This window comes from Oncorhynchus nerka, linkage group LG14, assembly GCF_034236695.1.
Source record: "Oncorhynchus nerka isolate Pitt River linkage group LG14, Oner_Uvic_2.0, whole genome shotgun sequence".
In the NCBI taxonomy this organism is placed as follows: domain Eukaryota; kingdom Metazoa; phylum Chordata; class Actinopteri; order Salmoniformes; family Salmonidae; genus Oncorhynchus; species Oncorhynchus nerka.
In genome coordinates this window covers 28322654-28394742 of record NC_088409.1, presented here as the reverse complement: position 1 = coordinate 28394742, position 72089 = coordinate 28322654, and the positions used below count along the sequence as shown (strand labels likewise).

The window sequence follows — 72089 nt, the reverse complement described above, 5'->3', positions numbered from 1 at the left end:
TATGCCACTTTGTTTACTTTGTCTACATACTCATCTCATATGTATATACTGTACTCGATACCATCTACTGTATGCTGCTCTGTACCATCACTCATTCATATATCCTTATGTACATATTCCTTATCCCCTTACACTGTGTATAAGACAGTAGTTTTGGAATTGTTAGTTAGATTACTTGTTGGTTATCACTGCACTGTCGGAACTAGAAGCACAAGCATTTCGCTACACTCGCATTAACATCTGCTAACCATGTGTATGTGACAAATAAAATTTGATTTGATTTGATTTGATTTGATTTGAATGTTAACTCCTGCAGAATTAAGTATTTCTTGCAGTAAATGATACACTGACTTGGGAACAGAAGTGCATCTCAAGATTCAGAAATAAATACATCATATTTCTCATATGATGTATTTATTTCTGCATCTTGAGATGCTGTTAGCATCATAAAATTGATAGTGTTTCAACCACAGAAAATATGCATCCAAGCCGAACTGAAATGTTTTCAGAAACACATTGGGTCGTTTTCACAGATTTCAATGTCCTTTCACCTGGTCAAACGGATGTAATTTGGACATTTTGCACAGAAAATCATCCTTTTTTAGCCTCATTGCATTTACTCCCCAGATCCTAAACGTCTTTGCTCCGCAAAAAAAGATAACAGAGAAAAGCTTACCGATGTCAACTATACTGAACAAAAAAATAAACGCAACATTTAACTTCCGGGTTGGAGCGAGCCGGTCGCATCCGCATCCGCGCTTCGGTCTGCAGGTTGTATAACTTTTTCATTACATTTCATTACATTTCATTATAGTACAACGGTCTGATTTGTCTAATCTTAGCAATTTCTTCTTAGCTAGCTACATAGTCGTCGTTGTATCAAAGATAATTGCGTAATTATCGTATTTCGTCGTCTCCTATCTGCCCAACACGTTCACCGTCTACCGTAGCACTGTAGTAACTATCACACTCAACTGAACGACTTGATTAGTGTAGTGTTAGCTAGCTACATAGTTGTCTTTGCTGTCTTCGTATCCAAGATAATTGTGTAGTTAGAGTGTGTAGTCTTAGAGTGATTATCTTAATTTACCGAGGTTAGCTAGCCAGCTATTTTGTCGTCCTTAACGTAGGAGACACTCCTAGCTAGCCAATAGCCAGCCAACGTCTACTGAATAGAACTTTCGCATTCCGGTCGCATTCCGCTTCGCTCCACAGGTAGTATCATATTTACATTTCATTTCATTACAGTCCCAACGGTGTGATTTGTTTGATCGTAGCTAGCTACATAGCTAGCTACATAGCCGTCTTTGTTTCAAAGATAATTGTGTAGTCTAGAGCGATTTTCTAGGTTAGCTAGCCAGCTATTGTCGTTCTCCTAACGCAACGTAACGTATCCAACACTGCTAGCTAGCCAGCTTGCCCCCGAAAAGCAGCATTGTAGAAACTTCACACTCAACGGAACGACTTGATTAGGGTAGTGTCAACAACGCAGCTAGCCTACCTCAGCAGTACTGTATCATTTTAATAATTTTAGTCAATTAGATTCTTGCTACGTAAGCTTAACTTTCTGAACATTCGAGACGTGTAGTCCACTTGTCATTCCAATCTCCTCTGCATTAGCGTAGCCTCTTCTCTAGCCTGTCAACTATGTGTCTGTCTATCCCTGTTCTCTCCTCTCTGCACAGACCATACAAACGCTCCACACCGCATGGCCGCGGCCACCCTAATCTGGTGGTCCCAGCGCGCACGACCCACGTGGAGTTCCAGGTCTCCGGTAGCCTCTGGAACTGCCGATCTGCGGCCAACAAGGCAGAGTTCATCTCAGCCTATGCCGCCCTCCAGTCCCTCGACTTCTTGGCTCTGACGGAAACATGGATCACCACAGACAACACCGCTACTCCTACTGCTCTCTCTTCGTCCGCCCACGTGCTCTCGCACACCCCGAGAGCTTCTGGTCAGCGGGGTGGTGGCACCGGGATCCTCATCTCTCCCAAGTGGTCATTCTCTCTTTCTCCCCTTACCCATCTGTCTATCGCCTCCTTTGAATTCCATGCTGTCACAGTTACCAGCCCTTTCAAGCTTAACATCCTTATCATTTATCGCCCTCCAGGTTCCCTCGGAGAGTTCATCAATGAACTTGATGCCTTGATAAGCTCCTTTCCTGAGGACGGCTCACCTCTCACAGTTCTGGGCGACTTTAACCTCCCCACGTCTACCTTTGACTCATTCCTCTCTGCCTCCTTCTTTCCACTCCTCTCCTCTTTTGACCTCACCCTCTCACCTTCCCCCCCTACTCACAAGGCAGGCAATACGCTCGACCTCATCTTTACTAGATGCTGTTCCTCCACTAACCTCATTGCAACTCCCCTCCAAGTCTCCGACCACTACCTTGTATCCTTTTCCCTCTCGCTCTCATCCAACACTTCCCACACTGCGCCTACTCGGATGGTATCGCGCCGTCCCAACCTTCGCTCTCTCTCCCCCTACTCTCTCCTCTTCCATCCTATCATCTCTTCCCTCTGCTCAAACCTTCTCCAACCTATCTCCTGATTCTGCCTCCTCAACCCTCCTCTCCTCCCTTTCTGCATCCTTTGACTCTCTATGTCCCCTATCCTCCAGGCCGGCTCGGTCCTCCCTCCCGCTCCGTGGCTCGACGACTCATTGCGAGCTCACAGAACAGGGCTCCGGGCAGCCGAGCGGAAATGGAGGAAAACTCGCCTCCCCTGCGGACCTGGCATCCTTTCACTCCCTCCTCTCTACATTTTCCTCCTCTGTCTCTGCTGCTAAAGCCACTTTCTACCACTCTAAATTCCAAGCATCTGCCTCTAACCCTAGGAAGCTCTTTGCCACCTTCTCCTCCCTCTTGAATCCTCCTCCCCTCCCCCTCCTCCCTCTCTGCAGATGACTTCGTCAACCATTTTGAAAAGAAGGTCGACGACATCCGATCCTCGTTGCTAAGTCAAACGACACCGCTGGTTCTGCTCACACTGCCCTACCCTGTGCTCTGACCTCTTTCTCCCCTCTCTCTCCAGATGACATCTCGCGTCTTGTGACGGCGGCCGCCGCCCAACAACCTGCCCGCTTGACCCTATCCCCTCCTCTCTTCTCCAGACCATCTCCGGTGACCTTCTCCCTTACCTCACCTCGCTCATCAACTCATCCCTGACCGCTGGCTACGTCCCTCCCGTCTTCAAGAGAGCGAGAGTTGCACCCCTTCTGAAAAAACCTACACTCGATCCCTCCGATGTCAACAACTACAGACCAGTATCCCTTCTTTCTTTTCTCTCCAAAACTCTTGAACGTGCCGTCCTTGGCCAGCTCTCCCGCTATCTCTCTCAGAATGACCTTCTTGATCCAAATCAGTCAGGTTTCAAGACTAGTCATTCAACTGAGACTGCTCTTCTCTGTATCACGGAGGCGCTCCGCACTGCCAAAGCTAACTCTCTCTCCTCTGCTCTCATCCTTCTAGACCTATCGGCTGCCTTCGATACTGTGAACCATCAGATCCTCCTCTCCACCCTCTCCGAGTTGGGCATCTCCGGCGCGGCCCACGCTTGGATTGCGTGCTACCTGACAGGTCGCTCCTACCAGGTGGCGTGGCGAGAATCCGTCTCCTCACCACGTGCTCTCACCACTGGTGTCCCCCAGGGCTCTGTTCTAGGCCCTCTCCTATTCTCGCTATACACCAAGTCACTTGGCTCTGTCATAACCTCACATGGTCTCTCCTATCATTGCTATGCAGACGACACACAATTAATCTTCTCCTTTCCCCCTTCTGACGACCAGGTGGCGAATCGCATCTCTGCATGTCTGGCAGACATATCAGTGTGGATGACGGATCATCACCTCAAGCTGAACCTCGGCAAGACGGAGCTGCTCTTCCTCCCGGGAAGGACTGCCCGTTCCATGATCTCGCCATCACGGTTGACAACTCCATTGTGTCCTCGTCCCAGAGCGCTAAGAACCTTGGCGTGATCCTGGACAACACCCTGTCGTTCTCAAATAACATCAAGGCGGTGGCCCGTTCCTGTAGGTTCATGCTCTACAACATCCGCAGAAGTACGACCCTGCCTCACACAGGAAGCGGCGCAGGTCCTAATCCAGGCACTTGTCATCTCCCGTCTGGATTACTGCAACTCACTGTTGGCTGGGCTCCCTGCCTGTGCCATTAAACCCCTACAACTCATCCAGAACGCCGCAGCCCGTCTGGTGTTCAACCTCCCAAGTTCTCTCACGTCACCCCGCTCCTCCGCTCTCTCCACTGGCTTCCAGTTGAAGCTCGCATCCGCTACAAGACCATGGTGCTTGCCTACGGAGCTGTGAGGGGAACGGCACCTCAGTACCTCCAGGCTCTGATCAGGCCCTACACCCAAACAAGGGCACTGCGTTCATCCACCTCTGGCCTGCTCGCCTCCCTACCACTGAGGAAGTACAGTTCCCGCTCAGCCCAGTCAAAACTGTTCGCTGCTCTGGCCCCCCAATGGTGGAACAAACTCCCTCACGACGCCAGGACAGCGGAGTCAATCACCACCTTCCGGAGACACCTGAAACCCCACCTCTTTAAGGAATACCTAGGATAGGATAAAGTAATCCTCCCCCCCCTTAAAAGACCTAGATGCACTATTGTAAAGTGGCTGTTCCACTGGATGTCATAAGGTGAAAGCACCAATTTGTTAGTCGCTCTGGATAAGAGCGTCTGCTAAATGACTTAAATGTAAATGTAATGTAAATGTAAAGGATTTGTCACATGTTTTCATGAGCTGAAATAAAAGATCACAGGAATGTTTCATTACGAACAAAAACATTATCCTCCAAAAAATGTTGCCAAATGTTTTTACATCCCTGCGTTGAGCATTTCTCCATTGCCAAAATAATCCACCATCTAACAGGTGTGGCATATCAAGAAGCTGATTAAACAGCATGATCATTACACAGGTACACCTTGTGCTTTAGACAATAAAAGGCCACTCTAAAATGTGCAGTTTTGTCACACAACACAATGCCACAGATACGTCAAGTTTTGAGGGAGTGTGCAATTGGCATACTGACTGCAGGGATGTCCACCAGAGCTGTTGCCAGATAATTTAATGTTCAATTCTCTACCATAAGCTGCCTCCAACATAATTTGATAGAATTTGGCAGTACGTCCAACCAGCCTCACAACCGCAGACCACGTGTAAGCACGTCAGCCCAGGACCTCCACATCCGGCTTCATCACTGCGGGATCGTCTGAGACCAGCCACCCAGACAGTTGATGAAACTGAGGAGTATTTATGTCTGTAATAAAGCCTTTTTTGCGGGGAAAACATCATTCTGACTCACTGGGCCTGGGCCTGGGCCTGGTGCATCCTGTTTCTATTGCTCATCCTTGAGATGTTTCTACATCTTGATTGGAGTCCACCTGTGGTAAGTTCAATTGATTGGACATGATTTGGTAAGGCACACATATGTCTGTGTAAGGTCCCATGTCAGAGCAAAAACCAAGCGATGAGGTCGAAGGAATTTTCCGTAGATCTCAGAGACTGGATTGTGTCGAGAAATAGATCGGGGGAAGGGTACCAAAAAATATCTGCAGCATTGAAGATCCCCAAGAACACAGTGGCCTCCATCATTCTAAAATGGAAGAAGTTTGGAACCACCAAGACTCTTCCGAGAGCTGGCCGCCCGGCCAAACTGAGCAATCAAGGGAGAAGTGCCTTGGTCAGGGATTTGACCAAGAACCCGATGGTCACTCCAGAGTTCCTCTGTGGAGATGGGAGAACCTTCCAGAAGGACAGCCAAGATTGAACTATTTGGCCTGAATGCCAAGAATTGCTCCCCATACAACCTGACAGAGCTTGAGAGGATCTGCAGAGAGGAATGACAGAAACTCCCCAAATACAGGTGTGCCAAGCTTGTAGAGCCATCCCCAAGAAAACTTAAGGCTGTAATCGCACCAAAGGTTCTTCAACAAAGTGCTGAGTAAAGGGTCTGAATACTTATGCAAATGTAATATTTTTAATACATTTGCAAAAGTTTCTAAAAACCTGTTTTTGCTTTGTCAGTATGGGGTATTGTGTGTAGATTGATGAAATTAGTATTGTTGATTTTATGAATAAGGCTGTAACTGTCACGCCTTGGTCTTAGTATTTTGTGTTTTCTTTAATTGTTTGTTCAGGCCAGAGTGTGACATGGGTTTATTGTGTTTTTGTATTGGAGTTTAGTAGGCATTGGGATTGCGGCTGAGTAGGGGTGTCTAGAGTAGGCTTGGCTGCCTGAGGCGGTTCTCAATCAGAGTCAGGTGATTCTCGTTGTCTCTGATTGGGAACCATATTTAGGTAGCCTGGGTTTCACTGTGTGTTTGTGGGTGATTGTTCCTGTCTTTGTGTTAGTTAGCACCAGACAGGCTGTATAGGTTTTCACGTTCCGTTTGTTGTTTTGTATATATATAGTTGTTATTTCATGTATCGTTCGATTTTCATTAAAGAACATGAGTAACCACCACGCTGCATTTTGGTCCGACTCTCTTTCAACAGACGAACGCCGTTACAGTAACGTAATAAAATGTGGAAAAAGTCAAGGGGTGTGAATACTTCCCGAACACGCAGGTGCACACTCAAACTTAACCAGTATATCTACGCCATAGCAGACTGGCAGAATTGTTGTATTACACTAGGTTATCTTAATAGCAGTTACAGTATGGACCCACAGGGCCTTCAGGATATTACTTGTCTAATCTAACTAATCTAATAGTGAGCTGGGCTGATGTCTCTGGACCACATAGACCCCTGAGTCAACCACTGTGATGGAGGTCAGGGTCAGAGTCCCCGTGCTGACTTCCACCGAGGCTCTACCGTTGTGGCTTGGGAACACAACTTGCTGGCCCCCCGACCAGGTCAGTATCTGAGCGTCCCCCACAGGCCAGCTGCCGCTCAACAGCTGAGTGGCCGGAGACAGCGTCAGGGTCACCACGTGCCAGGTTCTCAGAGGAAAGCACCTCCACAGTACTGGAAGCTCAGCACACATGGAGAAGAGTGGAAAGATGGGTCTTTAGCATCCAGTGGTCAACAATCCTGGTCCTGGAACCCAACAGGGTGAACCCACTTTTGTTCCTCTTCCAGCTAATCAGTTGCTGATTAAGACATACATTATTTGAATTGACAGATTTTCTTTATTTTGAAGTGATATTATGATGGTCAAATATGAACTTGAGGTCACTAGTCTTTTTAACATGCAATATTTTGGGGACATTTGATAGAGTCTACCTGGTAAACACAACTTTGTAATATCTTTCGGTAATTATATAATACAAATAAAATAATAAGGTACTCAATCAAATAAAGTTTAGTCTAAAACTGTATCCACTTTAGTACAAGCTGTAATTAATAAATTCACATTTTACTGTAAACGTCTCTATTTTACACTTTCATTTCTCCATCTTCTGGACTTGAAATTCACAGTAAATGAAACTGAAACTTACCTCCCTGAGTTACTTGTAATATTGAAAAAGAAGACATGTTACCTTGTATCAAAGCCAGTAGAAGAACATGTGGGACCCTTCCTCTTGTCTCCCCATTGTGTTTTGGTGGTCTATGTGTGCACCTACTCTTTTATATTGCTATTTTGGGGTCCAGCCCTCTACACAAACACCTCAGGAAACAAGCTAATATCATATCTTTATATGCCAGTGTCCATCATATAGTACTTGTTCTTGTCAAACTATAAAAGAGGGCTCACCTATCCCTCCTGTCTGCCTCCTTCACACTTTGATACAGCATGTATGTCACGCCTTGACCTTAGATATCTCTATTTTGGTTAGGTCAGGGTGTGACTAGGGTTGGTACTCTAGTTTTTGTATGTCTAGGGCTTTTCTATGTCTAGGGTTTTTTGTATGTCTATGTTGGCCTGATATGGTTCCCAATCAGAGACAGCTGTTTATCGTTGTCTCTGATTGGGGATCATATTTAGGTAGCCATTTTCCTCATTTGTGTTTTGGGATCTTGTCTATGTATAGTGCACATCAGTAGCGTTTCGTTTGGTTCTTTGTTGTTTTGTTCAGTGAGTTTCGATTTATTAAAATTATGTGGAACTCTACTTGGTCTGATCCTTACAACGAACGTGACAATGTAGCTTATTGTGGCAATGGCATTGTAGTAAAGAATCATTACAAATATTTTCACTAATCAATTAGACATTAAAAAAACATAAATAGGATTACTTCTATAGTATTTAATTGTGTGTAGTTTAAGTCTTTTCTGATGACAGCTTTACTGGTTTGGAATAGGGCTAAAGTCTCACAAAAATACCATGACAACAAAATGTGTTAAATGTTTATTATGTAGTCAACGATTACAGAATAGAATGGTACATACTAATAAATCATGTATCATATACCATGTCTGTGATATTGTAACATAAAACTTTAACATACAATACCTATATCATTGACGTTCCCATTTCACAATTTTCCCAAATATTGAGAAATCTCCCTCTGTTATTCCTGGCAGTGTTTGTGTAACAAGGAAAACACATGCCTTTCACATCTCCCAGGTCAACACCTGTAGAATTGTCCAATCTGTGGGTCAGGTCCCTATCAGGGAACACCTGACTACACCTATGTGTGTCTAAGCCAGATCAGGTTTGATTGATGAACAGTGGAGGAAATGTTATGCTGCCTGTCATTATCTCACGATCCAACCAAGGAGCATGAATAGAGGAGCAAACTGGTCATGTGAAAGACATTCAGCTATTCTATGAAACCAACATAAGTAGCCACATGCTGTATTACAAAGCTCTCGGATTGAGGGTAAGAGGTCATATTAACCAACATAAAGCCCTGAGAGAGAGAGAGAGAGAGAGAGAGAGAGAGAGAGAGAGAGAGAGAGAGAGAGAGAGAGAGAACAGGCACCTTATGATAACAACATCAGAACATGAGAGCTGAGTTGAACAGTGGGACATTGTACTTATCTCAGTGCCTGAATGTTCTGCCTGCTCATGTAACAAGTATTATATATTTACACAAAATCTGAACAGTTCCCATGTCTGATATTAGTGTACATTCCTTTTGGTGGTGTAAGTGCCTTTTTTAATGTTGCACACTTCCTTCTCCTTCTGTGTTCCCCCTCATTACCATGCCCTGCCTTCTTACATCTCCCCTGTCTACCCTGTCTACTCTACACATGTAGAAGAGGTAAGTCACAGGGAAATTGTCCCATGGAAATCATAAACAATCCTACCTAATATTGAGTTGCACCCTGTTTTCCCCTCAGAACAGTCTCAATTCGTTAGGCATGGACTCTACGAGGTCTCGAAAGCATTCCCCAGGGATGCTGGCCCATGTTGACTCCAATGTGTCAAACAGTTGTGTCAAGTTGGCACGAAGTCCTTTAGGTGGTGGACTGTTCTTGATACAGACAGGAAACTGTTGCGCAGGAAAAACCCAGCAGCGTTGCAGTTCTTTACACACTCAAACCGGCAGCTACTAACATTCCCCTTTCAAAGGCATTTAAATATTTTCTTCTGCTCATTCACCCTCTGAATGGCACTCATACATAATCCATGTATTAATTGTCTCAAGGCTTAAAAACCCTTCTTTAACCTGTCTCCCCCCGAGCATCTCTACTAATTGAAGTGGATTTAACAAGTTACATCAATAAGGAACCATAGCTTTCACCTGGATTCACCTAGTCAGTCTATGTTATGGAAGGACTTTTGTACACTCAGTATGTATGAAAAAGCACCATTAATTAATTAATATGGTCCCTGACATATTATTATTATGTCATCTTACCATTATATTGGGATATTCATGCATTTCATGTATTTATATACTTTTAAAATATTGTAATCTATGAATACTATACATGTTAGCTAGCTACAGTACTTTTTACTGTACATGGTGTCATTGGACTAGCATGTGTATTCATGTCCCCTTTCCTTAATTGATACTTTCCAGAGGAATTAGTGTACTGTATATGGGCAGCACAGCATTTGTTTATGGATGTTTTTCCTTTCCTTATCAGGTATGTCATGTCCTATGCTTGTTAAAGGTCCGAAGCAGACGTTTTATCTCAATATCAAAACAATTCTGAGTAACAATTCAGTACTTTATTGTGATTGTATTCAATTAAAATGGTCAAAAATAAACAGCGATAGCTTCTTAGGATTAGGTTTGAGCTGGGGTGTGAACATGAAGCTAGGGTTAGGGTTAGGGTCAGGGTTAGGGATAGGCGCACTAACTACCAGATACTGTTTGAATAATGTTTTGACTTCCAATAAAAGGCAAATGATGTGGTCATAGATAAAGGAGTGTATCAAAACAGATGCTGGAGTATGATGCATCCAGTATAGTTTACCCTGTAAATGATAAATAACCCATGGCTTTGTGCGAGTTGTATTGATAAATGATCGCCTCCTCACTCCATGTGCCATTTCCAGGTTTGAGTTTAGCTTCAATATCTAGTTTGTGGTATTCTGGGTCAATGACAAATGGTCTCAATTGTTCAATTTCACCATGTCATGCCCTGACCAAACAGGGTAGGCAAACATGGCCTGAGGTTGACATTACCTTATCACACAGAAAGTGATTTGCCAACAAAGACATTTGAATGTGTGTGTTTGTGTTGGACATGGGGCTAGGACTGAGGTAACGACTTGTTCAACTTGTACATCAGGTTAGCCTTTGCAATAAGTAGGGTACTGTAGCTATATGAGCCTACACACTGACAGCCTATAGTATACTATCATGTTATAAAACAACTTCTGTGTATGTAGGTCAGGCTAGTCTCATAATACCACTCTCACATAAACAAGTGATGTTATGGTGTGAAGATGGTGTGATTATAACAGCAGCTTTTCATAGGACTATTTCCTTGAAACTCAACACCCTGGGGAGACAGCAGGTTTGTCTCTGCTCCCTAGTGAGGGGAGGGACAGTACAGTGTACTCTACTGGTACGTCTGGGAGTGGATCTGGAGGTATGGTGGGTCCTTCTTTTAATATAATGTGTCACTGTACAGTAGTTGGCCACTTACCCATGTCAATCAAAGACCAAAAGTGACAACTCTATACAGAGACAGGTACCAACAGTTGAAGTCAGAAGTTTACATACACTTAGGTTGGGGTCATTAAAACTCATTTTTCAACCACTCCACAAATTTCTTGTTAACAAACTATAGCTTTGGCAAGTCGGTTAGGACATCTACTTTGTGCATGACACAAGTAATTTTTCCAACAATTGTTTACAGGCAGATTATTTAACTTAATTCACTGTATCACAATTCCAGCGGGTCAGACATTTACATACACTAAGATGACTGTACCTTTAAACAGCTTGGAAAATTCCAGAAAATTATGTCATGGCTTTAGAAGCTTCTGATCATTTGAGTCAATTGGAGGTGTACTGTGGATGTATTTCAAGGCCTACCTTCAAAATTTGCTTGACATCATGGGAAAATCCAAAGAAATCAGCCAAGACCTCAGAAATAAATTGTAGGCCTCCACAAGTCTGGTTCATCCTTGGGAGCAATTTCCAAATGCCTGACGGTAACACGTTTATCCGTATAAACAACAAGTACGCAAGTATAAACACCATTGGAACACGAAGCTGTCATACCGCTCAGGAAGGAGATGCGTTCTGCCTTCTAGAGATGAACGTACTTTGGTGCAAAAAGTGCAAATAAATCCCAGAACAACAGCAAAGGACCTTGTGAAGATGCTGGAGGAAACAGGTTCAAAAGTATCTATATTCACAGAAAAACAAGTCCTATATCAACACAACCTGAAAGGCCGTTCAGCAAGGGAGAAGCCACCGCTCCAAAACTGCCATAAAAATGCCAGACTACGGTTTGCAAATGCACATGGGGACAAAGATTGTACTTTTTGGAGAAACGTCCTCTGGTCTGATGAACCAAAAATAGCACTGTTTGGCGATAATTACCATTGTTATGTTTGGAGGAAAAAGGGGGAGGCTTGCAAGCCAAAGAATACCATCCCAACCGTGAAGCATGGGGGTGGCAGCATCATGTTGTGGGGTCGCTTTGCTGCAGGAGGGACTGGTGCACTTCACAAAATAGTTGGCATCATGAGGAGGAAAATTGTGAATATTTTTTATTTCATTTTATTTAACCAGGAAGGGCTCATTGAGATTTAAAATCTCTTTTTCAAGAGCGTCCTGGCCAAGATAGGCAGCACCAAGTCATTACGAAAATTACAGACAAACATGAAAAACTACAAGTAATCTAGATAAACCATGGAATTCACAAGAGTACAACAAAATCAAAAACAGCAAATTAAAAACATTGACAGGTCAGGGAATCAGTCTCAAGATCATTCATCAGTGATTTAAAAATACCAATCGGGACAAGTTCTTCCAGTTTATAAGTATTTTGTAAGGCGTTCCAAGACGATGGCGCAGAGAACATAAAAGCCCTTTTACCAAATTCAGTTCGGACATTTGGAACAGTTAGCAGGATAAAGTCTAGCGAACAAAGAGAGTACCCACCACATTTCTGAACAATAAAAATGCCCAAATAAAAAGGTAGTAAACCCAAAATGGCTTTGTAAATAAAAGTATACCAGTGCCTGAGCCTACGAGTGACTAGAGAAGGCCAGCCAACCCTGGTATACAAAGTGCAGTGGTGTTACGACGTTCGTCTGTAGAAGGAGAGTCGGACCAAAATGCAGCGTGGTAATTTTGATACATGTTTAATAATGATGAAACACGAACAATACAAAAACAACAAACGGAATGTGAAAACCTATACAGCCTATCTGGTGACAACTAACACAGAGACAGGAACAATCACCCACGAAATACTCAAAGAATATGGCTGCCTAAATATGGTTCCCAATCAGAGACAACGATAATCACCTGACTCTGATTGAGAACCGCCTCAGGCAGCCATAGACTATGCTAGACACCCCACAAAAACCCCATGACAAAAACGCACCACAAAAACCCATGTCACACCCTGGCCTGACCAAATAAATGAAGACAAACATACATTACTTCGACCAGGGCGTGACAGAACCCCCCCCCCCCTAAGGTGCGGACAGTCTATCTTTTTTTTTTAATAAAAAATAATTTATTACCTTCAATACCATTCATTCTTTACAACTCATAATTTTCATACATACTCCAACAATGGTATTTTAATTTAACTAAACAAAACAAAAACCCCAAACAAAACCTCAGGGGAGCATCTTCCCTCCCCGTCACCCTACAAACTACCTTTCCCTATCTCCCCATCCCTAATCTATCCCCTTACAAATCTAAATGACACCCAGCCCTAAACCCCCCTTCCACCTCTCCCGAGCTGCATGCTGCCCCCACTTCCTCTCCTCCCTCTTCATCCTCCCCTCAAATCTCCTTCCACCCTCCTCACTATCGCTTCCACCCCCCAATCTCTCCCTGTCTTCACCATGTTCTGCCTGGCTTCCCACAGCCCCCGTTAAAAGAGACTCATGAGAAGCCAGAGCAGAAACCTGTCCCTATCCGTCCCTCTCGCTCTCCCTACACCTCTCTCTAACCTGGCCCACGTCAATACAAAATCCCCCCTTACCAAACCTAACACCCGTGCCCTAGCCCATACTACTCCGGCAAAGGCACAGTCCCAAAAGACATGTCTCCTCCCTGCCACAAGAGGATCTTGGACAGGTGGGGGATTGCACCAAACTATACCGGTACATGATGGAACGTACCGGCAAGCACTTATGGAGGCTCAAACAATTCAGGTCCTTGAGCCTCTTGTCCAGACCCCGCGCCTGCACTCCCTCCCAGACCACTTCCGAGATGCCCACTACAGGCGCCCTGATACGAGAAGAACACCCGCAGGAGGTAACCGGACGGGTGTATCACTGGATGAGCAAGCTCCGTTAACAAGAAAGAAACAAAAATTGCGTCCAGCTTGAGGGGGAAATGTGGTACCCCCCTACCTCCCTCCCCGATGGGACAGACCATGCGTGCCCTGGCGACCCACTCGCACCTGCCACTCCACATGAACTGAAACACAAGCCTCACTAGAGGCCTCCTCAGACAAGCCGGCAATGGGTAGATGTACGCCAAATACAAAAGAGACGGCATCACATCCACCTTTAGGACCAGGACTTTGCCCATAAAAGACAAATACCTAGCCTTCCACATTGCTAGCTTCCTCTGTACCACTGCGATACGCATGTTCCAGTTTAGCGTCGCTGAGCTGGAGGTCTCAAAATGGACCCCGAGAATCCTCAGGGCCCCCTCACAGAGAGATAACCCCCCGGGCACATCCGTTCTACCGCGCCATCTTCCGAAAAACTTGACGGAAGACTTTGCATGGTTCAGAACCGCTCCCGACGCTCGGGTGAAATCCCCAAAGATGGCAAGGGACCTTGTCAGGCACGAGTCCTTGCACAGCAGCAAGGAAGTGTCGTCGGCGTACTGCGTCATCTTAACACGCAGCCCACCACTTCCAGGGATCAACAAGCCTTCCACCCCTGTGTCTGCCCTAATGGCAGCCCCCAGAGGCTCCATGTACAGAACGAAGAGGAGAGCCGAGAGTGGGCACCCCTGCCTGACCCCAGACGAGAGGTCAAAAATGTCACCCAAGTGACTATTTACACTAACTCGGCACCCCGCTCTGACATATAATGTACGAATCCATCCTATGAACTTCTCCCCAAATCCTAATCGACCTAACACTCTGAATAAAAAGGATCTATTCACGCGATCAAAGGCTTTCGCCTGATCTAGCGCTGCTACCATTAATGGCAGTCCTCTATCTTCCACCCAAGCGATGGAGTCCCTGATTAACTGTAGGTTCCATCTAATAGAGCGGCCCTCTACCCCGCACGTCTGATCCTCATGGATGACGTAGGGAAGGGCTGTGCGCAACCGGTCTGCTAAAACCTTTGCAAGTAGCTTGTAATCTACACACAGCATGGTCAACGGCCGCCAGTTGCCAAGGTCTGTTACTTCCCCCTTCTTATATAAAAGTGACAGCACACCAACAGCCATTGATCCCCGGGACCCCGTCTCAAGGATGGCCTTCAAGACTTCGAGGACCACTGGTCCAAGTATACCCCAAAACTTGAGATAAAACTCAGCCGGCAGCCCATCCATCCCAGGCACCTTCCCTTTTCCCATCCTCCTAAGAGCGCTCTCAACCTCTTCTAGTGAAATCTGGGCCTCCATCACTTCTCTAATGTCCTCCGGCAACCGCCTGGACAAGTGTTCTAAAAACACATTTCCCTGCTCTACATCTATTTCCCTTTCCTTAAATAAACCTTGGAAATGATCAGTTGTCACCCTGACCATATCCTCTGGTTCTCTAACTATACTACCATTTTCTTACCTAACGCCATGCATTACCTTCCTACTCTGTCTGGCCCTAACCGACTTAAAGAACATAGCAGAACAAGTCTCATTATGTTCTAGAAAGCCACTATGCGCACGTTCCAGGAAAGCTCGAGCCTTCCGCTCCTGCAACTCCCTGAGCTGCGCCTTTAGGGTTGCGGATCTCTCCCAGTCAAACGACCCGCCGAGGTTGCCTGCCTCGTATTCGAGTTCAATTAACCTTGGATACGATCCACCTCCCTCCTCTCCTCCCTTTTTTCCTCTTGCAATACCCTATTATAAAAGCCCTAATCCTCACCTTAACTAATTCCCACCACTCTAACACCCCTCGCACATGGACCGGAGGCCTTCAAGCCTCCAAAAGAAACCATAAAACCCGTCAACAAAAGCCTGCTCCTCCAGCACATCCCGATCTAACTTCCAGTACCCCCTACCAAAGAGGCAGACTGGCGACCCCACCTGCAGGAGCACCCCGTCGTGATCCGAAAAGAAAACAGGCAACAGCCGCCCAGACAACTTACCCAAAGACCTGGGTACAAAAATATAGTCGAGCCTCCGCTCAACCCCCCTGGAGTTGCGCCATGTAGGACCGGCCATTTTCGGAGTAGTGTGCAGACCACCATCTACCAGACCATGGCAAGCCATTAGCCCGGCAATGGCGCCCGCACTGCTATCCCCCCTATTCCTAAATCTGTATTAAAATCGCCCCCCTATCACTAATTTCCTATTTGTGACACACAGGGGCGTCAGACAGTCCACCATCTCCCTCCTGTCTGCCACCACCTGTGGCCCATACACCACCACTAATCTAAATTTACAATCCCTTATCGTGACATCCACCCCTACAACCCTCCCCTGCATTACCACAAAAGAATCCTCCACTTTTACCTCCCTGTGCCCACACAAAATCCCTACCCCGATGAGTGCACCCCCCCAATACCCCAAACTGACTCCCCCTTGTCCCACTCCCTCTTAAACCTACTAACATCCCCTCCATCCCTCAGGTGAACCTCCTGTAAAAAAACAAAAATCAAATCCCACACCCTCCAAATAACTAAAAACCGCCCTCCTCTTAACAAAATCCCTTAAACCCCTTACATTTAAACTAACAAAAGTAAAATTAGACCCCATGAAATAATAAAATAAAAACATGCAATACACTCAAATTCTAAACCCAGACAGAAAAAAAAACAGGAGACTCACCCGATGCTCCCCTGCTCCATATCTACCGGTGAGAACACCATCCGTACTCCCGACATCCCCCCCTCTTCCTCCATCTCACCAACCCAGGATGCAGGAATAGTGTTTGGCTCCGGGGTGCCCTGCACTCTGGGTCTACCCCCACACTCCTCCCCCTCCCCAGTGCTGCAGCTGGTTTGGAAAAAAATCAGGGAGGCTGAGTCCCCAAACAAAAAACTCCCCACCTCGTCCTGTACCCAGTCCTGAGTCTTGTTAGGTGTGTCCCCACCCAACAGAAGTTGAGGGCCTGGGGAAACCAGCAGCAACCCAGAGGTTTCTCCCACCCCCATCACTCTCTTGGCCATCCCCTCCCTCTCACTATCGGCCAATCGCACCCTCCTCTTCATTCTCTTCTTTGGTGATGGCGGCAGTGGAGAGATACCACCCTCCCCCCCGCCAGCTCCTCCACCATACCCCTCATCTCTTCCACCAGGGCACTTTCCCCCCAGTCCACTTGCTCTTCCACCGTCTCCTTCTCCAACACTCCTCCCTCGCTTTCTTCTCTCTCATGCTCCTCCACTCGGTTGCCTTCTTCCACCGATTTTCCTGGTTCTCCTACTCCCGTGCCTTCCGTTTCCTTCTCTCTTCCATCCGCCGCTTCTTGCTCCTCCTCCTTCCTTGCGGCCTTCCCCTCTGGACCTGTACTCTGGTCATGAGGCGTGCTTCCTTCCCCTCCTCTTCTTCCCCCATCCCCCACTCCTGCTCCCCCCCAGCCGCAGACGCATATGACCTCTGACGAGCCGGGCACCCCCGCCACAGTTGTGCTGACGAGCCACACCCGTGGCACGCCTTAGGCTTGTCACAATCCCTCGCCTCGTGTTCCTCAGATCCACAAAATCTGCATTTTCTTGTGCTGCACAAGGTGAATATGTGGCCGTAGGCCATACAGCGCCTGCAAAATGGGGGCTGACGTGCATAAAACAACGTCCCCCTGTCAGCCCCTAGGGAGAACATAGCAGGAGGATGGAGGTAGCCACCATGTCCCTTTGGGTCCTCTCTGAGGAGGGCCTGGAAGCCTCTCCTCCCATTCCAAAACCCAAGGGAGTCTTTGAGGTGCCTTGCTGAGGAGACGTTATCCATGTATCTCCCCAAAAAGGCCCTCACCTCTTCGTCCTTAACGTATGGGTTGTAAATGTTGAGTTACAACCCTAAAGTTGTTCTTCGCCAGGCTTGTTATTTCGTAGTGGCACATCGGCCTCTCACCTCTCACTGCTCTTGCCCTTCTCAGGATATCATCGTGTTTCTCCTCTGTATATAGTGCCACGTCGTATGCTCCCTCCAACGAGTTGCCTTGGAAACAAAACACGTCCTTCACCGTCAGCTTTAGAATCCCCATCAATATTATCCTTCCAAAAGTTTCCTGTCCTAAAGGCTCCAACTCCTTTTCCTTCCAAGCAAACCGAATCGTGTTGGCCAGCCCAATCCCAGGGACCGACCGTGTTGATGTATTTAGCACCATCTCATCAAGGAGAATGGCACTCGTTCTCTTCTCTTCCAAAACAATTGAAAAGAAAAAACCAAGTGACTGAGCCTATCTGGTGCAAACAAACACAGAGACAGGAACAATCACCCACGAAATACTATGTCTATGGCTGCCTAAATATGGTTCCCAATCAGAGACAACGATAATCACCTGACTCTGATTGAGAACCGCCTCAGGCAGCCATAGACTATGCTAGACACCCCACAAAAACCCCATGACAAAAACTCACCACAAAAACCCATGTCACACCCTGGCCTGACTAAATAAATGAAGACAAACATACATTACTTCGACCAGGGCGTGACAAGTGGTGCGTAAGGGTTTTGCAGTTTAAAATAAATCTCAAAGTGCCATGGTAAAGAGTGTCAATTGATCTCAAACACTGAGTCGAAGCATTCATATATAAAATATCCCCATAGTCTAGTAAAGGCATACATGTAGCTGATCCTAGCCTCCTTCTGTCTTCAAAAGAAAAACAGGCCTTATTCCTAAAATAAAATCCCAATTTCAGCGTAAACATTTTTGTAAGTTGCTGAATATGCCATTTAAAAGAGAGGCCGTCATCAATTAAAATTCCAAGATGTTTATATGAGGTTACAACCGCAATCTCCTTGCCCTGACAGGTAGTAATAGGTGAAAGGTTCAGAGGTCTATTTCTTCCTTTAGAAAACACCATTTGTTTAGTTTTGTCATTATTGAGGATAAGCTTCAATTGACAAGGTATGTTGAAGTGTCACGATCATCGTAAGAAGCGGACCAAAATGCAGCGTGCTATGTGTTCATGATGATACTTTAATTAAAGAAAGCACTGAACACTGAATACAAAACAATACACGAATAACGACTGTGACGCTATAATAAGAACTGTGCTGACACAAGCAACGAACATAGACAATCACCCACAATATGGTTCCCAATCAGAGACAACTACTAACACCTGCCTCTGATTGAGGACCATATCAGGCCAAACACAGAAACAGACAAACTAGACATCCAACATAGAATGCCCACTCAGATGACATGAACAGTATAAAAAGTATAAAAAGCAGTTTGCAAGTTCTGGAAAGTTTTTGTAAGAGACGAGGCACAACAGTAAATAACAGTATCATCAGCATAAAAATGAAGTTGCGCATTTTGGACATTTTTGTCTAAATCATTTATATAAATAGTGAAGAGAGAGGACCAAGTACAGAGCCTTGGGGCACACCATTAAAGACAGACAATTTAACAGACATAAGCCCATCAAATTGAGTGTACTGAGTTCTATCAGACAGATAGTTAGCAAACCATGCAACTGCATGCTCTGAAAGACCTACACTCAACAATCTCTGCCTTAGTATAGCATCATCAACTGTATCAAAAGCCTTAGAGAGATCAATAAAAAGTGAGACACAGAGCCGTTTTTTGTCAAGGGCTTCAGTGATATCATTTAAAACCTTTATGGCTGCTGTAATTGTGCTATGCTTCTTCCTGAAGCCCGATTGGTACATTGATAAAATAGAGTTAGTAAATAAAAACTATTTTAGCTGTTCACTCACAAGGGTTTCAAGTATTTTTACCAGGGGTGACAGCTTTAAGATTGGCCTATAATTATTTAAAAGAGTTGGATCTCGCGCCTTTTAAAAGTGGTAGGACAAACACTGATTTCCAGATTTTTGGAATCTCATTACATTCCAGGGTTAGATTGAACAGATATGTAAGTGGTTCAGCTATGAAATCAGCTGCCAGATTTAAAAAGCAGGGATCCAAAAGATCAGGATCTGCAGGCTTTCTCTGATCTAAGGATTTACATTTACATTTAAGTCATTTAGCAGACGCTCTTATCCAGAGCAAATTGGTGCGTTCACCTTAAGACATCCAGTGGACCAGCCACTTTACAATAGTGCATCTAAATCTTTTAAGGGGGGGGGGTGAGAAGGATTACTTTATCCTATCCTAGGTATTCCTGAAAGAGGTGGGGTTTCAGGTGTCTCCGGAAGGTGGTGATTGACTCCGCTGTCCTGGCGTCGTGAGGGAGTTTGTTCCACCATTGGGGGGCCAGAGCAGCGAACAGTTTTGACTGGGCTGCGCGGGAACTGTACTTCCTCAGTGGTAGGGAGGCGAGCAGGCCAGAGGTGGATGAACGCAGTGCCCTTGTTTGGGTGTAGGGCCTGATCAGAGCCTGGAGGTACTGAGGTGCCGTTCCCCTCACAGCTCCGTAGGCAAGCACCATGGTCTTGTAGCGGATGCGAGCTTCAACTGGAAGCCAGTGGAGAGAGCGGAGGAGCGGGGTGACGTGAGAGAATTTCAGGGCATTATGTACCACCTGCACTGAGAATGGCAAAAAGCTCAAAGTTTGACCAGCTCTCACTTGTTCATCCACACAGGGTTGTACAGAGACAGAGGACACTGAATCAAACAGCCTACCAGATGATGCAAAGTGCTCATTGAAACAATTCAGCATTTCAGTTTTGTCATATACAGCAACAGAGTCCTTCAAACACATGACGGTAATTCATTAACATTACTGTTACCAGACATAGACTTTCTAGGGTCATTCAGGTGACACCATCCCAACCATGAAGCACAGAGGTGGCAGCATCATGTTGTGGGGGTGCTTTGCTGCAGGAGGGCCTGGTGCACTTCACAAAATAAATGGCTTCATGAGGGAGGAAAATTATGTGGATATATTGAAGCAACATCTCAAGACATCAGTCAGGAAGTTAAAGCTTGGTCGCAAATGGGTCTTCCAAATGGACAATGACCCCAAGCATCCTTCCAAAGTTGTGGCAAAATGGCTTAAGGACAACAAAGTCAAGGTATTGGAGTGGCCATCATAAAGCCCTGACCTTAATCCTCTAGAACCTTTGTGGGCAGAACTGAAAAAGTGTGCGCGAGCAAGGAGGCCTATAAACCTGACTCAGTTACACCAGCTCTGTCAGGAGGAATGGGCCAAAATTCACCCAACTGATTGCGGGAAGCTTGTGGAAGGCTAACCGAAACGTTTGACCCAAGTTAAACCATTTAAAGACAATGCTACATATACTAATCGACTGTATGTAAACTTCTGACCCACTGGGAATGTGATGAAAGAAATAAAAGCTGAAATAAATCATTCTCTCTACTATTATTCTGACATTTCACATTCTTAAAATAAAGTGGTGATCCTAACTGACCTAAGTAAGACAGGGAATTGTTACTAGAATGAAATGTCAGGAATTGTGAAAACTGAGTTTAAATGTATTTGTAAACTTCCGACTTCAACTGTATTACCACACTCATCTGTGAGTATATTTTACAAGGTCATCTCAACAGCAACAAAGTACAGAAATAATACAAATAATTATAATACAGTACGTATTGCAAATAAGGAAATATTATATAGATAATTTCTCACCATTATCCACCATTATCCACTATCCATCTCACCAAACATCCAATGACTCAACTATCATTATGCCACAACATAGGAAACATTCTTACATTCTTATATTCTTATTCTGAGAAATTAGCATTCTTATTGGACAAGATGAAGAATTTCCAAACGTTGGTTCCTGTTTTATTGTTCATTCTGAAGGTGAACCTGGTCTCAATCAATGTTCTCCTCTGTCTTTCCCATTGTCTGTAGTCTTATAGCGCCCCCACTAGGGATCCAGCAGGAACAGCAGTCCCAGACAGAGGACCAGTCCTAAAACTCCAGTCAGCCTCACTGTTTCAGATCCTGATACTGTGGGTCCTGAATGAGGGAAAAATAACATGACTTCAGTGTGGGATTTTGGAGATGATGGAAACTGTCTAAAACAGTATTTTACCATGTAGTACGCAGGTATTCTAGCTAGGTTAAAAAACAAAGCATTTCAATTTAAATATTAGGATTTAACAGTACCTACAACTGGGTTTAAGCATGAGTTAATAGATTTTGTACCATGATAACTGGGTGATAATAGTGTAGGAATATTTTATGAGGGATATTATTATATAAGGTGAAGTGTAGTGTAGTTTTACAATATGGTGAATCAGTTGTTTGGAATTATGATAGTAATTGATTATCTACCTTTATGCATGGCTGAATGAATGTGGTCAGTTCATCATTAAATCTGCCAAAGAGTAATCAGCCTCCATCCTGGGTTTGTCTGAAGAGTCATCTATTCACAATCTAAAGAAGCCTCAAACTACAATCACAAAACTGCCATTGCAAGATTAGATTCTGCAGTGAAGCTTCCTTTTATCGCACAATAAAACGGGAGTGACTACCTGTGACCTTCACTGTATTGGAGGCCTCTGCAGAGCGTCCAGCTGCTGTGTTCTCCACCACACAGGTGAAGATCTGGATCGTACCAGGTACCGACGGGATCCATTTCAGGATGTTCCTGTTCACGGAGAGGTAGATGCTAGTGAGGATACCCCCCCTCAATGGCCAGCGGATGGAGCAGTCCAGGTCGACAGTGCAGTTCACCTTGCAGGTAAAGGTGTATTCCCTCCCAGGCAACACTGTGTCAGGGCCACTGATACTAACACTCCAATGATCAACTGTCAGCAAAGGAAGAAAATGTCAGCAAAATAGCTTTGCCTCTACATTTATTTTAAGGAAGATTGGAGAGCATCACCCATATTCACTGATTCTGCCAAATGAAGCGTAGGCGTTACATCTTATACTCACAGTTTAGCAGGTAGCCCAAGCTTATGACCTTGCTTTCAGCCATGTTTGCCATGGTCACCTCGCACTGATAGAAGCCACCATCAGAGGGCAGCAGGGAGTTGAAGTGGAGGGAGGTGTTGTGTTCCAACAGGTTTATCCTGGCGTCTGGAGCTACAACCTGGCCGTCTTGTACCAAAGCACTGGCAGGCCTGGGAAGGAGCCGTCACAGTCCAGGCTGAAGGACTGGTTGAGGACGGGGAGAGGGAGCTGTGGGCTGGGCCTCACGGACACTGAGCCTGGAACACACAGATGGGAAATCCAGAGGTGTGATAGGAGTTGGTTGTTTAATGTTAGGGATCTTAGGCATATTCAATCAGGGCAGATATCTGTTTTTTCCTTACTGCGCTTTCTCAAGAGCGCTTGAAAGAGAAAAGACACATTTCTGTGGACGGACTGTAAGGACAATGGACTATAAAGTATTCTTATTTTCTTTTCACCGCAATGTGTCGCATAGGATGGAAGGAGTTGACACTAGATTTAGAAATCTGTAATACAGGTTGTAGTGATGGCTGCAGTAGTGTGAGCCTCTGTAGATCTGTTGGTAGAGCTCTTGCAACACCAGGATAGTGGAATGCATTTCTGGGACCACATGCACGCATGATTGTAAGTTAAAAACAAAGAAATCTCTTACTTTTCACCTCTAAGATTGTGGTTATGCTCTTGGAGCTCCCACTCTCTGTGTTGACCGCAGTACACTGCAGCTCCACAATGCGGTCCAGACCGTCTGGGGTCCAGGTCAACTCACTCCCATTGAAAGTGCGCCCCTTCAGCAGCCAGGTGTAGGTGCATCCTGGGATGCAGTTGGAGGTACAGGTGAAGGTCGTCTTGTATCCATCTCTCACCCGACCAACATAGGACAGGCCTGTTAAATCAGGACCACCTGCAAGGGAGATTGATTTACTATACACTTCATTGTTACAGCAAAAAAAACACTGTTACAATGTCGTAACAAAATAGCGAACATATAACACAATGCTAAACACTATGATACTAAACATATAGTAAAATGTGGCTCTATATAATTGTGAGTTAACATAATTGCTTTGGTGGTAAAAGTAAGAGATTAGAGGTAGTCTAATCACTTACTGTGTTGTTACCTAAGGGTAGGTAACAACACATCCGCCACGCTGATCCTCAACACAGGGGCCCCTCAAGGGTGCGTGCTCAGTCCCCTCCTGTACTACCTGTTCACTCATGACTGTATGGCCAGGCACGACTCCAACACCATCATCAAGTTTGCCGATGACACAACAGTGGTAGGCCTGATCACCAACAACGATGAGACTATAGGGAGGAGGTCAGAGACCTGGAAGTGTGGTGCCAGGACAACAACCTCTCCCTCAACGTTATCAAGACAAAGGAGATGATTGTGGACTACAGGAAAAGGAGGACCGAGCATGCCATTCTCATCGACAGGGCTGTAGTGGAGCAGGTTGAGAGCTTCAAGTTCCTTGGTGTCCACATCACTAACAAACTATCATGGTCCAAATACACTAAGACAGTCGTGAAGAGGGCACGACAAAGCCTATTCCCACTCAGGAGACTGAAAAGATTTGGCATGGGTCCTCAGATCCTCAAAAGGTTCTACAGCTATACAATCAAGAGCATGGTTACATCATGGTTACTGGTTACATCACTGCCTGGTATGGCAACAGCTTGGCCTCTGACCCCAAGGCACTACAGAGGGTAGTGCATATGGACCAGCAGTACATCACTGGGGCCAAGCTTCCTGCCATCCAGGACCTCTAAATCAGGCGAAGTCAGAGGAAGGCCATAACAACTGTCAAAGACTCCATCCACCTTAGTCATAGACTGTACTCTCTGCTACAGCACAGCAAGCGGTACCGGAGCACCGAGTCTAGGTCCAAAAGGCTTCTTAACAGCTTCTACACCGAAGCCATTATACACGCCTCAACCATGTTGTATAGAGATTCCAGGTTGCTAAAACATTTTGTTTTTATTTCCTTGTTACTTTACTCAAAGAGTAGGCTGGTTTAAATGAAAGTGTATACTCTAGAACGTATTGGGAGAGTTCAGATTTGTGTAAAATGCCTTCCTCTCTTTCCTCATCCGTTCATGACTGCTACTGATTCCAAACTTGTCCTGTTGCCCCAAAACAGAATGTTTCAGTTGACGACCATCAATAGTAGATTATATTGAATCATGTGTGTTAGAGTTGGGCTGGAACAAAAGCCTACACACTACCCTGTAGTCAACCCCTGTGGTATGTGTATGTTATCCCCCTGGTTAACTGGGTCACTGGAGTTCTTTACTGATCAAGATCCCTGACCTCTTGGCAATACTGTGGTAGTCAGTGACTAAATTGACTGGACGTTACCATCACTGTAATCTAGTTCCCCTGCTGTGCCCAGTAGCCCGGGGACGAGGTTACCGTCAATGTAATCTAGTTCCCCTGCTGTGTGCAGTAGCATGGGGATGAGGTTACCGTCACTGTAATCTATTTCCCCTGCTGTGTGCAGTAGCATGGGGATGAGGTTACCGTCACTGTAATCTAGTTCCCCTGCTGTGTGCAGTAGCATGGGGATGAGGTTACCGTCAATGTAATCTAGTTCCCATGCTGTGTGCAGCAGCATGGGGATGAGGTTACCGTCACTGTAATCTAGTTCCCCTGCTGTGTGCAGTAGCATGGGGATGAGGTTACCGTCAATGTAATCTAGTTCCCATGCTGTGTGCAGCAGCATGGGGATGAGGTTACCGTCACTGTAATCTAGTTCCCCTGCTGTGCCCAGTAGCCCGGGGACGAGGTTACCGTCACTGTAATCTAGTTCCCCTGCTGTGCCCAGTAGCCCGGGGATGAGGTTACCGCCACTGTAATCTAGTTCCCATGCTGTGTGCAGTAGCATGGGGATGAGGTTACCGTCACTGTAATCTAGTTCCCATGCTGTGTGCAGTAGCATGGTGATGAGGTTACTGTCACTGTAATCTAGTTCCCCTGCTGTGCCCAGTAGCCCGGGGACGAGGTTACCGTCACTGTAATCTAGTTCCCATGCTATGCCCAGTAGCATGGGGATGAGGTTACCGTCAATGTAATCTAGTTCCCATGCTGTGTGCAGTAGCATGGGGATGAGGTTACCGTCACTGTAATCTAGTTCCCCTGCTGTGCCCAGTAGCCCGGGGACGAGGTTACCGCCACTGTAATCTAGTTCCCCTGCTGTGCCCAGTAGCCCGGGGACGAGGTTACCGCCACTGTAATCTAGTTCCCCTGCTGTGCCCAGTAGCCCGGGGATGAGGTTACCGTCACTGTAATCTAGTTCCCATGCTGTGTGCAGTAGCCTGGGGATGAGGTTACTGTCACTGTAATCTAGTTCCCATGCTGTGTGCAGTAGCATGGGGATGAGGTTACCGTCACTGTAATCTAGTTCCCATGCTGTGTGCAGTAGCATGGGGATGAGGTTACCGTCACTGTAATCTAGTTCCCATGCTGTGTGCAGTAGCATGGGGATGAGGTTACCGTCACTGTAATCTAGTTCCCATGCTGTGCCCAGTAGCCCGGGGACGAGGTTACCGTCACTGTAATCTAGTTCCCCTGCTGTGTGCAGTAGCCCGGGGATGAGGTTACCGCCACTGTAATCTAGTTCCCATGCTGTGTGCAGTAGCATGGGGATGAGGTTACCGCCACTGTAATCTAGTTCCCATGCTGTGTGCAGTAGCATGGGGATGAGGTTACTGTCACTGTAATCTAGTCCCCATGCTGTGTGCAGTAGCCCGGGGACGAGGTTACCATCAATGTAATCTAGTCCCCATGCTGTGCCCAGTAGCCCGGGGACGAGGTTACCGTCAATGTAAAGGAGTGTAAGGTGTGTCTGAGCTGATGTGTTTGCAGGTGTGACCAGGAGCCACCAGGGGGTGATCAGGTTGCAGTATGTTCTATGACCTACTGTTTTACCTGACTACACCATGGACTGCACCAAAGATGTTCTATTATATTGACTGCACAGTCGAGTAACCGTTGTAACAATGGAAATACATGTCCTCAAAGATGGAAGGCAGGCGGGAGAAGGCGAGATCAGGTGGGACTATTCTAGCCAATGAGAAGGCAAATGCAAGTGTGAACGGGAATGAAGAATCCAAAATACCACGTATGTCCACTTATATCAGTGCATTCTTAACAATCTAACATTACAAAACTTCTATTCAGTTTTGTACCACTCTTTCTGTGGCCACCCAAAATATTTGTACACCTTTATAGCCTCAATAGTACAGGAAGGGTTATGTTGACATACTATAACGTCCTGGATTTCAACATCTGACTCACAAAATTATATTTATTCATACATTCTTCATTCTTTATACACGTCTCAGTCATCGTGTGCTGAGAAACATTGACTAGAGATTCCAGGTAGTTAATAGATGATGTGTTTATAGTTTCCCTGTTTCCTTAAAGAGTGGGCTGGTTTAAATGATGACTTCAACACTACTATGTGAGTTCAGACTTGTGTAAAATGCCTTCCTCTCTTTCCTCATTCCTTCATGACTGCTACGGCTACTGTAGCCAACCCCGGTGGTTTGTGTGTGATATCCCTGTGGTTAACTGGGTCAAAGTCAAGTTCCCTGACCTCTTAGCATAGCTGTGGTAATCAGTGACTAAACTGACTGGAAGTTATCATCACTGTAATCTCGTTCCCACTCCGCAATAACCTGTGAATGATGTTACCATCACCGGGTTAAAGGTTAAAGGTTAAAGGGATTGACTTATTGTATGTCGTCCCTTTAGCTAAAGAGCACCATCTTATTTAATACTGGTTGTTGCATTCAGAAGAGAACAACATTAAATACAGCATCCTCAATTTAAAAAAAATCTATATCACCAGAGGGCACAGACATGATTCAGCAACTGACTATGGCCGATGAACCAAAACTAAACAGGTTGCTATGCCAGTCCAGTCTTCATGGTCCTCATAAATATGACTCCAAAGAGTAAAGGTTGACATGTAAAGCAGCAGGTGGAATGGAAATGGGACTAGTTCCGGACCAACACAATACATGTTGCAATTTACCAGCACATTGTAAAAGGGTTGCAATGCTGCATTATTCCTGGCAGTGACCCTTGTTTACACTACATTTGCCTTTTATGGGCTTTGCATGGTATCATCCATAAACCTCTTCCTCCCTCCTCTCTCTCTCGCTCACTCTCCCTCCCTCTGTTTCTCTCTCTCTCTCCTCTTTAGGATAGCATGAATACAACTTGAGTTATTGAGGGGAACTTAGAACTTCCTCAGCATTTGATGCTAATAATTTCTTAACTACACTTTCAGTAACTGCAGTCTATGGGTTTGATATAAAGGGAACATGTATAGTTGGTCAAGAATGTTGCTTTTGTCTCTTCTCATGAAAAGCCATAAATAGTTGCACAAACTGTTGTTCACTGCTGGAACCCATGATACAATTTGACCTTCTGAAAATAAGAAAATAAAAAAACAAAAACAGAACTGAACTGAACCAAAAAAATCCACTAATATCCTTGTTTTACATCCTTCATACTGATATACAGTTTGATCCACTGTCTCCAGGTGTGATTCCACAGGTAGAGCACGGTACCGTATGACGGTGTTGCTTATGCTTCCTGTGCCACTGTATTATTGCTTTTAAATATGGAATGAAAGTTAGTTATTTTGCACCTTACTTGTGGAATAATATCCAGTGCTCTAAAATTGGATGAATTGGTATCTCAGGGGAAATTCAAAAGGCTGATTGAGGACCTTTTTACTGAAGAATGTGTTTGTTTTCTATGATTGTGTTTTGCTTTTCGTTATTTATGTAAATATTGATATCATCTGTTAAATAAATCTTGACACAAAATTAGCAAAATGAAGGTTAAATAAATACAAAATATACACTCAATTAAAAAAATAAACACAACATGTGTTGAAAATCCCAGAAATTTTCCATATGCACAAAAAGCTTATTTCTCCAAATGTTGTGAACATATTTGTTTACATCCCTGTTAATGAGCATTTCTCCTTTGTCAAGATAATCCATTGACCTGGCAGGTGTGGCATATCAAGAAGCTGATTAAAATGCATGATCATTAGAGGTGCACCTTGTGCTGGGGACAATAAAAGGCTACTTTAAAAATGTGCAGTTTTGTCACACAACACAATGCCACAGATGCTTAACGTTTTGAGGGAGGCTGCAATTGGAATGCTGACTGCAGGAATGTCCACCAGAGCTGTTGACAGATAATTGAATGTTCATTTATCTACCATAAGCTGCCTCCAGTGTCATTTGATAGAATTTGTCAGTACGTCCAACCGGCCTCACAACCACAGACCACGTGTAACCACGCCAACCCTGGACCTCCACATCTGCCTTATTCACCTGGGGGATCATCTGATGGCAGGTGATAGTGGGGGATGCTGAGGAGTATTTCTGTCTGTAATGGAGCCCTTTTTGGGGGAAAAGCTCATTCTGATTGGCTGGGCCTGGCTCCCCATTGGGTGGGCCTAGCTAAGAAGCAGGTGGGCATATGTCCACCAAGGCCCACCCATTTCTGCACCCCTGTCCGGTCATGTGAAATCCATAGATTAGGGCTTAATGAATTTGTTTCAATTGACTGATTTCCTTATTTGAACTGAAACTCAATTATATCTTAGAAATTGTTACATGTTGCGTTTATATTTTTGTTCACCAGTTTTAGAACACATACTCAATCAAGGGTTTTTCTTTGTTGTTACCATGTTCAACATTGTAGAATAATAGTGAAGACAGCACAACTATGAAATAACACATGGAATCATGTAGTCACCAAAAAAGTGTTAAACAAATAAAGATATATTTTATATTTGAGATTCTTCAAAGCCACCCTTTGCCTTGATGACAGCTTTGCACACTTTTGACATTCTCTCAACCAGCTTCATGAGGTAGTCACCTGGAATGCATTTCAATTAACAGGTGTGCCTTGTTAAAAGTTACATTGTCAAATTTCTTTGCTTCTTAATGTGTTTTAGCCAGTCAGTTGTGTTGTGACGAGGTAGCGGTGTAAACAGAAGATAGCCCTATTTGGTAAAAGACCAAGTCCATATTATCGCAAGAACAGCTCAAATAAGCAAAGAGAAACGACAGTCCACCATTACCTTAAGACGTGAAGGTCAGTCAATACGGAACATTTCAAGAACTTAGAAAGTATCTTCAAGTGCAGTCGCAAAAACCATCAAGCGCTATGATGAAACTGGCTCACATGAGGACCGCCACAGGAATGGAAGAGCCAGAGTTACCTCTGCTGCAGAGGATAAGTTCATTAGAGTTACCAGCCTCAGAAATTGCAGCCCAAATAAATACTTTACAGAGTTCAAGTAACAGACACATCTCAACATCAACTGTTCAGGGGAGACTGTGTGAATCAGGCCTTCATGGTCGAATTGCTGCAAAGAAATCACAACTAAGGGACAACAATAAGAAGAAGAGATTGCTTGGGCCAAGGAACACGAGCAATGGACATTAGACCGGTGGAAATTTGTCCTTTGTTCTGTTATGTACCATTTTTTATTTTTGGTTCCAACAGCTGTGTCTTTGTGAGACGTGGTGTGGGTGAACGGATGATCTTTGCATGTGTATTTTCCATGGTAAAGCATGGAGGAGGAGGTGATATGCTGTGGGGGTTCTTTAATGGTGACACTGTCTGTGATTTATTTAGAATGCAAGGCACACTTAACCTGCATGCCTACCACAGCATTCTGCAGCGATACGCCATCCCATCTTGTTTGGGCTTAGTGGGACTATCATTTATTTTTCAACAGGACAATAAGAGAAGGAGAGTGAAGGAGTGCTGCACACAATCCCCCCACCTCAGCCAAATTGAGATGGTTTGAGATGAGTCAGACCGCAGAGTGAAGGAAAAGCAGCCAACTAGACTGTTGGAAAAGCATTCCAGGTGAATCTGGTTGAGAGAATGCCAAGTGTGCAAAGCTGTCATCAAGGCAAATGGTGGCTACTTGAAGAATCTCAAATATAAAATACATTTGGATTTGTTTAACACTTTTTTGGTTACTATATGATTACATATGTGTTATTTCATAGTTTTGATGTCTTCACTATTATTCTACAAGGTAGAAAATAGTAAAAATAAAGAAAAACCCTTGAATGAGTAGGTGTCTAAAACTGATGACCGGTAGTGTATATAAAAAAAATGGCTGCCTTCTTGAATCAGGTAAAAGAGATTTGTTGTCTCAATGGCATCACGTCTATAAATAAGGATCACATTGATTTAAAAAAATATGTATGTAAGATTCTGTTAAATTAAGAGTTAGATGAGGTTGATGGGTGGCTGGTGTGTTTTGCTGAATTGAGTTTTTCCAATCTTTATTGAGCTTTGCAAAAAATGAATAAACAAACACTGCAATGGTGACAACCTGTATGAATCAACATATATATGGATACAAATACACACTAATACAATTTGTCTCCCTTTAAAAATAGGTAATTAGCCGCTTCCCCTGACTGTTACTGGTCCAACCTCCTATTTGCATTCTGTGAAACCCAATGTCACATGTGATGTACAGTATAACTGTATCTTTGTGTTTCAGAGACAGATGTGTATTCACGCTTCTAATGAATGTAAAACATATCCAAACTCATGTGAGAGGGAAAGAAAGTAAGAGAAAGAGAGAGTGTGTGTGTGTGTGCCTGTGTACATTCAACAAGGACTTTCCAGAAGCGTTACCTTGTTAAAGGGCAACTCCACCAATTTTCAACCTCATTTTCATTATCTCCTGAACAATACCAGTGTCTACATACGTGAAAATGGCCCATTTCTAAGTTTTGTAGAAAAATATATAAAGTTAAAAAGTTCTACCCAATGACAGCCTCAAACATTGATTTTCAAACAATGTGAAATTTGAGGAGACGTGAGAGCAAGAAAATGACCCTCCCCCTGGCTAGAAACTGTTTGTAGGTTTTGAAAATCCCAGTTTTTTTGTGTTTTTTAAATTCTCCCAAGTTATGTCACAAAGAAGCATTTTTTAGGACCTTTCATATGTTTTCACATATGTCGATACTGGTTTGGTGCTGGAAATAATAAATATGTGATTGAAAAGTGGCGGAATTGCCCTTTAAAAGAGAGAAGTGCTTTAAAATTTTCCAGAAATATTACACTGTTAAAAGAGACAAGTGCTTTAACATTCTACATCGACCTCATTCATTACAGTTAATTATTAAAATTGAGAAAATGTTACTAATATATTATTTAGTATAAACCATTTAAATCCCAAATAGTCTGAAATGTACTTTTTCTGTACTACACAGCAATTTGAAAGCAGAACCCCATGTGCTTATTCCCTGCCAAGACAGAAATGTTAACCATGTTACAGCAAATATAATTTATTGGTATCAAATTCTTCCATAAATGTGCAATTATTTCAAAACAAATAGTTGCATTCCTCTTTTTTTAAAGGCAGACAAGTCTAAAATCCATTATGCATAATAATCATGTGCAGTATGTACAGTAGCAGTCAACAGGTGAAAAAGTACAACTTCAATGAAAAGCCCAAATTGACATCATAGGAACCAATGGATTCATATGAGTACAAAGGAATGACTAAGTGTATTGAGAGTGTTGACCGAGAGGGCCTTTGATGTTGGAGTATAGCATTACCCACGCTGTGCCTTCCCCTGTGTTCTTACATAACTCTATGATTGGTTTGGTAGTAGATAAACTGGAATGTTTGGTTTGGGAGTAGATATGGCACTAAATCATGTACAGTACATTTGACATTAAATAAACAATTCTTAAGCATACAGACACTTCTGTTTTTGCTGCAAAATACATCATGTGTGATGAGATATTTAGATGTATTTATATGTGATGATCATTATAGTGGATTCACAAATAACAAAAATGCTTGGAACCACAATAAACCAGAATAAAGCTGGCAATCATAAAGATTAACAAATGTATCTTAATGTAAATCAAGCCTGCTTTCTCACACATTGTACATTCATTTAATAATTTAAACATACAAATATAGTAGGTAGTTGTTGTTTAATTGTTAGATTACTTGTTAATATTGCGGCACGGTCGGAACTAGAAGCACAAGCATTTCACTACACTCACAATAACATCTGCTAACTATGTGTATGTGACCAATAAAACTGGATTTGACTTCATATAAGTTGCTGAAGGAAGTTTGAGGTACAAGCATCACTGTAGGAAATGTCTCAAGTAATATATACGGCTTTATTATTCAAGCTAAATGGGTAGTGTGGTGTTTAAAAACTTCCCCTGCATGGTTGGGACTACAGTATGTTGTCCTCAAGCTCAAATATAGGCAGTTTTATGATAGATGTGTGTGGTACTGCACCTTGTCACTGACATAACCATTGTTGGTTTCGTTCATTTCAACTTACAGGAAAGAGCTATTGTTAATAAACAAAACATTTACACACACTGCACACAGGGCTATTTCATTTCCCGTAAACGATATCTAACAGCACTTAAGGTATCATGTACAGCGTACATTACATTTACATTTAAGTCATTTAGCAGACGCTCTTATCCAGAGCGACTATGACCAGGACAATGGTACCCAGATCACCCTGAGAGATGATGTTCCTCTATGTTGCTATTCTGCTAAACCATGGGATGCATGCTAATGCTTTTCCCAAATTGTGGTATAGTACAGGTCCATCTACAGTATGTTTTAGAACTGAAAAGCGCAGTAAGAGAGACTATATCTTATATCTTCAAATTCTAAATCAAATAGCTAAATGGTCCTTGGTATGACCATCTTAAAACATTCCATCTGTTAGTTTAGTAGAACCCCCCCACCCCGCCTGTCACACAGCTTGTGAACCAGTTATATCTTTCGTATTTCTTTCGGTTGAGTTTCAGGAGACTCAATTGCAACCAAATGACCACATTAGGGCTCATGGCACTTGACAGAAATACATTTGTCATCGCTGAGTAGCCAAGGCAACAGTCTGTTGTAAATACTTGACAAGAAAAGTTGTGTGTGCAAGCTCAATATAATATTATCTTCCTGGTGCAAAGTCCCTCAGCCTTACAGTAAACAGGCCACGCATACTGCCCCCTTTATAATGATATGAGGTTATAAACCTGGCTAAATGTCAGACTGTGGATTAGCAGAAACAATGCCAAGATATACAACGTTGGCTACCATGAGCATGGTTCTGGTGCCGTTTAAGCTATTACTGTATATTATCTTATAGTTATTTTATAACTACTATACTGACCCATCTTCTTCTACATTGTGTGATGAGATATTTATATGTGATGATCATTATAGTCTTATACAACGATAGTATCTACTATACTGATCATGATATCTGATAGCCAGACAAGATATGTCACCCAATGTGCAGCTCTTTCTACATGAAATGGCCAAATCAAAATAACAAAAGCAGCTCAGTCACTTATCTGTGCACCTGCATGATGTCAATACCATAAACAAGAGACATATTATACATTGTTATTACATTCATCTGAGTTAAACAAATGTGCTCTCAAAGCTGAGAAAACAGAAATGCATGACATTTAAATGCATGACATGACAGTACATAGTACCTGGTTTCCTTTCCCCCTCCATTAGCAGAATGTGTATATGCTGGGATGACACACAAACAGCAGTTAGAGATGGGACTGTACTTTACTGTAGGTTTTACAATCATGTCGCAATAATCAACTTGGTCCATACTTACACCTTCAATCAAATCATTGCCTTAGATTACAAGCATTGGTAGGTTAATTAGTATTTTGTGTGTCTGTAGAAGAGTATGGTAAGCAGGAGCAGAGAGATAGGTTTGTTTTCCCAAAATATTTCCAGATCTGGGCACTAGATAAATTCATTTACTATTTGATAGTAGTAGTACACAGTGCAGAAATAGATTTAGACCAAAGGTCATCAAGTTCTCTTTAAGTGTGAATCCGACCATCACCCCTGGTGAGACAAAACTGTGACTCGTCAGTGTAGAGCACTTTTTGCCAGTCCTGTCTGGTCCAGCAATGGTGGGTTTGTGCCCATATACAACGTTGTTACCGGTGATGTCTAGTGAGGCCTACAGGCCTACAAGCCCTCAGTCCAGCCTCTCTCAGCCTATTGCGGACAGACTGAGCAATGATGGAGGGATTGTGTGCGTTGCTGGTGTAACTTGGGCAGTTGTTGTTGTCATCCTGTACCTGTCCCACAGGTGTGATGTTCGGATGTACCGATCCTGTGCAGGTGTTGTTACACGTGCTCTGCCACTGCGAGGACGATCAGCTGTCCATCCTGTCTCCCTGTAGCGCTGTCTTAGGCGTCTCACAGTACGGACATTGCAATTTATTGCCCTGACCACATCTGCAGTCCTCATGCCTCCTTGCAGCATGCCTAAGGCATGTTCACACAGATGAGCAGGGACCCTGGGCAGCTTTCCTTTGATGTTTTTCAGAGTCAGTTGAAAGGCCTCTTTAGTGTCCTAAGTTTTCACAACTGTGACATTAGCTGTTAGTGTCTTAACGACCTTTCCACAGGTGCATGTTCATTAATTGCTTATGGATTGTTGAACAAGCATGGGAAACCCTTTATAATGAAGATATGTGAAGATATTTGGATTTTTACAAATTATCTTTGAAAGATAGGGTCCTGAAAAGGGGACGTTTAAATAAGAATGTGTTCTTAACTGACTTGCCTAGTCAAATAAAGGTAAACATTTTTAAAAGTTTGATCAACACGCATAGCTATTGAAAAGCTAACCCAATAAATTGAACTCATAGACACCAATCGTACAGAGCAAGGATATTTTTGTATATTGCTGCCTTTTTGGTAAAAGAGATGTGTCATCTCAACGGCATCACGTCTATGAATAAAGGATTAAATTGATAAAAAATATTTGAGATTCTGTTAAATGAAGAGTTACATGAGGTTGATGAGACAGTGTTATATCAGTACATGGGTGTCTGGTGTATTTTGCAGGCCCTGAATGGAGAAAGCACTAAAACTGAATTCTATTAGCATAATTCCGTTTTTCCAATCGATTCAATGAGCTTTGATAGTACAATAATAAATAAACAAACAAACACTCCGCTATGGTGACAACCTGTATAATGAGTCTCAACATAGATATGGACAAAAATGCACACACTAACTACATTAGCATTTTGTCTCCCTTTCAAAATCGTTCATATGCTCTTTCCCCTGAATCTGTCACACATCCAACCATGTACTGTGCTGCTGCTCCAGTTTCAACTGTTCTGCCTTATTATTATTCGACCATGCTGGTCATTTATGAACATTTGAACATCTTGGTCATGTTCTGTTATAATCTCTACCCGGCACAGCCAGAAGAGGACTGGCCACCCCACATAGCCTGGTTCCTCTCTAGGTTTCTTCCTAGGTTTTGGCCTTTCTAGGGAGTTTTTCCTAGCCACCGTGCTTTTACACCTGCATTGTTTGCTGTTTGGGGTTTTAGGCTGGGTTTCTGTACAGCACTTTGAGATATCAGCTGATGTACGAAGGGCTATATAAATAAATTTGATTTGATTTGATTTGATGTAGTTGCATTCTGTAATACCCAATGTCAAACGTGATGTACCGTATAACTTCATCTTTGTGCTTCAGAGGCAGATGTGTATTCACTTTACTAATGTATGTAAAACATATCCAAACTCATGCGAAAGAGAAAGAAGTAACAGAGAAAGAGTGGACATGTGCCCGTGTATATTCAACGAGGAAGTTCCACTGTTAAAGGGCAATTCCCAGTTGTGGAAAAAGTACTCATTTGTCATACTTGAGTAAAAGTAAAGATAGAAAATGACTCAAGTACCAGTACAGTACTACTTGGGTAAAAGTCTAAAAGTATTTGGTAGTAAATATACGTAAGTATCAAAAGCAAAAGTATAGTATTCCTTACATTAAACAAATCAGACAGCACAATTTTCTTGTTTTTTAAATTGATGGACAGCCAGGTGCACACTTCAACACTCAGACACCATTTACAAATAATGCGTTTGTGTTTAGTGAGTCTGCCAGATCAGAGGCAGTAGGGATGACCAGGGATGTTCTCTTGATAAGTGTGTGAATTGGAGCCTTTTCCTGTCCTGCTAAGCATTCAAAATGTAACGAGTACTTTTGGGTGTCAGGGGAAATGTATGGAGTAAAAAGTACATCATTTTCTTTAGGAGTGTATTGAAGTAAAAATAAAAGTTGTCAAAAATATAAATACTAAAGTACAGATACTCAAAAAACGACTTAAGTAGTACTTTAAAGTACTTTTACATAAGTACTTAACACAACTGTCAATTCTAACACTTTTCAACATCATTTTACATTTCACATTTTTGTAATTTAGCCTGAACGTCTTGAGAGCATACATTTTCATATCTTTTCATTTCATTATCTCCAGCACAATACCAGTGTCTACATATGTGAAAACTGCACAATTTTATACTTTTTATAAACAAATATATAAAGTTTTACTCGATGAAATCCTCAAACATTGATTTTCGTGCACTGTGAAATTTGCAGTGACGTGGGGAGAAAGAAAATGCCTCCCCTCTGGCTAAAAATGGATTACAAACAAGCAAGATTTCTGGCTCTCACAGACCTGTCTTCTTTAAGAGGCTCCTCTGTCCTCCACTCGTTACCTGTATTAATGGCACATGTTTGAACTTATCAGTATAAAAGACACCTGTCCACAACCTCAAACAGTCACACTCCAAACTCCACTATGGCCAAGACCAAAGAGTTGTCAAAGGACACCAGAAACAAAATTTTAGACCTGCACCAGGCTGGGAAGACTGAATCTGCAATAGGTAAGCAGCTTGGTTTGAAGAAATCAACTGTGGGAGCAATTATTAGGAAATGGAAGACATACAAGACCACTGATAATCTCCCTCGATCTGGGGCTCCACGCAAGATCTCACCCCGTGAGGTCAAAATGATCACAAGAACGGTGAGCAAAAATCCCAGAACCACACGGGGGGACCTAGTGAATGACCTGCAGAGAGCTGGGACCAAAGTAACAAAGCCTACCATCAGTAACACACTGCTGTCAGGGACGCAAATCCCCCTGCTTAAGCCAGTACATGTCCAGGCCCGTCTGAAGTTTGCTAGAGAGCATTTGGATGATCCAGAAAAAGATTGGGAGAATGTCATATGGTCAGATGAAACCAAAATATAACTTTTTGGTAAAAACTCAACTTGTCGTGTTTGGAGGACAAATAATGCTAAGTTGCATCCAAAGAACACCATACCTACTGTGAAGCATGGGGGTGGAAACATCATGCTTTGGGGCTGTTTTCTGCAAAGGGACCAGGACGACTGATGAATGGGGCCATGTATCGTGAGATTTTGAGTGAAAACCTCCTTCCACCAGCAAGGACATTGAAGATGAAATGTGGCTGGGTCTTTCAGCATGACAATGATCCCAAACACACCGCCAGGGCAACAAAGGAGTGGCTTCGTGAGAAGCATTTCAAGGTCCTGGAGTGGCCTAGCCAGTCTCCAGATCTCAACCACATAGAAAATCTTTGGAGGGAGTTGAAAGTCTGTGTTGCCCAGCAACAGCCCCAAAACATCACTGCTCTAGAGGAGATCTGCATGGAGGAATGGGCCAGAATACCAGCAACAGTGTGTGAAAACCTTGTGAAGGCTTACAGAATATGTTTGTCCTCTGTCATTGCCAACAAAGGGTATATAACAAAGTATTGAGATAAACTTTTGTTATTGACCAAATACTTATTTTCCACCATAATTTGCAAATAAATTCATTAAAAATCCTACAATGTGATTTTCTGGATTTTTTTCCTCATTTTGTCTGTCATAGTTGAAGTGTACCTATGATGAAAATTACAGGCCTCTCTCATCTTTTTAAGTGGGAGAACTTACACAATTGGTGGCTGACTAAATACTTATTTGCCCCACTGTATATCCTACCAACGGGACATTAAAAACTGTAATATCATATGTTTCACTGAGTCATGGCTGAACGATGACATTAAGAACAAAGAGCTGGCGGGTTTACACTCTATTGGCAAGACAGAACAGCAGCCTCTGGTGAGACACGGGGCGGGGGCCTATGCATATGTGTAAACAATAGCTGGTGCACAATATCTAAGGAAGTCTCAGGGTTTTGCCTGCCTGAGCTAGAGTATCTCATGATAAGCTGTAGACCACACCATCTACCTAGATTGTTTTCATCTGTATTTTTCATAGTTGACTACATACAACACAGACTGAGGTTGGCACTAAAAACGCACTCAATTAGCTCTATTCCACCATAAGCAAACAGGGAAACGCTCATCCAGAGCATTAAAGTTGCGGACGGCGACTTTAATGCAGGGGAACTATATCAGTTTTACCTCATTTCTATCAGAGTGTTAAATGTGCAACCATATTCCAGCACTTACTTATAAAGCCAGTGACTGATGTGGTGTACTCCTCAATGCCATCGGAAGAATCCCTGAACATATTCCAGTCTGTGCTAGCAAAACAGTCCTGTAGTTTAGCATCTGCTTCATCTGACCACTTTTTTATAGATCGAGTCCACATCAACAACAAACTAGAATGGCCAAACACACCAAGACAGTCGTGAAGAGGGCACGACAAACACATTCCCCCTCAGGAGACTGAAAAGATTTGGCGTGGGTCCTCAGATCCTCAAAAGGTTTTACAGCTCCCCCATCGAGAGCATCCTGACGGGTTGCATCACTGCCTGGTATGGCAACTATTTGGCCTCCGACCACAAGAAACTGCAGAAGGTAGTGCGTATGGCCCAGTACATCATTGGGGCCAAGCTTCCTGCCATCCAGGACCGCTATACCTGGCAGTGTCAGAGGAAGGCCCTAAAAATGGTCAAAGACTCCAGCCACCCTAGTCATAGACTGTTCTCTCTGCTACCACACAGCAAGCAAGCAAATGGCTACCCAGACTATTTGCATTGCCCCCCCCCCCCCCCATGCTGCTGTTATTCTCTGTTATTATCTATGCATAGCCACTTTAATAACTCTATCTTCATGTACATAATTACCTCACATTGACTCTGTACCAGTACCCCATGTATACAGCCAAGCAATTGTTATCTGCTGCTGCTCTTTAGCGATTTGTAATTCCTGTCTCTTACTTATTTAGAGATTTTCTCAAAACCATATTGTTGGTTAAGGGCTTGTAAGTAAGCATTTCACTGTAAGGTCTACACCTGTTGTGTTCGGCACATGTGACAAATTTAATTGGATTTGATTTGGTTAGTTTTGTGCTAGAGATAATGAATATGAGATTGAAAAGTGGTGTAATTGCCCTTCAAAAGAGAGAAGTGCTTAAAAATATTAAATGAGGAAATTCCAGAAATATTACACTGCTAAAAGAGAGAAGTGATTTCATATTATACGTGGAGCACATTCATTACAGTTAAATATTACAATTAAGTATCTGTTACTGAAAGATTCTTTAGTTTAAATAATTTAAACCCCAAATAGTTTGTCTCAGTTGTACTTTTTCTGTACTTCACACTGCAATTTGAAAGCAGAACCCCATGTGCTTATTCCCTGCCAATCCAAGACAGAAATGTTAGCCATGTTACAGCAAATATAATTTATTGGCATCAAAATGTAAATTCTTCCATAAAAGTGCAATTATTTCAAAACAAATAGTTGTATTGTAAACAGACGAGTCTACAATTCATTATGACAATTTATGACAATAATCATGTGCAGTATGTACAGTAGCAGTATACAGGTCAGAATGATAAAACTTCAATGAAAAGCCCACATTGACATCATAGGAACCAATGGATTCATATGAGTATAAAGGAATGACTAAGTGTATTGAGAGTGTTGACCGAGAGGGCCTTTGATGTTGGAGTATAGCATTACCCACGCTGTGCCTTCCCCTGTGTTCTTACATAACTCTATGATTGGTTTGGTAGTAGATAAACTGGAATGTTTGGTTTGGGAGTAGATATGGCACTAAATCATGTACAGTACATTTGACATTAAATAAACAATTCTTAAGCATACAGACACTTCTGTTTTTGCTGCAAAATACATCATGTGTGATGAGATATTTAGATGTATTTATATATGTATTTATATGTGATGATCATTATAGTGGATTCACAAATAACAAAAATGCTTGGAACCACAATAAACCATAAAGATTAATAAATGTATCTTACTGTAAATCAAGCCTGCTTTCTCACACATTGTACATTCATTTAAACATACAAATATAGTAGGTAGTTGTTGTGTAATTGTTAGATTATTTGTTAATATTGCTGCACGGTCGGAACTAGCAGTACAAGTATCGTACTGTAAATTAAGCCTACTTTCTCATATTGTACATTAGTTGAATAATTTAAAATATAGTAATATGTTATTGAAATAGGTTTGAGGTACAAGCATCATTGTAGAAAATGTCCCAAATAATATATACAGCTTTATTATTAAAGCTAAATGGGTAGTGTGGTGTTTAAAAACTTCCCCTGCATGGTTGGGACTACAGTATGTTGTCCTCAAGCTCAAATATAGGCAGTTTTATGATAGATGTGTGTGGTACTGCACCTTGTCACTGACATAACCATTGTTGGTTTCGTTCATTTCAACTTTCAATAAGAAAAATATGATATTTTATTCCCCATCTTGTTATTGGTGTTTTAATAATCAAATAACCATAGGGAAATTATTGATCCAAATAATTATTGAATGCACACACTGTACACTCAGACAAACAAATCAACAGTGAGAGAGCCATCTATTGCTAATAAACAAAGCAAACAGTATTTATCATGTACACATACTGCACACAGGGCTATTTCATTTCCCTGTTATGATATCTAACAGTACATAAGGTATCATGTACACCATACATGCAAATGACCAGGGATAAGGTACCCATGTCACCCTGAGAAATGGTGTTCCTCTGTGTTGCTGTTCTAATAAATCATGGGATGCATGCTAATGATTTTTACTATTTGTCGTATAGTACAGTTACTTCAACAGTACTGTATGTATGAGAACTGAAAAGAGCAGTTAGAGAGACTATCTTTAATGGCACATTGTGTATGTAGCTGTATTATTTGTGTATATCAATATATTCACTATCCATCACGATCTGATGAGCTATTAGGACATTATCATTACTATTAGTTGAGTATGCATTTGAAAACACCCAATGTAATGATAATAGCTAAGGGGTCAACTGACATTTTTGTTTGTCCAAGGAGCTCCAGGCCTAATAAGGGATACATTATTAGAAAATGTTTGGTTGGCACATTGACACAGAGAAGGTTGTGGGGCTTCACTGACCATGTCTGAACAGGCCTAGTCACCCTGACTGACCCCAACTGGTCCAGATGATTGACAGGGAGGGGTGGTCAGTTCCTTCGGACGTCTGAGTAGACGGTGGATGCAGCATCAGGGGCAGGCTTATGGGCAGGTTTTTTCACCTGGGTGTACTGGGATTGGTGGGCCGGGTAGGTGGGTTAGGTCGGCTGACCGGGCCTGTTGTTGACTCTGACCTGAGCGTACTCTGTGGAGGAAATACCCAGGTTCCCCAGCTGAACTGACCCACCATCCCTCTTCTGGAATTGCGTGATGTCTGCATAGTTCAGCTCCTAGGAGGAGACAGGAGAGACATGTCTTAGTTCAGTCCTGACCATGACCTGACAAGGACAAACTCAGGGCCCTTTTTATACTGCATCACATCTAGAGCTATAAGCACCAGAGCAGTGGATAATTACAAACACAGAGTTAGTTCAGTCAACTTTTTTTGGTTATTTCTCATACAACTTCTTGAGGGCAGGGAACTTGTAACATCCCCTCAAACTGTGTGGTCGTTACTAGCCTTGTATGCCAGGAGTGAAGGTGTGTCACAGCTAGTGAACCAGTTACCAGACTAGGCCATTATGAGCAGGTTGTCATGTTTCTATTATTATCTTGAAAGAGGTCAGTGTTGTTGATTACGAAGATAGTTCCTCATATCTTTTATATTTATTTCGGTTTGGTTTTTAGAAGAGATTAAATTGCAGCCAAATGGACACATTAGGGCTCATGGCACTTGACAGACATACATTTGTCATCGCTGAGTAGCCAAGGCAACAGTCTGTTGTAAATACTTGACAAGAAAAGTTGTGTGTGCAAGCTCAATATAGTATTCTCTTCCTGGAGCAAATTCCCTCAGCCTTACAGTAAAAAGGCAATGCATACTACCCCTGCCTGAAAGTGTAATTATCTCTATGATGTGCGGATATATACACGTGGTTAAATGTCAGACTGTGGCTTAGCAGGAACAATGCCAGGATATATACTGTAGCTGACCAGGAGCTTGGCTCTGGTGCCATTTAAGCTATTACTGTATATTATCTTATTGTTATTTTAAAACTATTATACTGACCCATCTTCTTCTACATTGTGTGATGAGATATTTATATGTGATGATCATTATAGTCTTATACAACGATAGAATCTACTATTCTGATCATGACAAGACAAGACAAGATATGATATCGTACATGTCGCCCAGAGTGCAGCTCTTTTTACACAAAATGGCAGTATCAAAGGCAGGTCAGTTAATTATCTGTTCACCTGAATGATGTCAATACTGTAAATAAAGGAAATAAACTCAGAAAAAAAAGAAACATCCTCTCACTGTCAACTGCGTTTATTTTCCACAGACATGTGACTAACAGAAATGGAATAATTGGTCCTGAACAAAGGGGGGGTCAAAATCAAAAGTAAGTCACTATCAGGTGTGGCCACCAGCTGCATTAACTACTGCAGTGCATCTCCTCCTCATTGCCAGTTCTTGCTGTGAGATGTTACCTCACTCTTCCAACAAATCACCTGCAAGTTACCGGACATTTCTGGGGAATGGCCCTAGCCCTCACCCTCCGATCTAACAGATCCCAGACATGCCTAATGGGATTGAGATCCGGGCTCTTCGCTGGCCATGGCCTTGCAGGAAATCATGCACAGAACGAGCAGTATGGCTGGGGGCATTCTCATGCTGGAGGGCCATGTCAGGATGAGCCTGCAGGAAGGGTACCACATGAGGGAGGAGGATGTCTTCCCTGTAACGGACAGTGTTGAGATAGCCTGCAATGACACGAAGCTCAGTCCGATGATGCTGTGACACACTGCCCCAGACCATGACGGACCCTCCACCTCCAAATCGACCCCGCTCCAGAGTACAGGCCTCTGTGTAACGCTCATTACATCGAAGATAAACGCGAATCCGACAATCACCCCTGGTGAGACAAAACCGTGACTCGTCAGTGAAGAGCAGTTTTTGTCAGTCCTGTCTGGTCCAGCGACAGTGGGTTTGTGGCCATAGACTACGTTGTTTCCGGTGATGTCTGGTGAGGACATGCCTTATAACAGGCCTACAAGCCCTCAGTCTAGCCTCTCTCAGCCAATTGCGGAAAGTCTGAGCACTGATGGAGGGATTGTGCGTTTTTGGTGTAACTCAGGCAGTTGTTGCCATCCTGTACCTGTCCCGCAGGTGTGATGTTCGGATGTACCAACCCTGTGTAGGTGTTGTTACACGTGGTCTGCCACTGCGAGGACGATCAGCTGTCCATCCTGTCTCCCTGTAGCGCTGTCTTAGGCGTCTCACAGTACAGACATTGAAATGTATTGCCCTGGCCACATCTGCAGCCCTCATGCCTCCTTGCAGCATGCCTAAGGCATGTTCACGCAGATGAGCAGGGACCCTGGGCATCTTTCTTTTTGTGTTTTTCAGAGTCAGTTGAAAGGCCTCTTTAGTGTCCTAAGTTTTCATAACTGTGACCTTAATTGCCTACTGTCTGTACGCTGTTAGTGTCTTAACGACTGTTCCACAGGTGCATGTTCATTAATTGATTATGGTTCGTTGAACAAGCAAGGGTAAACAATGTTTAAACCCTTTACAATGAAGATATTTGAAGTTATTTGGATTTGCACAAATTATCTTTGAAAGACAGGGTCCTGAAAAAGGAGTTTATTATACATTGGCATGACATTCATGTGAGTTAAACAAATACCCTATCAAAGCTATGAAAACAGAAAACAATGACAGTTAAATGCATGACATGACAGTGCACAGTACCTGGTTTCCTCCTTTCCCCCCTCCATTAGTAGAGCTTTCACCTGCTGGGATGACACACAAATAGCACTTAGAAATGGGATTGCACTTTACAGTAGAGTAGGTTTCACAAACATGAAGCACTAATCAACATTGACTGCTAATACTCACACCTTCAATCAAAGCATTGCCTTAGATTACAGGCATGATGGTTAGTTCGTTTTTGTTGTGTCTGTAGAAGATTATGATAATCAGGAGCAGAGAGATAGGTTTGTTTTCCCAAACAGACAGAGGAAGTTAAGTATTTACACAGCTGGGAACTAGAGAGATGGAGATCAGTTGACTATTAGACAAAGTAGAAATATATGTATACCAAAAGTTCATCAAGTTGCCTTTTCTGGAAACAGAAATGTTTGATTCATTTACAAAATGGATGCCTGTGATAGCATAGCAAGCACAGCAAGCACACACACACACACAACTTATACTTACTGTTGCCAACTGTCCTTCCACCGGAAGTTATTTTCTTGAAGTAGCTAATTGAAAATAAGTAGCAGTCAGTATCTTTGGGAAATTACTATTGTTATGTTCAGGTACACGTATAATTTAGATAATGCAAATGAATGACATTGAACCACCAACAAATAATTTGTTCATAACCTTGACAACTCCAGCCCTGACATCCAACTACAGGAAGGATGAATAATATCCTGTTATGAGAATATAACCTTCACCTTTACTGTAAATCATACTCCACCTCTCTTCTATTCACAGGCCGGAGCAATTCTTAGGTTGTTATCAGTCTATAGTTACCTTTTAGAAATTGTCAAATGCTTTCCTGCAATTTATTTTGAACCCCTCTCATATTACAGTATAACCAACTACTCCTCAATTCATATCTGATTACAGCAATGTGTGTTTGCTTACATGAAAAGCCATTCCTTGCAAGAAAATCCCTGAGCCAATGCATGATAAGACCAAGCCTCTACAAGCCCTGTACTATAATAAACGGTTTCGAGAGAAGTGGTGACAACCAAGGAAGTTGACAAATGAAAACTCAACTAAATAGGGAAATCTCTCTTCTGGTCCTCCAACATTGGCACTACGTTCCAAGAGTTCAAGTCTGAGTTCAATCTGCCAGTCTCATCATGAGCAAACACCTATTATACTTTCAGCCATGGGTCAGTGAGACACACATTAAGCAAACCTAAAGGGTCAAGGTTCAGCTAACTAGGCTGTCTGACTAACTATTTCAAGCATAGAGCTTGAAAGCTAAACCAATATGAAACACCATACAGAGCAAGGATGTGGGACAAAAAAAATTGCTTAGAATAAAATGTAGCTGTTACTTACCCCTTTTTCATAGCTGCCACCACACCTATCACTGTCACTGCAACCACAGCTACTGCACCCAAAGTACCACCAACGATGGCACCAACATTCGGTCCACCTTGTGTTGATCCCTTCACTGCAAAGAACAGGGACAGAACCATACAGCGATGAGATTGAGCATATACAGTACACTTTGAATAAGCCATGTTGCCATCTCATCGGGTGAGGAGATCATTTCAAAGCAGCAAACTACATGAAGTTTAAAATCATGTTTCTTGACCTTCCAGATTAGGTTGGTGAGTTCACATCTACTGTACATTTAGTACTTAATAAATGCATAATTGTATCAAAGTGTTTTGATACAAAATGTTGCCCTTATGTCTAAACTCAAGGAAATCTTAACTACATACAGTGGGGTAAAAAAGTATTTAGTCAGCCACCAATTGTGCAAGTTCTCCCACTTAAAAAGATGAGAGAGGCCTGTAATTTTCATCATAGGTACACTTCAACTATGACAGACAAAATGAGAAAAAAAAATCTAGAAAATCACATTGTAGGATTTTTAATGAATTTATTTGCAAATTATGGTGGAAAATAAGTATTTGATCACCTACAAACAAGCAAGATTTCTGGCTCTCACAGACCTGTAACTTCTTCTTTAAGAGGCTCCTCTGTCCTCCACTCGTTACCTGTATTAATGGCACCTGTTTGAACTTGTTATCAGTATAAAATACACCTGTCCACAACCTCAAACAGTCACACTCCAAACTCCACTATGGCCAAGACCAAAGAGCTGTCAAAGGACACCAGAAACAAAATTGTAGACCTGCACCAGGCTGAGAAGGCTGAATCTGCAATAGGTAAGCAGCTTGGCTTGAAGAAATCAACTGTGGGAGCAATTATTAGGAAATGGAAGACATACAAGACCACTGATAATCTCCCTCGATCTGGGGCTCCACGCAAGATCTCACCCTGTGGGGTCAAAATTATCACAAGAACGGTGAGTAAAAATCCCAGAACCACACGGGGGGACCTAGTGAATGACCTGCAGAGAGCTGGGACCAAAGTAACAAAGCCTACCATCAGTAACACACTACGCCACCAGGGACTCAAATCCTGCAGTGCCAGACGTGTCCCCCTGCTTAAGCCAGTACATGTCCAGGCCCGTCTGAAGTTTGCTAGAGAGCATTTGGATGATCCAGAAGAAGATTGGGAGAATGTCATATGGTCAGATGAAACAAAAATATAACTTTTGGGGAAAAACTCAACTCGTCGTGTTTGGAGGACAAAGAATGCTGAGTTGCATCCAAAGAACACCATACCTACTGTGAAGCATGGGGATGGAAACATCATGCTTTGTGGCTGTTTTTCTGCAAAGGGACGAGGACGACTGATCCGTGTTAAGGAAAGAATGAATGGGGCCATGTATCGTGAGATTTTGAGTGAAAACCTCCTTCCATCAGCAAGGGCATTGAAGATGAAACATGGCTGGGTCTTTCAGCATGACAATGATCCCAAACACACCGCCTGGGCAACGAAGGAGTGGCTTCGTAAGAAGCATTTCAAGGTCCTGGAGTGGCCTAGCCAGTCTCCAGATCTCAAAGCCATAGAAAATCTTTGGAGGGAGTTGAAAGTCCATGTTGCCCAGCAACAGCCCCAAAACATCACTGCTCTAGAGGAGATCTGCATGGAGGAATGGGCCAAAATACCAGCAACAGTGTGTGAAAACCTTGTGAAGACTTACAGAAAACGTTTGACCTCTGTCATTGCCAACAAAGGGTATTTAACAAAGTATTGAGATAAACTTTTGTTATTGACCAAATACTTATTTTCCACCATAATTTGCAAATAAATTCAATAAAAATCCTATAATGTGATTTTTTTCCCTCATTTTGTCTGTCATAGTTGAAGTGTACCTATGATGAAAATTACAGGCCTCTCTCATCTTTTTAAGAACTTGCACAAAGAACTTGCACAATTGGTGGCTGACTAAATACTTTTTTTGCCCCACTGTATAGGTTGTGTCATACTCACAATTAACATTGAGATTGTAAGATGCATTCTCATTGCTGAGAAGGTTGGCGAGATGACACAGGAATATTCCAGAATCTGTTAAATTCAAAGGACTGATAGAAACGGTCTTATTATCCTCAGAGAAGATCATTCTTTCACTAGGAGACAGAGGCTGACCATCCTTCATCCAGTCTCTCTTGCTGATGGAGCCAGAAGCATCACAGGTTAAGGTGACAGAACCCCCTTCGATGATTGGAGGGTTTGGGGAAATTGTGAGTTTAGCACTAGATATTCTTTCTGTGAAAAGGAGTACAGAAATGGTTACTTGAATGAGAAAGGCTACAATAATGTAGTTTATACATTACCCTTGTTTTACTAATAGTGAACAACTCTACAAAAAGCCTGTTTTAGTCTTACATTCTGAAATCAAAACTATGAAATAACTCATATGGAATTCACGTAGTAACCAAAAAAGTGTACTTTAAGACATGTAAGTCAGTAAATGAGGAACATTTCAAGAACTTTGAAAGTTTCTTCAAGTGCAGTTGCAAAAACCATCAAGTGCTTTGAGGAAACTGGCTCTCATGAGGACCGCCACAAGAAAGGAAGACCCAGAGTTACCTCTGCTGCAGAGGATAAGTTCATTAGAGTTAACTGCACCTCAGATTGCAGCCAAAATAAATGCTTCAGAGTTCAAGTAACAGACACATCTCAACCTCAACTGTGTGAGTCAGGCTTTCATAGTCGAATTCCTGCAAAGAAACCACTACTAAAGGATACCAATAAGGAGAAAATACTTGCATGGGCCAAGAAACATGAGCAAAGGACATTAGACCAGTGGAAATCTGTACTTTGGTCTGTTGAGTCCAAATCTGTGATTTTTGGTTCCAACCGCCGTGTCTTTATGAGACGCAGAGTAGGTGAACAGATTATCTCTGCATGTGTGGTTCCCACCGTGAAGCATGAAGGAGGAGGTGCGATGGTGTGGGGTGCTTTACTGGTGACACGGTCTGTGATTTATTTAGAATTCAAGGCACACTTAATCAGCATGGCTACAACAGCATTCTGCAGCGAACCGCCATCCCATCTGGTTTGCGCTTAGTGGGACTATCATTTGTTTTTCTTTACAGGACAATGATCCAAAACACACCTCCAGGCAGTGTAAGGGATATTTGACCAAGGAGAGTGATGGAGTGCTGCATCAGATGACCTGGCCTCCACAATCACTCGACCTGAACCCGTTGAGATGGGTTGCAATGAGTTGGACAGCAGAGTGAAGGAAAAGCAGCCAACAAGTGCTCAGCATATGTGGGAACTGCTTCAAGACTGTTGGAAAAGCATTCCTCATGAAGCTGGTTGAGAGAATGCCAAGAGTGTGCAAAGCTGTCAAGGCAAAGGGCATACTTTGAATAATCTCAAATATAAATATTTTTTGGTTACTACATGATTCCATATGTGTTATTTCATAGTGTTGATTTCTTCACTATTATTATATGTCACGAGTGGCGCTCGGCGGTCGTCATCACCGGCCTATTAGCTGCCACTGATTGTCTTTCCTCCCCCTCCTTGTATGTTTATTGGTAGCACCTGTTTAGGTATGATTAGTTTGTCTTTATTAGACAGCCGGCCCGCCTGGTTGTTGTGCGGGATTATTTCAGTGTAACCTTCGGCTCTGTTGTAGAGGTACGTGTTAGTGCCTGGTCGTGACTTTTCCGTTGTACATTTTCATTCCCTGTGTTTGGGGTCGTTACTATTGTGAGTACCCTGTGGTGCGTTGGTGCAATTAAAGACGCACAGCATTGCACTCTCTGTCTCCTGCGTCTGACTCCACACCCACGACACCCGCAGCATTACATTATACAATGTAAAAAAATGTAAAAATAAAATCAAATCCTTGAATGAGTAGGTGTTCTAAAACTTTTGACTGGTACTTATTTTATTTGATTCAACCTTTATTTAACCCGGCAAGTCAGTTATGCTTCGACTGTTTCGTGTAAGTACATGTTTCAATATAGTGCATGGCCATCAAATTATCAGCTTTCATTCCCTCACAATGCCTGATTCACGCAATCGACAGAACAGTAATTCTTGAGACAACCACAGCAAACTAAAAACCAACTAAATAAACATTGCACATTAGTAAGCACAAAACTCACATTGATGTAACAAAGACCAAATATCAGCTGTGACTTTCCTGTACCAATGAAACCATCAAAGCCAGTCTTTGTTTTCTCCAATAACTGTCTATTCCTCTTTCCTACTTACCTAGCCATGAAACAAAATCCCTTTTGTTGTTTACAGTCATTGGAGTTCTCTGGGGTTCCCCAAAACATGACACACAGCTCTCGCATTGACACATGCATTGGAGCACACTGGCACACAAGGCTAACTTTGCAAAGTGAGATCATGGCCAGGACTGGTAAGTTTTTGGGCACACACTGAATACCCAGCTGTTATTACAACTGGAAATATTTTTCAAAAGATGCATGGTTGAGTGTGGGAAATCTCAGAGCTATTTAAAATGTCAATTGTTGAAGTCTGAAACATTCAGTTCTGGACAGAACCGCTGACACTACCCCACAGAACTACAAACACCGGTAAATACTACAATGTGGATTTTGTGTCACAGCTACCACTTACCCAGCACAGTGATGTCAGAGGGCTCAGATGTCTGGTACCTCAGGGTTCTGGTATTATGGGCCCAGCAGCTGTACCTACCACTCTGACTGGCCTGGATGTTCTCCAGCCTGAGTACTGGTCCCTGATTGGACAGCAGTTCTCCATTCAGAGCCCACTGAAACTGGGCAGGAGGACTGGACTCAGCTGAGCAGGACAGAGTGAGGTCTGACCCTGATCCATACAGTACATCTAGAGGGGTCACCTTCAATGTTATGTTTTCTGGACCATCTGTAACAAATGGTCCATGTCAAACACCTTTGCTAAAAAATAAGGATGACCAAAAGTAATCTACAGTTCTAATACTGTAGACCACATTCATCAATGTCATGAATGTAAAAGTGGATCTATCTAGATCAAGCGTCCTATCACCAAAGGCACACCACAACGGTCTACAAATGTTTATGGTAGTGGAAGATGTTAGAATAGGATGAAGGGAATTTGCATACTAAACAGGAATGTTTTTTCTATGCCAGAACAAGGGGAGTTCTTTTCAAGATGTTTGATGTCTTGTTATTTTTCAGTTGAATTGCCACTATGGGAAGCAAACTCAAGAAATGACAAGATGAAGTACACAGGTAAACAATGTTTACACATACTGTATCTCTTTCCACATGCAGTTCACTTAGAAGGATAAGACATGCAGGTTAGAGACTCACAGCTGATGGTGAGGGTTATACTCTCATTGTCACTGTTGATGGGGTTGGAGACAATACACCAGAACGGCCCCTGGTCATACCGGGTCACTCTGACTATGGTGAGAGTGCTGTTTCCATCATCAAGCTGAACTCCATCACTGGCTGTGAACTCTGAGCTGCCATTCAGCCAGCGGTAAGAGAGGGAGGAGCCAGAGGAGGAGCAGGACAGACTGACAGAGCTGTTGAACTCCACTAAGTCTATGTTGTTGGCAGTTATTGTCATCTTGGAGACTGGCGCTGTGGGTTAAAAACACAATAACAACTTCCTATTGGCTTAGAAAACAAACCAAAGCGTGTTTGGCCAGATTTTTTACCGATTGTTCATTTGAATGGAGCACTTGGATCTGTTCCATCCAGAAGAGCTCAACAGTATTGACCAATTGTAACTTGAACCAGCAAATTGCCAGTAACTGTTTTAGACATAAAACAGCAATAATGCACCTACAATAACTTGCTCACAAGCTAAAAATCACAAATCACAAACTGATTCCCAAGATAGTCTGACTATGCCTTTTGGGTAGTGGCAGTTTGATGCAGGAGCACCCCCTGCTGAAAGCACAGCATTAGTCAAGCACTGCATTTCATGGTTTTGAGAAAGAACATAATTACTGTATAATATGATCCTTATGACATTACGATTGCAATGTGCGACCTGGAATGCATGAACAGTGTGTTTGCCAGGGATAATTTTATAAAATGAGTTGGATTGGAGAGTTTCTAAGGTGCTTTAGACACGTTTCCAGAATGAAATGGGGCCCTAAGGTTATACTTAAACACAAAACTATCAAATACCTAAGTAGGTAAAATACATATCCAAAATATGTCTGCAGTATGTAAATGGCGAAATCATATAAAGCTGTATTTTGAGTGGAATGCAACCAAATACAGGTGAGTGAAAATCTCTGGATTTCCTTGGAAGACTTGCTTCTTCTGGAATTGAACAATTATATATTTACTGGAAAAAAAGTACATAGGGAGGAAAAATGTACTGTATTTCAAAATCATTCCTTAAGGATGGTGTGTCAGTATTCTGGTACAGTACAGGTGACACATTTTGGAAAATCCAGCCTTCCTTGTAAAGATAATATAAGGCTTACTGTAATTAGAATTCAAGGTATAGTGTGTGGAGTGTACCGCTGATGTAAAACCAAATTGGTATTGTCAGAGAATGACTGCAGCAACACAAAGTACTCACCATACACCCTCAATGTAGTAGAACCATCCATTGTTCCAAGTCCAACTGTTATTATAGAGACTACATATTCTCCCGTGTCACTCAGGACTAGATTCCTGAGTTCCAGAGATCCAGTAGTATAGTTCAGAGTGATTCTTCCTACATATCCAGTGTCTATATCGTCATCCCCGTTGCCCCCACTGGTTATTACATTAGTACCATTAGCTGTCCAGACTACTACCCTAAATGGTACGTTTGGTGGATTAACGATTGTGAATGTCACATCGTGTGTAACCTCCCCGACCATGGATTCTGCTGGTAACAAACCGTTTCCATAACACAACCCTGGAGAGACAAGCATAGGTTTGAGTAACAATTATTTCCTGAATGATCCACTATTTCAACTCTATGGCACCAACTCAAGTAGTAGTCCATGCGTTTGTATTGTTTTGTAGGTTGATAACACAATTACACTATACATATCTTAAATTACAACATTCAGTATGTAAATAAAAACTACTAATTAAAATATTTTAAATGAATGTAAGCAGCACATTACTCAATACTGTGTATACATTTCACAGTACAAATGTGCCATCTACAAAAATCAATAAATTATATTGGTCTTACCTACAACATGAAAACATAGTGAAAGGTAAAAGTTAAAGGGTCGAGAATCCATTCGAACCACTAGACAGATGCATGTATAGTAGCTACTGTGTACGCTTTAGTTTGGTGAACACACCCAGTTGAAAAACTCTTCTTTTTGCCCTGGAAGACACCTCCCAGACAATCCAGCCTCAGAGGCTACACAATAAAACTCCACCCTCTTGCTCCTACCAATGAAATTAAACCTACTCCAGAAAGGAAATTGCAGCTGCTCGGTTCAGCACATACACAGGGTGTACAAAACGTTAGGAACACCTTCATAATATTGAGTTGCAATGCATCGGACTGTACACAGAGGGACACTTGACTGGCGAGAAAAGTACATGTTTGTGAATTTCCCCAGATCTACTAGATTTAATCAACCTAGCAACACATACAGTATAATAGGCGAGATAAGGAGAGAGAAGATGCCCACTACAGGTTCACAATGGTGGATATAGGTGCATACGGCCAAGAGAGCTATGACAGAGTGTTTCAAAATAGTTATTTTGGGTCCAAACTGCTGAAAAAGACCCTTGATTTATCACTGCCTGCTGTCCTGACAGGTACCACAGCAGCAAGTCCTCATGTTTTAATGGGAGATGCAGCTTTCCCCCTCCCTTATCCAGGTACACTATATACACAAAAGTATGTAGACACCCTTCAAATGAATGATTTTGCTATTTCAGCCACACCCGTAGCTGACAAGTGTATACAATTGAGCACACCGCCATGCAATCTCCATAGACAAACATAGAGAGGCCTTACTGAAAAGCTCAGTGACTTTCAACGTGGCACTGTCATAGGATGCCACCTTTCCAACAAGTAAATCCGTCAAATGTTTGCCCTGCTTGAGCTGCCCTGGACAACTGTAAGTCCTGTTATTGTGAAGCTGAACCGTGTAGGAGCAACAAATGCATAGTACCAACTGTAAACTTTGGTGGAGGAGGAATAATGGTCTGGGGCTGTTTTTCATTGTTTGGGCTATGCCTCTTAGGTCCAGTGAAGGGAAATCTTAAGCAAATGCATACAATGCCATTCGAGATAATTCTGTGCTTCCAACTTTGTGTCAACAGTTTGGGGAAGGCCCTTTCCTGTTTCAGCATGACAATGCCCCCGTGCACAAAGCGAGGTCAATACTGTGGAAGGACCACCAGAGGGCAGGCTGGGCTCACGGATAGTAGCCCAACAAGGCATGGGAGACAAGGTAACCAGAGTCAATTAAGCACAGCTGACGGAACTAATGACATATTCTCCTTCCCCTATAAGAGAGAGTATGGAACCAGCAGAGAAGGGGGGAAACTATCTCCGAAAGATGGCCACCGAGACAGAGGAGCTATCCATGAAGAACCACTAAAACGGTGATAATCCCGTGACTTTTGTTGTAGTTTACAGATAATCATATTGTGTTCCTGTTTCATCTGGAGAAGAAGATGTATGTTTTTCCTTGGGAGATTTTCATTGATTATGTTGGAGTGTTTGTGTTGACCAAATGCCCTCAATAGAGAACTGTGTTCAGTGAAGAAAACCTACTCCTGACTCGTTTATTCCACCTTCCCGCTTTAGAGTGACGCCCAATTACTTGGTCCGCTCACAATACAGAAAGGTTTTTTTGAGATTGGTGTGGAAGAACATGACAGGCCTGCACAGAGCTCTGACCTCAACCCCATCGAACACCTTTGGGGTGAATTGGAACACCAAATGCGAGCCAGGCCTAATTGCGGAACATCAGTGCCCGACCTCACTAATACTCTTGTGGCCGAATGGAAGCAAGACCCCGGAGCTTTTTTACAACATCTAGTGGAAAGCCTTCCCAAAAGAGTGGAGGCTGTTATAGCAGCAAAGGGTGGACCAACTACATATTAATGCCCATGATTTTGGAATGAGATGTTTAACAAACACCACATACCTTTGATCATGTAGTGTATTTATGAGTATTATAAATATTTTGGGAACAGTAGTAAGTCTTCTGAACAAACATGTAGATAACAAAAGTGTCCATGGAATAAAATGAAAGTGTCTGACTCCTGAGATGTCTGAACAACAACATAACAAGTTGGTCATTTCGCCCCAACCCCCAGTCCCCTCAGTCCCAGTTATTCGGTCCATGTCCACTTCTTAATAACCTCTCTAGGCTAGATGGGACGCTACCGTCCCACCTGACCAACATCCAGTGAAAGTGCAGGATGCCAAATTCAAACTACAGAATTCTTGAAAATACACATGCAATAGGTCAAAATAAAGCGTAACTTCTTGTTAATCCAGCCACCAGGTCAGATTTCAAAAAGGCTTTACAGTGAAAGCAAACCATGCGATTATCTGAGGACAACACCCCATCAAACAAACACATGACAATCACATTTCAACCTGCCAGGCGTGACACAAAACTCAGAAATAACGATATAATTCATGCCTTACCTTTAAAGATCTTCTTCTTTTGGCACTCCAAAATGTCCCATAAACATCATAAATGGTCCTTTTGTTCGATAATGTTCTTCTAATATCCATAAAAACTAAGTTTAGCTGGCGTGCATCAGTCAATAATCCACCCAGTTTCCCTCCGTCTAAATGCATACAAAATGAATCCCAAACGTTACTAATAAACTTTTCCAAACAAGTCAAACAACATTTATAATCATTCCTTAGGTATCCTAATATGCAAATAAACTATACAATTTAAGACAGAGAATCGTTATTGTCTTTCCTGGAGATAAACAACAAAGAACGCACATTCCTCCACGCGCTTGGAATCACTAAAGCCAAAATGGGAGTCACCTAGAAAAACTACAATTTCCAGGTCATTTTTCTAAAAAACAGCCTGAAACTCTTCTAGTGGAAGCCCTAGGAACTGCAATTTGGCAGGACTTGGGCTTATAATTCAAGTTCAAGCCAATGAAAACAGTGGTAAGCAGAAAAAAAATTGGGGGGTTGGTTTGTCCTCTGGGTTTCGCCTGCCATATCAGTTCTGTTATACTCAGACATAATTTTAACAGTTTTAGAATCTAAATTTACCAAATACATGCATATCCTAGCTTCTGGGCCTGAGAAACAGGCAGAGAATCAGGCAGTTCCGGATGTGAAAATACTGCCCCCTACCCCAAAGAAGTTTTAAAGTCATACACATACACAACTTATGATCGAATTCCTCCCGGGGTTTTGGCGAGAGTTCATCAAGGAAATCAGCTATTGGTGCCAGGACACCTCGGGGACAAGCTAGTGGCTCGGCGCATGACGTTTTTCAGATCTTAAGCTACAGTACCAGTCAAAAGGACACACCTACTATCAGGATTAAGGTACTGTAAGACCCAGATGCAGACCGTGTCGAAGTAACAATGTTTATTACAGCAACAGGGGAAAAGGTACAGGACGGCAGACAGGTTCAGGGTCAGGCAGAGGTCGGAAATTCAGAGGCGGGGCAAAGATACAGGACGGCAGGCAGGCTCAGGGGCAGGCAGAGTGGTCAGGCGGGCGGGCTCAGGGTCAGGACAGGCAAGGGTCAAAACCAGGAGGACGAGAAAAGAGACTGGGGAAAAGCAGGAGCTGATACAAAAAAAACTCTGGTTGACATGACAAACAAGACGAACTGGCAACAGACAAACAGAGAAGACTGGTATGAATACACAGGGGATATTGGGGAAGATGAGCGACACCTGGAGGGGGGTGGAGACAATCACAAAGACAGGTAAAACGGATCAGGGTGTGACACCTACTCATTCAGGGTTTTACTTTATTTTTACTATTTTCTACATTGTAGAATAATAGTGAAGACATCAAAACTATCAAATAACACACATGGAATCATGTAGTTATCAAACAGGTGTTAAACAAATCAAAATATGTTTTATATTTGAGATTCTTCAAAGTAGCCACCCTTTGCCTTGATGACAGCTTTGCACACTCAATCGGGGGGAGCTCCCCAGTGGATGGGTCTGGCTTCCAAGTGGGTGGGCCTATGCCCTCCCAGGCCCACCCATGGCTGCACCCCTGCCCAGTCATGTGAAATCCATACATTAGGGCCTAATGAATTTATATGAATTGACTGATATCCTTTTATGAACTGTAACTTTAAATCTTTTGAATTGTTGTATTTTTATTCAGTATAGTTCTGCAGTAGACTTGTTATGCAATAAAAACAGCTGTTGCCAGTCAACATGCGAGAGGACCTATCTGCCTGTCTTCTGATCATGGAGGTAACATCACTGGATCAATCCTCTACAGTGGGGAGAACAAGTAGTTGATACACTGCCGATTTTGCAGGTTTTCCTACTTACAAAGCATGAAGAGGTCTGTAATTTTTATCATAGGTACACTTCAACTGTGAGAGACGGAATCTAAAACAAAAATCCAGAAAATCACATTGTATGATTTTTAAGTAATTCATTTGCATTTCATTGCATGACATAAGTATTTGATCACCTACCAACCAGTAAGAATTCCGGCTCTCACAGACCTGTTAGTTTTTCTTTAAGAAGCCCTCCTGTTCTCCACTCATTACCTGTATTAACTGTACCTGTTTGAACTCGTTACCTGTATAAAAGACACCTGTCCACACACTCAAACAGACTCCAATCTCTCCACAATGGCCAAGACCAGGGAGCTGTGTAAGGACATCAGGGGTAAAATTGTAGGCCTGCACAAGGCTGGGATGGGCTACAGGACAATAGGCAAGCAGCTTGGTGAGAAGGCAACAACTGTTGGCGCAATTATTCGAAAATGGAGGAAGTTCAACATGACGGTCAATCACCCTCGGTCTGGGGCTCCACGCAAGATCTCACCTCGTGGGGCACCAATGATCATGAGAAAGGGGAGGGATCAGCCCAGAACTACATGACAGGACCTGGCCAATGACCTGAAGAGAGCTGGGACCACAGTCTCAAAGAAAACCATTAGTAACACACTACACCGTCATGGATTAAAATCCTGCAGCGCACGCAAGGTCCCCCTGCTCAAGCCAGCGCATGTCCAGGCCCGTCTGAAGTTTGGATGATCTGAGAGGAGGAATGGGAGAAGGTCATGTGGTCTGATGAGACAAAAATAGAGCTTTTTGGTCTAAACTCCACTCGCCGTGTTTGGAGGAAGAAGAAGGATGAGTACAACCCCAAGAACACCATCCCAACCGTGAAGCATGGAGGTGGAAACATCATTTTTGGGGGATGCTTTTCTGCAAAGGGGACAGGACAACTGCACCATATTGAGGGGAGGATGGATGGGGCCATGTATTGCGAGATCTTGGCCAACAACCTCCTTCCCCACGTAAGAGCATTGAAGATGGGTCGTGGCTGGGTCTTCCAGCATGACAATGACCCAAAACACAGCCAGGGCAACTAAGGAGTGGCTCCGTAAGAAGCATCTCAAGGTCCTGGAGTGGCCTAGCCAGTCTCCAGATCTGAACCCAATATAAAATCTTTGGAGGGAGCTGAAAGTCCGTATTGCCCAGCAACAGAACCTGAAGGATCTGGAGAAGGTCTGTATGGAGGAGTGGGCCAAAATCCCTGCTGCAGTGTGTGCAATCCTGGTCAAGAACTACAAGAAACGTATGATCTCTGTAATTGCAAACAAAGGTTTCTGTACCAAATATTAAGTTTTGCTTTTCTGTAAGTAGGAAAACCTGCAAAATCGGCAGTGTATCAAATACTTGTTCTCCCCACTGTATATGTTATCAAGGGGGCAGGATAATGATGGTAAAAAAAAACATGAACAGAAATACAGAGATGGAAAAAAGCAGACATACATTTTTAAAAAGCATGAGTGAAAACCATGTCCAAGCGCTCCCAAAATATTATCACCCAGTACGTTCATTCAACTCTCATCTCCTTCTTTCCTGTCCTTACTCATCATTCACTCACCCCAATCTAGTTCAAGTGACCTTCTCCATTGGCATCAAGTCCATCTTCTCTTCTCCTCTTCCGCCCCCACTAGTGGCGGGCACTGGAACAACAACTCTGATCCAGGCCAGACTGGGGAGTTTTACTGGTCTCCGTCATTGGTAGGTCACATTCCAGGTGGCCGGGGGATCAGACGCGGCTGGTTGGATGGCAGCAGTAGGTTCAGGTGGCCAGGGGACCTCGTTCTTTCCCCCCGCTCAACAGAGGACTCTGGAACAGAGAAACAGGGAGAGTTCAGGAGCAGACACACTGTGGTCTTGGAAGCCACAACACGGAAGAAAACACAGTAAAACAGGAGGTAGAATACTTTTACCAAATGCTTTTATTTACGTATTTATTTTCAACACATTTTGTCATGCTGTGTGCTCTAATGAACACAACTCAGCTTCAATATAGAAAATGTCAAATCTAATTTTATTGGTCACATACACATATTTAGCAGATGCTATTGCAGGTGTAGTGAAATGCTTGTGTTCCTAGCTCCAACAGTGGAGTAGTATCTAACAATTCACAACAACAATTCACAACAATACACACAAATCTAAAAGTAAAATAATGTAATTAAGAAATATATAAATATTAGATTGAGTAATGTCTGAGTGGCATTGACAAAAAATGTAGTAGAATAAAATAGAATACAGTATATACATATGAGATGAGTAAAGCAGTATGTAAACATGATTTAAACATTATTAAAGTGACTAGTTTTCCATTATTAAAGTGGCCAGTGATTCCAAGTCTATGTATATAAACTTAGAATCGGCATCTAAGGTGCAGGGTTGCGTAACTGGGTGGAAGCCGGCTAGTGATGGCTATTTAACAGTCTGATGGCCTTGAGATAGAAGCTGTTTTTCAGTCTCTTGGTCCTAGCTTTGATGCACCAGTACTGACCTAGCCTTCTGGATGATAGCAGGGTGAACAGGCCGTGGCTCGGGGGGTTGTTGTCCTTGATGATATTTTTGGCTTTCCTGTGACATCGGGTGCTGTAGGTGCCCTGGAGGGCAGGTAGTTTGCCCCCGGTGATGCGTTGGGCAGACCTCACCACCCTCTGGAGAGCCCCGCGGTTGCGGGCGGTGCAGTTGGCGTACCAGGCGGTGATACAGCCCGACAGGATGCTCTCAATTGTTCATCTGTAAAACTTTGTGAGGGTTAAGGGTCAAGCCAAAGGGTGGTTCAAATCAATAGAGGACAGCATCAACAGGGTTGAGCTCAGGTGGATGACAATGTACACCTTGTATGTTTGTGAGTGAATGAATGAACAATTGATCCTTGACTTCGGCGATGTCATTTACAAAATAGCCTCCAACACTCTACTCAGCGAATTGGATGCAGTCTATCACAGTGCAATCCATTTTGTCACCAAAGCCCCATATACTACCCACCACTGCGACCTGTATTCTCTCGTTGGCTGGTCCTCGCTACATATTCGTCGCCAAGCCCACAGGCTCCAGGTCATTTATAAGTATTTGATAGGTAAAGCGCCGCCGTATCTCAGCTCACTGGTCACCATAGCAACACCCACCTGTAGCACGCGCTCCAGCAGGTATATTTCACTGGTCATCCCCAAAGCCAACACCTCCTTTGGCCACCTTTCCTTCCAGTTCTCTGCTGCCAATGACTGGAACGAAGTGCAAAAATCACTGAAGTTTTAGACTTATATCTCCCTCACTAACTTTAAGCGTCAGCCATCAGAGCAGCTTACCGATCGCTGCAGCTGTACACATCTGTAAATAGCCCATCCAACCAACTACCTACCTCATCCCCATATTTGTTTTTGTTTTTCTGCTCTTTTGCACACCAGTATTTCTACTTGCACATCCTCGTCTGCACATATATCACTCCAGTGTACATTGCTAAATTGTAATTACTTCGACACTATTGGCCTTTTTATTGCCTTATACCTCCTTACTTTTTGCACACACTATATCCATATTTTTCTATTTTGTTATTGACTGTCTGTTTGTTTATTCTCTGTGTTGTTGTTTTTGTCGCACTGCTTTGCTTTATCTTGGACAGGTCGCAGTTGTAAATGAGAACTTGTTCTCAACTGTCCTACCTGGTTAAATAGAGGTAAAATAAAACATTTCTAAAAGTGGCTATAATGAGGGTAAACGTGATCATTTGAAACAGGTACTATAGTATTGATTCAGAGTCATTTGGCAACTTTAGTTGTGAATGATACAAACCTTTGAATTTCTTAGAAATCAAAAGATATATGGGTTGAATGATGTGACTATACAGTAGGTTATTGATGATTTGAGAAAGTTACATAAAAATCTTGCTCTTTGTTTCTTGCCTCAGGCTGTTATGTTTCATCATATTGAATAACTCCAATATATTGGTATCACTCCACAGCGGAGGGATACATCTGAGGTGAGGATTTACAGATTTACTCCAGTGTACACCTGTGTCACGGCTGGGATCCATCCCTATATATAGACTCCTTGGGTGGAAGTATACTCACTGGCTGTTTGCAGCCTGGTGCAGCTGGCCCCTCCTCTAGAGTGCTCCACTCACTGCGTGCTGTTGATCTGTATCTTCCGCCCAGGGTTTGTTGTACTTGTGTTTCGTTAGCATTACACGACGACTCTGTGTGCATCCATTGGTATGGTGGCTCTTGCTGTCACAAACTTACTTTTGTGGCAGCATTGGTATGGTGGCTCTTGCTGTCATAAACTTACTTTTGTGGCAGCATTGGTATGGTGGCTCTTGCTGCCACAATTTACTTTACACAACTTGCCGACTAGCTTGTTCTATGTGTTTTGTGAATTGCCTTAATTAACATGCTACTCCCCACATGCTACTCCCCACGTTTCTCCGCTGATTGCCCTGCAGGGTTTTTTCTTGTTTCCCCTACAGAGTCTAAGAGTATTTTTGAGGGCTTTCCACTACTTTAACATTTACATTTACACATTTAAGTCATTTAGCAGACGCTCTTATCCAGAGCGACTTACAAATTGGTGCATTCACCTTATGACCTCCAGTGGAACAGTAGTGCATCTAAATCTTTTCAGGGGGAGGGGGGGTGAGAGGGATTACTTTATCCTATCCTAGGTATTCCTTAAAGAGGTGGGGTTTCAGGTGTCTCCGGAAGGTGGTGATTGACTCCGCTGTCCTGGCGTCGTGAGGGAGTTTGTTCCACCATTGGGGGGCCAGAGCAGCGAACAGTTTTGAGACATTAACTATGGAGTTCCTTAATATATAGTGCTGTTTTTACTGCTTGGATATTAAACCGGAGGTAATATTGCAGTTGGCATAAAACAAAAAAACACATCAATCCATTACCTGGATGCTGTTTTTTTGTCTGCCAGATTTTCCCACACTGGTCTTCCCCGTTTTTTTGCAGAAGTACTGGGTAATTTATCCCTCACCGGGTTCCTACTCCTCCAGGCGGGTCACAACATAAGCTCTCCCAGGGCGTTGGAACCCTGCTCCGTGGCCTTGTTGGCTTGGCTGAGCTTATTTTTTGGACACCGATTACATTGCATTCCACGAGAGAACTGCGTGGCAGGCTGACCACGTGTAACGCTTGTGCAGCAATGAGCCAAGGTAAGCTGCTAGCTAGCATTAAACTTATAGAAAACAATCAATCTTCACATAATCACTAGTTAACTCCACATGGTTGATAATATTACTAGTTTAACTAGTTTGTCCTGCGTTGCATATAATCATTGCGGTGCCTGTTAATTTATCATCGAATCACAGCCTACTTCGCCAAACGGGGGATGATTTAACAAAGGTGCAGTCGCAAAAAAAAGCACAATCGTTGATCGAATGTACCTAACCATAAACATCTTTTGCCTTTCTTAAAAGCAATACACAGAGAAGTATATATTTTTAAACCTGCCTATTTAGTTCAAATGAACTCATGTTAGTGGGCATTATTAACTAGGGAAATTGTGTCACTTCTCTTGCGTTCATTGCACACAGAGTCAGGGTATATGCAACAGTTTGGGCCGCCTGGCTCTTTGCGAATTAATTTGCCAGACTTTTACGTAATAATGACATAAAATTGAAGGTTGTGCAATGTAAAAGCAATATTTAGACTTAGGGTTGCCACCCCTTTGATAAAATACGAAACGGTTCCGTATTTCACTGAAGAATAAACGTTTTGTTTTGAAAATGATTAACTTCCGGATTTGACCATATTAATGACCAAAGGCTCGTATTTCTGTGTTTATTATGTTATAATTCAGTCTATGATTTGATATTTGATAGAGCAGTCTGACTGAGCGGTGGTAAGGCAGCAGCAGGCTCGTAAGCATTCATTCAAACTTTACTGCGTTTGCAATCAGCTCTTAGCAATGCTTCATCACAGCGCCGTTTATGACTTCAAGCCTATCAACTCCTGAGATTAGGCTGGCAATACTAAAGTGCCTATTAGAACATCCAATAGTCAAAGGTATATGAAATACAAATGGTATAGAGAGAAATAGTCAACGCTTCATAATTCCTATAATAACTGCAACCTAAAACTTCTTAATGTCACGTTCTGACCTTGGTTATTTTGTTATGTCTTTGTTTTAGTATGGTCAGGGCGTGAGTTGGGTGGGTTGTCTGGGTTGTCTATGTTCCTTTTTCTATGATTTGGGATTTCTGTGTTTGGCCTGGTATGGTTCTCAATCAGAGGCAGCTGTCATTCTTTGTCCCTAATTGAGATCCATACTTAGGTAGTCTGGTTTCACTTTTGAGTTGTGGGTGATTATTTTCCATGTCAGTGTTTGTTCCACACGTAACTGTTTCGGTTTTCTTATTTCACGTTGTCGTTTATTGTTTTGTTCAGTGTTCATTATTCTTATTAAACAATATGGACACTTACCACGCTGCGCATTGGTCCTCCGATCCTTCCTACTACTCCTCTTCGTTACACTTAACTGGGAATATTGAAGAACTGGAAATATTCATATGTTCTGAGCAAGACATTTTAACATTTGCTTTTTTACATGGCACATATTGCACTTTTACTTTCTTCTCCAACACTGTTTTTGCATTATTTAAACCAAAATGGACATGTTTCATTATTTATTTGAGACTAAATATATATTTTCTATGCATTATATTGAATTAAAATAAGTGTTCATTGTTCGTTCAGTTGTAACTGTAAATATTTCAAATATATATATATACAGTGGGGAGAACAAGTATTTGATACACTGCCGATTTTGCAGGTTTTCCTACTTACAAAGCATGTAGAGGTCTGTAATTTGAATCATAGGTACACTTCAACTGTGAGAGACTGAATCTAAAACAAAAATCCAGAAAATCACATTGTATGATTTTTAAGTAATTAATTTGCACATAGGCACCCACATCTCCACATAGGCACCCAGTGCCCACACAGGGCACAGCATGCCGGAGGGAGGCCCAGACTCCACTGCCAGGGGGTCGTAAGCAGACAGGATAAAAGGGATGTTCACATGCCTGTCTGACAGAACCTTCGGGAAGAATGAAGGGTTGATGCAGAGAGATATACTCCTCCCACCGGGGTCCATCCGGTAGCACTCAGAACTTACCGAAAGAGCACCCACACTCTTCATGGAAGTAATCGCTACCAAGAAAGTCACCTTCATAAAAAGGTGTTTCAGGGAGGCAGATTCCAACAGGTCGAAAGGCAACTTTGCCAAAGCTGCCAAGACCACATCCTGATCCCAGCTCGCTATTGAGCAGGTCCTAGCTGGACGCAGGCGATGAACCCCCTTCATAAACTTGGAGACCACGGGTTGGCGCCCCACTGACCGATCCATCCATCCCACATGGCAGGCAGATATAGCGGCCAAATACCCTCTCAGTGTAGAGGCTGCCAAGCCCTCATCCAAGCGAGACTGCAGGTATTGGAGGACATACTGCACCCTGCATGACTCGGGTACAATCTCAATACCAGTGCACCAAGAGCAGAACAACTGCCAGCGCAATTGGTATGCTCGCGGTTGTAGCCGGTGCCCTGGCGCTCTGCCTGGTGTACATTATGCCCTCCTGTAGTCCAAACATGGACCATTGGTGCTGTTCAGCGGCCAAGCCCACAGACTGAGGTAGTGCAGTCTCGGATACCACAGAGTACCCCCGGCCTGAGAAAGCCGGTTGGGTCTCAGGGGCAGTTGCCACGGTGTCCCAGACAACATGGACAGGAGAAGGCTGAACCAGGGTCATCTGGGCCAGTATGGGGCCGCCAGCAGCAGACGATGCTCCGTCATCCTAGTCCTGTCCAGCACAGCCTGGATCAGGGGAAAATAGGGGAATGTGTAAATCTCCAGCCCTGGCCAATCGTAAACCAAAGCATCCAAGCTCAGAGGCCCTGGTGTTGCTGACATGGAGTACCATAGTACCACCAGTGTGCATTGTCCAGGGAGGCAAACAGGTCCACTTGCACACTCCCAAACTTGTCCCACAGGTGCTGCACCACGTGGGGATATAGGCTCCAGTCCCAAGCTCCAGTCCCTCCCTCGAGAGCATATCCACTGCCACATTCAGAATGCCAGGTACATGAGCTGCATATAGAGACGCTATACCTCCATAAGACGTGCCATAAGACGGAGGCGGTGGGACCTCAGTCCACCCTGATAGTTGATGTAAGCCACCACTGTGATGATGTCCGTTCTGACCAGGACATGTCTTCCCTTCAGATGTGGGAGGAAAGACTGCAGGGCCAGCAGTACAGCTCGGAGCTCTAGTGTATTGATGCGCCTGCCGCTCCAAGGGGGTAGCCAAAAGGAACGACAGCGCCACCTCAACAATGCCCTGAGGCACTGTGCGGTCACCCGCAGCTGGCAGTGACAGTGGCGCTTCAGGTGCTGCCTATGGGAGTTGAAACACGGTTGAAGAGGCCAGAGATGGAGCAGGCCCAGGGGAATCAGCAACGAGGCAGAGATCCCAACAGGCGTTGGCAGGTCAGGGTGGATACCACCCGCCCCTGCCGAAGGTGGTCGTGGCAAGATAAGATCGCCTGAAACCTTCTGGTGGGCAGGCGTGCTCTCATGAGGACTGAGTCCAGTACCATGCCAATGAAGGCCACCCTCTGGGTGGGCATCAGATGACTCTTCTTGTTGTTTATAGTAATGCTCAGCCCGCCGATGTGGGTCAGGAGCTGGTCTCTGTCTGACAGGACCTGGGCTTCGCGGAACTCAGCAAAGATGGGGAAGATGGAGAGTCATTACTGTCCACCAGTTTGATGTTCAGTGCAGAGGCTACCCAAGTGAATAGGCTCCTCATAGCCTCTCGAGCCGCTGGAGGCGATGAAGCCCCACTGCCGGCTTCTGATAAACTGGTAGCCTTGCTCACTGTGGTGAACAGTGCCAGCATTGTACCCCAGGAACAGCTTAACTCTGGCCAACAGGTAACAGCTGTCGTTGCTATCTAAGCTATCAACCTCCTGACGCAGGGCATGTGCCCTCCAGCGGTCCGACTCCTGCCCCCGTCCAGGATTGGAGGTAGCTGGGCTTTGCCTCTGTTGGCTCCGGCCACACTTCCTGGGAAGGGTATTGGGCCTGGCGCACCACTCCTGAGGGAGGGAGCTCGTCCCGAGCCTGAGATTGGCCGACCCATTCTCGCATGGCCTCCAATCTCGCTAGGCGTTCTGAGCCAACAAAACAGTAGGGCGCTCCACCATCCTCTCCATGTGGCTCAAACCCAGGCAGTGCATACACAAGGTATGCGGATCCCTAGGGGCGATGCCACCATCACACCTGTCACAAAGGGAAGCCTCTAATCCATATGCACTCAAATAGCAAAAAGAGGCCCCTTTCACTCATGTCTGGTAAGGTACTCTGGTTATTTCACTCCACACATCAACCACTGTTTGAAGAAATTCATAGTTGTGAGATATTCTGTAGCTAAAGGTGTCAGCCTATTAACTATGAAAATATTTTTTTTAAATGGCCCATTACTAGGCTATTCCAAAGCCTAAAATTTGATTTGATATCTCTGAATTTGTTTAATTTAGGCTTGACCAATTATGTACCAAAGATATCTTAAAATCATGTTTTTTTTTATTCTGCTGTGTTTATTATGCGGTAGGCTATGTATTGAATAATGGCACAATAATTATTTTAATGCAGCTTTTTGGGGGGACTTGGGCTCATATATAGGCCTATGCATATGCATAAGCTCTAAAATGCATATGGGTGTTTTGAATTAATCACCAGCCTAAAAAGCGCTGTCCAGTTTGTTGTTACGCTTTGAAACAACATCCACAACACCATGTTATCCACTCAGTTAGAACCTGTTGAACTTCTGTTTTCAAATGGATCAATCACAGTGAGGTGAGTTTTAAAAGCACATACTGTTTTGATTTATAAGTATTTGATGTGATTTTCAATTGCATTGACGTCAGAGTAGTTAGAGGGACAATAGACCCCTACGTACTAAGCCATTAGCGACCTGATGATCATTAGCAAGTTGGGTACTTCTAAGACATGTCCAGAGTGCATAAAATGAGATTAGGGACAGATCACAATTTACTGGGGCGAGGGGTGTTCCAAAATAGGGGAGGGTTGTGTGTTTTTTGCCCTGGGGAGGGTTGTGTGTTTTTTTTATTAGGGAACATGGGAGGGTAGTGCATTTTTTTCATCCTTGTTTACATTAATTATTTGCAGGTTTTACAATATAATTTATTCCATCCTAGACAAATTGTGCTTGCATGCGCCTCCCCTATATCATTGTGTTTTGGTACTTCCCTTATGCACTATGCTTTTCCATGTGCTAACTTTTACTATACCACAGGTCACTATAGTCTACCAGTCTAACGGTCTATCCTGCACTCTATCCACCATTCATAGTGACAATTGTGGTAGGTGAGAAAAAAAAATCCAGATCTGAAAAGAAAAATCCAGATCTGCAACATGCTAACTAGCAATCATACCACACATAAAAGCATTCAAAACGGCATCAATTGTAATATGAATCCACAAAAACAAATAGAAATAGCTGATAGGTAGCGGGAAAGGCCAGGTGCATCATTGCGTGTTTCATGTCTTGTCCTTTTTTGCATCTCAAAAAGCTTCCCTATTGATCTTGTTTGGGGACAACACACTTTTCTTACTTAGACTAGCCTACAACACCACAATGCAATTAATAATATATCGCTTTCAAGTGAGTACAAAATTGTACTTCAGTGAAAATGTTATTTGAATAAGGGCGCAAAATCCCTGTGATTTGAATGTTTTGTTTGATTTGGACAGTTGACAAGGTCTAGAATGGAACAGTTGTGATCCAGTCTGGCTGGATTTTTACTTCTGATATGGGCCGTCTGTTTCAGATCATCATTCTCCCAAGTCGTCCTATAATAATGTGGCCACATCTGCTCCCGGCAGGCCAGGTTATTCAGGAAAGCTTAACATGCGCTCTGCCTCCTCTCCTAGAACCTAACGCTTCAACATAGCCTAAATATTGATCATTTAACTTTTAAAATGTATTGCCTTTTATATGGGGCATAAACACAACCAGTCAGAATGTTTGAATCTGATTAGGCTACTTCAAATGTCTCCTGTAGGCCTGCACACGTTCATCCAAAATAACATTTCAGCATCCCCAAAATGGCTTGACATTAACCTGATTTCCATCCAACCTTTTTATGAGAGAGAGAGAGGGAGAGAGAGAGAGAGAGAGAGATCTTTAAATATCCTAAACCTATTTGATTAAATTCTGTTGAGACATTTTTATTGGCTAAATTAAATTGGATGTTTAATTGTGTGCAGTCTTTGGCCAAATTAAGTTCCAACTGTAGGCCCAATGTTGAGTTTATCTCAATATAGTAGCCAGCTCTATCAGACCTCAGGACAAGACCCAGATACAGACAGTACGAAGTAACACAAGTTTAATACAAGAACAGGGGACAGGAAAACAGCAGGTCAAGGGCAGGCTGAGGTCAGTAATCCAGAGCAGTGTCACAAGGTACAGAACAGCAGGCAGGCTCGGGGTCAGGGCAGGCAAGAATAATTATAGTAGGCGGCTTGTGTCCGAAAGTGATTGATGACCTATTTTGTGTGTCACGTGGTTATGCCCATTTATGTACATCCTGTCCGGGTGTTCTCACGCTATCAAGTGAGCTATTTTGGGTAAAGCCTGTGTTGGCAATAATTTTTTATTTCTCTTTACCTTTATTTAACTAGGCAAGTCAGTTAAGAACATATTCTTATTTTCAATGACGGCCTAGGAACAGTGGGTTAAAACCTGTTAGGGATAGGGCAGAATACTGCCCCCTTTGGAGGAAGTGCGTGCCCATAGTAAACTGAAAAGAAATCTGTCCAAAATTGCTAATATATGCATATAATAATTATTATTGGATAGAAAACACTCTAAAGCTTCTAAAACCGTTTGAAATATGTCTGTAAGTATAGCAGAACTCACAGGGCAGCCATTCTCCCAAACGATTTCTCTCATCAGGAAAGTTAGGCCAACTTTGACGTCATCGCCCCCACCCTTTCCAACCAGCTATGGATCTGGGATCAGTTTCTATGTCTTCGGCGAGATGTCTTCTTTCAATAGGGTGTTTCATTGTGAAAATCCCGCGGGCCTTCACCCTTTGGCCGTCAAAAACCTTGGTGTCGCGAGAAAAAGCATGCACTCTCCTGCGCGCGTTGCGCCTGGAGTGCCCTTTGTTCCATGAATCAGGACACGATGTCAGTTTGTCTGTTGGAGTTGAGAATTGTTTTGCACGTTTAGAACATCCTAAATCTTGATTCTGCACTTAGTTTGACCAGTTTAGTCGACATATAATATGTAATTTTTAAGTTTTGATGCGCAACCCCTCGAATTTTGGCTGCATTTCAGCAGGAATTTGTCGCGTTTGATAACAGAAAGACACACGACTTGAAACCAAATGCTGTTTTTGGTAAGTATGACTCCTTCCACTACTTCTGATCGAAGACCATCAAAGGTAAGGGAATATTTATGTTGTAATTTTGTGTTTCTGTTGACTCCAACATAGCGGAGAAATATTGCTTACGTCTGAGTGCTGAATAGTGAGCGATTTCTGTAACGTGAAAAATAAATGTGACAAAGCGATTGCATTAAGAAGCAGTGTATCTTTCTAACTATATGTAGAACACGTATATTTAGTCAAAGTTTATGATGTGTATTGCTGTTATCTGGCGTTATCTGGAGGAGTTATCATATTTTCTCTGGACATTTTTGTAGCATTTTTTGAACATGGCGTCAATGTAAACAGAGATTTATGGATATAAATGGCATATTATTGAAAAAAACATAAATGTACTGTGTAACATGTCCTATTACTGTCATCTGATGAAGATTTTCAAAAGGTTAGTGAATTATTTTTCTTTTAATCCTGCCTTTGTGATTGCATCTATTGTTAGACAAAATGGATGTGTCTTTGGTGGTGGTTTGACATAAATATGTGCTATGTTTTCGCCGTAAAACATTTTAGAAATCTGACACGCTGGCTAGATGAACAAGGTGTTTATCTTTCATTTGAGCTATTGGACTTGTTAATGTGTGGAGGTTAAATATTTCTAAGAATATTTTTGCATTCTGTGCGCCATCTTTTGAGTTGAGCGTGGAGGGGGGGGGTGCCCTAGGGGATCGTGGTAGCGTGAACAAGTTTTAACTGCCTTGTTCAGGGGCAGAACGACAGATTTTAACCTTGTAAAACGTTTTTTTTTAACGCTGTCCTGGTGATTGGTGTGTAGTGTCCTTGTTGAACTGTGGAATGTGTTTGAACATTTGAAAGAGTTGTGAAATTTTGCAGTGAACTTATGGATCAGCTGTATGGGGATCTTGCATATGAAACAGTAATTTCCGGGGGTCGGTATGCCTCAGTATAAGAAAGAGCTGTGAACACTACGAGCGACAAGAAACCTCAAGAGGGAGAAACCACAGAAGACTCTAAAGAAGAAATAAATAAAATATGTATTTGTTAGGTACTGACATGCCCGTGACAACCATAACATCAGAAGCAGGACCACGATTAAAACAGAAAGGGACGAGTATAAATCAGCAATATACGATGCGCCATGTTTTATAAATTTGGATAGAACCCAAATACCTCCCGTAATGGTCTGAAAGATCAAGTGTTGATATACAATGGACAACTATGGGCGTATATGTTTGATTACCCTGTCTGTAGACTGAAATGCTATACCCTAGACGAAGGAGAAGAATATACAGACCAGACCTTAGGGGTGGACTACAGGAATGAAGACTGGCATGTGTTTCCCAATGTGGTGTGTCCTGAACTGAGAGTTAGCTCAAAGGAGTATAGTTTGTTCACGGGCTTCGAGGCCCGTTGGGAAGGTGCCCCTGACTCCTCTGGAAGAATATTTCAAAGGGTGAAAATACAAAGAAAGAATGGGCTTCCTTGTAGATGTGTGGAGTTCTATATCAGCAATGACAAAATCCGCAACAGTAACATCCGTGATGATGGACTGACCTGGGATTTGCGGTTGTGTATGCTTATTCCTTTTAAATCCTCTCAGGGATAGGTGTTCCGCTAGCTTAAATTATTGTTATTCTAACTGTACAGTCCGATTACAGTAGCTATTACAGCAAAAACATGCCATGCGATTGTTTGAGGACGGCTCCCCACATCAAAATATTTTTCCACCGGCACAAGTTTCATAAATTCACAAATAGCGATTAAATATTCACTTACTTTTTGAAAATCTTCCTCTGATTTGTCATCCACAGTGTCCCAGCTATAACATATAGTGTCATTTTGTTAGATAAAATCCTTCTTTGTATCCCAAAAAGTCAGTTTAGTTGGCGCCATCGATTTGAGTAATCAACTCGTTCAACATGCAGAGAAAGGAATCCGAAAATCTAATCCTAAACTTTGTTTCAACAAGTCAAAATATGTTTCTATTTAGTCCTCTGATACCCTAAAATGTAATCAAACTATATTTCTTACGGAAAGAAGTATGTTCAATAGGAAACCAATTTTAGCAAGTGCATCTTGTCTTCATGGTGCGTGAAAACACAAATTTCCAAGACT

At 43.0% G+C, this 72089-nt stretch overlaps 1 protein-coding gene across 8 annotated transcripts; it reads right to left on the bottom strand.

The window, feature by feature from the left end:
- Window positions 1–40238: 40238 nt before the first annotated feature.
- LOC115140812 (carcinoembryonic antigen-related cell adhesion molecule 1-like) lies at window positions 40239–53397 on the bottom strand. Of its 8 annotated transcripts, none has more exons than XR_003865295.2 (10): window positions 53244–53397; window positions 52635–52958; window positions 51401–51676; window positions 50706–50972; window positions 48087–48362; window positions 46074–46188; window positions 45213–45256; window positions 44894–45040; window positions 44745–44788; window positions 42230–42273 (listed from the first exon to the last, which is right to left on the bottom strand). XR_003865295.2 is itself a non-coding variant. In XM_029679175.2 (9 exons), exons 1-9 carry the CDS (start codon window positions 53293–53295, stop codon window positions 42142–42144), a joined length of 1527 nt encoding a protein of 508 aa, XP_029535035.2. In that variant the 5' UTR covers window positions 53296–53395; the 3' UTR covers window positions 40239–42141. The 8 variants fall into 8 exon arrangements, 4 of the variants coding, with proteins under 4 accessions (XP_029535035.2, XP_029535034.2, XP_029535036.2 ...); XR_003865297.2 differs by having other exon boundaries at window positions 44894–44952; XR_003865296.2 differs by having other exon boundaries at window positions 42239–42273; window positions 44745–44785; window positions 44892–45040.
- Window positions 53398–72089: the final 18692 nt, after the last annotated feature.

Coding starts and splice junctions, on each gene's coding strand:
- LOC115140812 (XM_029679174.2), bottom strand. CDS start 53,295: ATGGATTCTCGACCCTTTAACTTTTACCTTTCACTATGTTTTCATGTT. Junction 50,973..51,400: donor TATAACCCTCACCATCAGCT/GTGAGTCTCTAA, acceptor CATTTGTTACAG/ATGGTCCAGAAAACATAACA. Junction 44,789..45,212: donor TGGAAGGACAGTTGGCAACA/GTAAGTATAAGT, acceptor GTGTCATCCCAG/CAGGTGAAAGCTCTACTAAT.